The sequence below is a fragment of the Nicotiana tabacum genome, chromosome 17, assembly GCF_000715075.1.
Source record: "Nicotiana tabacum cultivar K326 chromosome 17, ASM71507v2, whole genome shotgun sequence".
Taxonomy (NCBI): domain Eukaryota; kingdom Viridiplantae; phylum Streptophyta; class Magnoliopsida; order Solanales; family Solanaceae; genus Nicotiana; species Nicotiana tabacum.
In genome coordinates this window covers 140,499,591-140,571,679 of record NC_134096.1, presented here as the reverse complement: position 1 = coordinate 140,571,679, position 72,089 = coordinate 140,499,591, and the positions used below count along the sequence as shown (strand labels likewise).

General features: G+C 38.9%; 1 protein-coding gene across 1 annotated transcript; it reads right to left on the bottom strand.

The window, feature by feature from the left end:
* Window positions 1-40,153: 40,153 nt before the first annotated feature.
* Window positions 40,154-45,916, bottom strand: LOC107806460 (ABC transporter I family member 11, chloroplastic-like). The gene is made up of 10 exons (XM_075235209.1): window positions 45,752-45,916; window positions 45,619-45,660; window positions 44,860-44,939; window positions 44,487-44,538; window positions 44,228-44,361; window positions 43,769-43,883; window positions 43,566-43,652; window positions 43,367-43,415; window positions 42,118-42,202; window positions 40,154-40,866 (listed from the first exon to the last, which is right to left on the bottom strand). The coding sequence occupies exons 1-10, from the start codon at window positions 45,863-45,865 to the stop codon at window positions 40,794-40,796; spliced, it is 831 nt and encodes a 276-aa protein (XP_075091310.1). The 5' UTR covers window positions 45,866-45,916; the 3' UTR covers window positions 40,154-40,793.
* Window positions 45,917-72,089: the final 26,173 nt, after the last annotated feature.

Here is a 72,089-nt window from a genome sequence, read left to right as displayed (position 1 = left end):
CCATATATTCTGCTGGAGACCTTACATTTACTCATCATAAGTGTGATACAATATCGAGTTCCTCTGACTCAATTCTTCCACAGCCATATTCAATCCCTTACCAACCGTATTTCTATATGTCGGTATCGTTGTATTACGAATATAATATAATTTAGGAATTTGAATTTCTACGACTGAGCTCTACCACACGATCTAGAGTAAGAAGAAAGAGTGACAGTCCTAAATGCCCTGTAGCCTCTTGCTTACAAGTGTGGTGCACAACACACCCATAAACAAGACTCTACTAGACACGACTTGTAGACTCCCTAGGATAGAACTGCTCTGATACCACTTTTGTCACGACCCAAACCGATGGGCTGCGATGGGCACCCGGTACCTTACTCAACCGAGTACTAACATAACGTATCTTTTCGTATCATACTATCATAGATAACTGAGCCAGAGAGGTTACCGTGAGATAAGTAGAATACAACATGAAATACCAACTTACACTTAAGACATACAGGCCTATAAGGCCAAAATGAGCACTCTTACACTGAACATAGGCCGATAAGGCCATGCAATCTTTCATATACATGACACCTGTCTACAAGTCTCTAAGAGTACATAACATCATAAAGGTCGGGACAGAGCCCCGCCATACCAATCAACACATGTTCTAATCATATTGAACAAATAGCAACTCCGGAGCAAATGGAGCGCACCAACACCTTCCGCTGAACTGATAGCCTACTTGGAGGACTCTCATCATGTCTAACGGGACCTGCAGGCAAGAAACGCAGTGTCCCCAGGCAAAAGGGACGTTAGTACAAATAATGTACTGAGTATGTAAGGAATGATAATCAGTAAACAATAGACATGAGAGAAACATGGAGTAAAAGACTCGACATGTATGTCTGAATAAATCTGTGAATCATTTCATATTTATAATGTCATGCATATGCGTATAAATTCCATACCATACATAGGTATATGCGTTCATAAAATCATCAAGCCTCTGAGGGCATCCCATCATATCATCTTGGCCACTGTGGGCAATTCATCAACGTATACCAGCTGATCAGGTGGTGGTACGTATATAATGCCGTAACCTTTTTCCATATCCCATATACATATATATACATATAAATATGCGTATATAATGCCATCTGGTCATGGGTCAATATACATGTATAAATGAATGCAATGCATGCAAAGTACGTCAATAAAATCTTTCGGAATATCAAAAGACCATTATACCTCTGATTACTATCATGAAATAAACTTTATCAACTTACGTATTTTCTGAGACCCATGAACAGATGATAGAATAATAGGACACATGGGGAATCAAGAATATAGACACACCTAATATTTCTTTGAATAGAGTCATTTATGAAAGTTGCGTATTTTGCTCGTTTCGTTTGTATCATTTGGATCATGCCAAAAATAAAGAAGAGATAGCCTTAACATACCTGAGCCGATTCTCTTGACAATCCCTTTAACACCCGTTGATTGCGATAACACGTAACGGCGGATCGAAGTAGGGAAAAATTCATATGATGTTCTTGACAAAGATTGTACCGTGCTCTCTTAGAATTGCAAATCTCGTTGCGATTACACCGAATAGCTTCGTTGCAAATCTCTTAGAGTTGTGAATCCGAATTGAAGCTTAATTCGTCTCTTTCCATACTTAGAATCATAACTTAATAAGGTAAATTTCTTAAAATTATTGGATTTTTGCGGGCCCTACTTGATAGGAATGTCTTGTATGATTTCATATCAAAGTTGCTTGGCAGATCCGTTACATTGTAGATGAGGTTAAGCATCTCAATTTTGTGCTTTAACGAGGCTTTTATATTAGTGGGTGTGGCCCCCACTTCATATGGCTTAGTTGGTCAAAGACACCTCCACATTCTTGCCACCTTTTATGTGACTTTAAGAGTCACCATCTCTTAATACAAGGGCTGCATGTTTTGGGGGGTTTAGCTTATCCAAAGAATTGTAATTAATTACCCACTAAGTTTTAATTAACTTGCCAATTTCCCCATTAACTAATAATCCACATAATTAAGAATTAACTCAATTTACTTAAAATACTACTCACTTTTAACACACTTTATACACCTCACTATCATGGCCATGTGGTACCTTATATGGTATTAGTCCATCAATACAGGGTATTTTAGTTCGGACCGTATTTTATCCCAAAATGTCAAACTTCGACGAAATTCATTTTTTTTATTTGCTTACCCTCTCTCCTTCACGAATTTACTCATCACTTATTTTGAAATAGAATAATGCTCATAATCTCAAAATAATCTCATTCCCAAAATTTACATCGATTAACTTACGACGAAACTTTAACATACGAAAATGCGGAATGTAACAGGTAGACCTTGATTTAAGGCCACAACTGGGCAGCGAAGGACGAGGAAGGATATGTGGGAGGTGCCTTGTGGTGGATAAACTTATAGAAGGCCAAGTGTGAGAAACAGGAGTCAGGTAGTTACTTAAAGGAGTGAGTTCGACCAAAGTGGGAGAGTGGCAGAATAGCATGTGGGTTCTGTGATAGGATGACTACACTCCTTGAGAAAAGTTTAGAGTGATTTGGGATTCATGGTGGACGTTGACTAGGTCTACGGGCTTAATTTGGAATATTGACTGCTATGTTGAGGAAGATTGGGTGTGGCAGGAAGGAGTTGCTTGATATGAAGAAGGTTCTCGAGAAATTTGGTGGGTTGATTGTGCAAGATCAAGTCGACGGTGAAGAAAGAATCTTGGTGGGTTCCAGGTTTATGCAATGGTAGCTTCAAGCTAAGAGGGAGAGACCCACTGCCTACAGTTGGATTGCATGGTCGTCTATTTGTAAATTTCTAGTTATAGGCATATTGATGGGTTATTACGACTAAGGAAAGAGAACATTAGTGGTAATTTGAGCAAAAGATTGGAGGAATGTGTGCTGTCTTTGGCCTTATCAGTTCATGTTCAGGTTTTTGGAAAGACTCAGAGTCTATGCTTCATGTGGATGATATGTATAAGGAAAGGAATTCAGCCGGTTGCTTCTTTGAGAGGGTGTAAACGTGCTAGCAGAGCCGTGGAGTTGATTATATTCAGGACCAAGTTAGAGTGGGTGACTCGCAGCAATGATTCTAGTGTACAATGCCTAAGGATTTAAAGCTTGTAGTATGGTTAAGTATCGAGCTTTTACAGCAGATTATGAAAGGGGCTTGGAGTGTTCTACGTTATCTTCGGGTAGCGGTGTAGCATTGGAGGAATGGAAGAAAGTAACTTCGGATTCATAGAGAGATTTTCCAGAATATGTGTACCAGTTGAAGATCCAAACATGTGCACAAGGAGGGTATGAGATGGTTCGTGGGATTTATGATAGCGTGGTCTCGTGAAATAAGGTCACTCGGGATGAGTGCGGAATTAGGTTCGTGATGTAATGATTGGAGCTATTATTATTTCTAAGGCAAGTTAAGAATAAATTTGGAAAGGACGAGTCGTCTAACAATGGTTGGATTGGCAGGATGGTGGCAATGATCAGTTCCTTCAGTGTATTGAGTTATGCATGTGATTGTGGCTGTACGTGCGAGGCATGACGACCGCCATAATTGATTTTATTTGGTGGCATTCTATCATTATGGCATATTATGAGTAGACGGATCCCGGAAGGATTATGGTGGTTTAAACCACTACTCGAGGTTTGTATTTTTCTGTGGTCATGGGAGTTTGGCTGCGTGTTGCAATGGTTCTCTTGAAATGAGCTAAGTAAAATGTTTCTATATGATGAAGTGTTTACCCTATTAGTGGTTCTGGAGTTATGATGAAATTTTTGGTGATCTCGCGCATTGGCATGATTAAGTGCGGTGATTAGCATGGGATTTGGAAGTTTAGGATCAAGGTTGCGGTTTGGTATTGACAAGAATGTCACTAGCTCAGATGAGCGAGAAAGGACTCAAATGGTTAGAGTCAGTTGGCATTGTTTTTTGTGTCACCTGAGATCGGTGCCTGGTGTGAAGAGGCTTTGCATACTGAATGCAGATTCTTGAATTTGCTTTATAGCGTTGGTGTGGCCGGTAGTATGAATGTACAGACTTGTTACCTGGTGCGGAAGGTCATGGGAGCATATCCCATGGGAAGATTGTATAAGTGTGACGTGTAGTCACTTGATTTATTGAAGAATGGAAACCAAGTATGAAGATTGTGGTAATATTGCTAATTGGGAATTTATGCCTAGAGGGCGTTCGATTCATTAGGTCATGGACTGTGGGAGTTTGTTCCGGTTATGATGGTTGTTCTCGTGTGTTATGGAAAACAAAAAGAAAAAAGGGTTATTATGGATCCTTGAAAGGTTATTAGCCTAGTACGGTGCGATCAGAATCGGCTTGAGGTCTGTGGATGGATTTAAAAGTGAATATGGGCTCTATGTCAGGCCGGATATGTTCATTTCGGCATAGCTCTCCTTATGGAGGAGTATTCGGATGTTGGATGCTATTTCGTCGTCGGTTATTTCATGTAATACTATATCGTGTCATGTGAGTTGTGGAACGGCTTGATAAATTTCCTATGTGTTGAGGTTCCGCGTAGCGATGGTGTTATGTGAGCGGGATGGTTCTCGAGATTCAGATCATATATCGCACCTTAGTTGTGCTTGAGTTTTGTAGCGTATGACGCTATATGTCTCCCCAGGGATGGTATTATGCACTTAGCGTGCTTGTGGCCGATATTCAGGTATTTTGTAATAATGAGCATTCTAGCTCGGTAAGTATCTACTTATATAGATTTTATGTTTGGATTGGGTTGCACGCCGCAACAGTGTGATGTGGAGTATAGTTCCCTATATCTATTCTTGTGTGTTTTGTTTCTCATTTTCTGGAGAAGGTTCATAACGCCTTTTCGGTTGTTAAATTAATTACATGGGTTGAGTAGTTCTTTCCAGAGTTTGTTTTCCTTATGTATCTCATTCAAGTTTGTAGTTTGTTGGCACGTTGTGGCATCGTATGAGATTTTGGCAGAGTCTGAGGTGGTTTATTGCCTGGGCAGCTTATACTGGGAGAGATGGGATTATTGGACCTGGGGTCAGTGTGATTAGATCGGTATGAGGCATAGTTAAAGAGTAAAGTATCGGTATTCAATCCAGAATGAGGTAATGGTTCTTGTCAAAAGAAGAAACTCAATGAATGGTTGACTCAGCAGTTGATTGTAAATTCCTACGCATCTTTTCCCCTACGGCAACATTACAAGAGTTGGAGCAGGACATGTGTGTGGCATGAGGTGTGTCGTGTCATCGGGTTCGTGGAATTTCGTCTATTGTTATCAGAGGATGTTATCATGGTCATGTGAATTATGCAGTGCATGGTGTGAATTCAGCAAAGGTATGCAGTCATGTTTTGGTACATCACGTGGTTATTGATACGGTGATCGTACGTTGGAAACAGGCCTGGCAGAAGATTCTGGATGTTGGAATTTGGTTCTAAGTCTAGTTTGACTAAAAACAAGGGGAATCTTCAGATTTTCTCGAGCCAGTGTGCTCAACTGAGTTGTGGTAGCAAGGGTAGGTACACGAGGTGTTAAGCAGTGGTTTCAGACAACTCCAGAGCAGTTCTTAGCATGTTCGAGGACGAACGCATGTTTAAGTGGGAGAGAATGTAACGACCCGACCGGTCGTTTTGAGCTATAGTGTGTCGTTCGGCGGTTTGAGGCCATGAGCAGCTTCACTTCAGGTATTATAACTTGTACGCATGGTCGGAATTGAAATTTCGGAAGTTCAGAGTTGATTTGGAAAGAAAATTCTCATTTCGAAAGCTTTAAGTTGGAAGAATTGACAAAGATTGGATTTTAGAGTAAACAACCTCGAAATCGGGATTTGAAGGTTCCAACAGGTTCGTATGATGATTTCGGACTTGGGCGTATGTTCAGATCGGGATTTGGATACCCCGGGAGCGTTTCGGCACCTATTGTGGAAGTTAGCATTTTGGAAGAATTCTATAAATTTGGGTTGAAGTGTATTTCAATGTTATCGATGTCCGTTTGGGATTCCGAGTTTGGGTATAGCTCCATATGGTGATTCTGGAATTGGGAGCGCATCCGGAAGTGGATTCGGAGGTCCATAGGTCATTTTGAGTCATTTGGCTAAAACTAGAAATTTGAATGGTTTTGAGAAGTTTGACCAGAAGTGGACTTTTCTATATCGGGGTCGGAATTCGATTTTGGAAGTTGGAGTAGGTCCGTAATGTCAATTTTGACTTGTGTGCAAAATTTTAGGACAATCGGACGTGATTTGATAGGTTTCGGCATTCGAATGTAGAAGTTTAAAATTCTAAAGTTCATTAATCTTGGAATGGGGTGCGATTCATGAATTCGACGTTGTTTGATGTGATTTGAAGGCTCGACTAAGTTCGTAATTTGTTTTGGGACGTGTTGGTATAATTGGTTAAGGTCCTGAGGGCCTCGGGTGGATTCCGGATGGTTAACGGGTCGAGTTTGGACTTGGAAGAAAATGTGAGGCAGCTGATATCTGGTATGATCGCACCTGCGCAATAAGGGCCGCAGGTGCGAGGTCGCAGGTGTGGTTTGGGAAAAACCGGGCAGTGACCGCAGGTGCGAAGGGTTGTCCGCACCTGCAAGGTTACAGATGCGGAGGTGCGTCGCAGGTGCGAGAGTGAGAGAAGAGTCTGGGAGCGCAGGTGAGAGGGTATGTCCGCACCTGCGAAGGCGCAAATGCGGAAGGGAAGGCGCATATGCGGAGTCGTGCTAGGCAGAGGGAATGCGCAGGTGCAAGGTTTTGGCCGCACCTGCGAGACCGCTGATGCGACGAAGAGGCCGCAGGTGCGAACGTCGGGACTGGGAAGTGTGTTCTTTAAAAATGAGGGCTTAGCTCATTTTTACCTCATTTTCACCATGAGAGCGGGTCTTGGAGCGAGTTTGGAGCTCATTCTTCGTCATCAAAGCCAAGGTAAGTGATTTCCATTTATTATAAGTTAAATACATGGTTTGTATAAGGATTTAAACATGGATATTAGTATAAATTGCGGGATTTTTGGTAGAAGACCTAGAATTTGGTATTTTTTGATTTTGACCACGAAATTGATCATGGAATTGAGAATAAACTATATATTTGAGTTCGTGAGGTTATGGGCCCGAGGGTGATTTTATCGACTTTTCGATCGGGGTTAGAAATTGCTATAAATTGGATTATAATGAGTATTCAAGCGTATATTAATGGGTTTGCATAATTATTGGCTAGTTTTGGAGCGTTGTGCATCGATTCAAGTTGTTTGAAGGGCTCGGAAGCCGGAACTATGGAGCGAGGTAAGTCTCCTTTCTAACCTTGTAAGGGAGAATTAACCCCATAGGTGAACTAAATTATTGTGTGCTTCTATTTGTGGGGGCTACGTACGCACGAGGTGACGAGACTCCGTACGTAGCTACTAGCTATGCCTACATCCGGGTAGTTTTAGGCTCACATCATGCCTTGTTGATGTTGTTATTGATTTATGTTTATTGTTTACCTTGAGAGGGAGCGAGATTGAGTCTGCTTATTAAATATTTTGAAAGGAGTTGAAATTGAAGAACTTAAGATTTAAAAGTTTTCATTTGAACTTCGTAAATTCGAAAAGAATTGAGGAATAATATAATAGCTGAAGAAATCAATGAGTAACCATGTCGCATGTATGTTTCGCGAGCGGTGCAATTTCCTTAAAAAGCTACAAGCTCAATTTTCCTTATTTTGAAAAGAATCAAGAAAGAGATATGATTTTTATGTTAAATTTATATTTGACTGCGTCGTAAGTATGATCCGCGAGCGGGGTAATTTCTTAAATTTATGTTTGACTGCATCGCAGGTATGATTCGCGAGCGGGGTATTTCCTACTACTCTCATGGGAGCGGGCCGTTCGCGTTAATAGATGCATCTATGGTTCGCGTTGTTCGACCCTCGGCAGTGCACAGTTTACTTTTATGTTGGATCGGGTCGTACGCCTCGCCATTTCCTATATATATATATATTATCCTCATGGAATCGTGCGTAACATTTGGCAAGAAGCCAGTGTATCTGAGGGTTTTTCCCTGATTTGAATTATGACAACCACCTCTTTGATGAGATCCACTATATCTATATATATATATATATATGCTCCTGTTACGGAGGGAACTTGCTAGTTGAAAGCTTGAGTAAATTGTAAAGAGAAAAAATTGTACCACGTATTTTATACTTGTTCGTTTCATGTATTTACTCTGTCTCGTATTCATTCACTTCTTTACTGTACCTGATATTATTGGACCACTAGTAAGTGTCGAAGTCGACCCCCTCGTTGCTACTTCTTCGGGGTTAAGCGAGATACTTACTGGGTACGCGTTAATTTACGTACTCATACTACACTTGCTGCATATTTTGTTGTGCAGGCACATATATTATTGGCCTTGTGGGCGCAGCGGCGTGGCTGATACGAGGACTTAGGTGAGATGCATTTTTGTGAGACGATTCGCAGCCAGCAGAGTCTTCTTTAGAGAATTTGTATTTCTTTTTGTCCAATTGTATTCCGGACAGTTATTGTATTTCATTTTATCTCCTAGTAAATGCTCATAAACTTGTGACACCGGGTTTTGGAATGATTATGGGTTGCACTGTATTGGAAATTTTTAAAGATATTATTACGTATTTTGTAAACTTCATCTTCTGTTATTTAATTGAGGGGAACAACTATAATTTCAAAAATATTAAAATGAGAATTTATTTAGTATTTATTGTTGGCTTGCCTGACAGCGGTGTCCGGCGCCATCACGACCTTTATAGATTTTGGGTCGTGACAGTAAATACTTGAATTGTCAAATTTGTATTTTATATGATAATTTGGTGTTATTGTCACTTGCATTTTTATGTGAATTCTGTGTATGGTTGATTTGATAATTTTCTTGGAATTAAATTCATTATGGAATTCTTATCTGCAAATAATTATTAAATAATCTTAAAAAGAGGCGTTAATATATTTATCAAAATTTTGGATTAAAGAAGGCGTTGTCCTATGTTGAGTTATTTTTCCATCTCTGTTGTTGTTTTGAGGTTTTATATACGTTGTGCGGATCCTTGGGCTATTTGTTGATAAATTTATTGATTTTTCTATATCTTTGAAATTGGTTGTGGTCATTAGGCAAATTATGATATGAATTATTATATTGTGTTGTCGCTTAAACACTCTCCTTGATGTTATTTATGCTTCCTACGTTGCTTGTTAATGATATACATGTGCTTGGTAAGGAAGAGTGTAAAGCACGAAGGGTGATGTCGTGCCATTGAGAGTGTAAAAGCACGAAGAGTGATGCCGTGCCATTTCATATATATTATCAGGTGAGGATGAGAGTAAAAGCACGAAGGGTGATGCCGTGCCATTATTTTTATATTATTATATGTTCATGGCATGCAGGGTATTTCCGTGCAGGCGAGGATAAGAGACATACATTATATTGTGATATCTTTTCGTTGTGTATTTATTTAGGCCTTTATCTTGAGATGTTATTGTGCACCTAGGTTTTCTATGTGACTTGTAGTCGTTGTTGCTTACTGTGTGCCTCCCACTTTATTTCTTTTATTGTTATTGACTTTTCTCCCACTTAGTTGGTATTGTTATATGTATGCACGGTGAGAAAGAGATAAATGCACGAAGGGTGTTGTCGTACCAATTGATTTGATCTACATATATACATTGGGTGAGAATGAGACAAGTGCACGAAGGTATTGCCGCGCCATTTGATGTGATATATTGAATATATTTCTCACACCAGGAAGGTTAAATGAGGTGTCACATGATGATATTTATTTGAAAGAATTGTATTTGAAAGATATTTATTTGAAGGAATTATATTTGAAAGTGATTTATTCGAAAGTATTATATCTTGAAGATTATTATTTGAAAAGCATATAGGCAAAAGATTTATATTTGAAGGACTTGATTAATTGGTTGTACTTGTATTTGTTATTTGTTGAGCAATATTAATGGTGTTCTTGTTGCCCTGCTGTGTATATCACTGGTTGATTAGTGTTGTCATCATTGTTATTTGTTTCCTATTATTTTTGTATACTATATTGCACAGATTATTAAACTAGTGAGTGTCTTGACTGTACCTCGTCACTACTCCACTGAGGTTAGTCTTGATACTTACTGGGTACCGACTGTGATGTAGTCATACTACACTTTTGCACATTTTTATTTAGAGTTAGGTATTAGAGATATCGGACTCGGGCAAAGTTAGAATGTGATCGCAAGGATTCAAGGTAGAGCTGCTTGGTCGCCGCAATCCCTTGGAGTCTTTCCATTGTATGGTACTGTTAATTATTAATCAAACAATATTGAGTATTCGATCCTTGAGATCATTTTATGTATTCAGTTAGAGTTCGTGACTCAATATTACCAGTCTTGGGAGGTCGTTTGTGAATATTTCCGCTGTTGGTTTTGACACCTGTATTAAATTAAATTTTCTTTTGGCTTGAATTGTAATTATAATCGGCTTACTTAATGTTCGAGACTAAATGCCATCACGACGCATATGGTGGAATTTTGGGTCGTGACACCCTTGAACCAAGAAATGCTTCAACTAAAGTATGAACAAAATAACAAGATGATAAGAATTAGAAATGACAGTATATTGCTTTGTGTTACGTCTTGCCATGTGTGTTACAAATGATCAGACCCCCTTTATATAGTAGGGGAGTCCTACTCTTGATGCAGTTCTATACAAGATAAACAATCTCATAATTTGCTAATTAATCGGTCACTCCTTGTTCGGTCCCGAGGTCACAAGCTCAACGATGTAACTTTGCACCTCGGTTCGATATAACTCGAGATCGAGCTCTAACCTTCCATATTTCAGTCTCGATTGGTCACACAAGAGGCGAACCCGGTTTTGACCGTATATACTATGATTTTCTGATATTACAGAGTACATTATAGTATAATTGCTATTACTTTCTTTTGAAATACCAGTTCCAATCACAAATGGAATTTAAAGATGCAGTTCCAATCAATGAGGAAAAATTAAAGATAGGTAATTGCAAGTGTGTTTCTTTCTTTTTAATTATAACGAGACATCAAAATCAACATTGACAAGTTGGAGAAGAAAAACGTAGAGATGAAAGTGATGGTCTATCGTTGAATTCACATATGTAATTCTTCTAAAACTAGGATAAATACAAAGCATACTTAAAACGGAATAATTCCATTTCCTAGAGGGCGAATGACATAAATAGGATATTTTTTAATCTCGCGTGCCGTGACAAAATTTTAAGTACGTTGAGCAGGATTTTCATTAAGTGCTAGAATTTTAAGCACGCTAGATAGAATTTTAAAGCATGCAATAATTGTAGTGATCGTCGTGATTCTGCCACAAATATAACCTGATGGATTATGAGAATTTTTTAATATTCTATCTGAAAATTTTGGTATGTTGAAAAATTCCGGTAATAGTCAAAATTTGTGGTGCTTCAAACTGTGGCGATAATCATGTCCAATGTGCCTTTAGAATTTTGGCGGGAAAACTATTTTCTCAAAATATTTCTTAGCAGGATTCCTCAAAATAGGGGAATTTTCATACTTACTGATGAATTCAAAAAATATTTCTCAATTTACAACTTTTAACTAAATAACATATTCTACAACAAAAACATAGTACATGCTATACCTCAAATACGGTAGAATTCCTATAAATTAGGAAACTGATTCTAAATAGTCCATAATAGTGCAGTCTCCAACTAATTAAACCAAACATCCAAAAATAAGAGACTATCCTTATTTAGGGTAATAGAAAGAAAATCGCTATAAAATGCAATCAATTATTTCCTAAACAATCTCCTTCTCCTTTGGCCTTTCCAAGCTATAATATCCTTGCACGTTTTTTTCCCCTATAGGCGTAAATTTCATTCATTTTATACAAAATGAGGTAATGATGGCATATTGGCTTTGACCAAACTTTACTTTTTAATTAAATTCTTTTTTTGGTTATATATATATATATACAAAAAGCACTCCCTCTTCCATTACCCTCATCAACCATCCTCTATCCAAAAACTCATTCTTTGTAAAATATTTTCCTTATGTATGCTATAATATTTTCTATGTCAAGTTTGTAAGATAAATAAATCCTATGTTCAAGTGTGCAAGTGTTTAATTTCAAGTCCAGTAAAACTCTTTCGGGTTTACCGAAAAGGGAAATCTCTCCTGTAAACATGTAAGTTATTGTTTTTTACTAGAAATTATATTACTGTTTATTATCCAGATCTATGTTTTATGTCTTTAAGTTTTATATTATATAATTCTTAGTTTCTAGTTTGTAAATAATTAAAAAATCACTCTAAGTATATGGTTATCTTTCTAATTTCTTAATAACACTCATGGATTAACCTGTAAATTCCTAGGAAAGACCAGTTAAAAAAAAGTCCAAAATATAGCCACAAATGCGTCAAAATGGGCAAACATGTTTAACTGTGGCCAGGATGAGGTTAAAGAAAGAGATATTAAGAAAAGATTTATATCTTTAAAAAATTGGAAAGAAGAGATGAACAGAGTAAAATTTTAAAAAAAAAAAGTAATCTTAGGGGTGATATCAGTTCATAATCTAGATAAAATATTAACATTACAAGTTTATAGATTAAGAGAGAGAGAGAGTACCGAGTAGAATTTTACAACATAAGTTTAATTTCGTTCTTTGTTTCAACCCACTCAAATATTCACTTAAATACACTTAATACACTTAAATACAAGTATTGTAACGACCCAGCCAGTCATTTGTGTATTATAGTCTCGTTTCCCCATTTACTGCTCAATTTATGCCTTACAGTTGATTTATGACTTATTGAGTTAGTTGGTTCGGGTCCGGAAGGATTTCGGAGTGAAACGAGACACTTAGTCTCATAATTAAAAACTTAAGTTGAAAAAGTTGACTAGATATTCACTTATGTATAAACGACCTCGGAATTAAATTTTGATAATTCCAATAGCTCCGTATGGTGATTTTGGACTTAGGAGCGTATCCGAAAAATTATTTGGAGGTCCGTAGTGGAATTAAGCTTGAAATGGCGAAAGTCGAATTTTTGAAAAGTTTGACCGGGGGTTGATTTTTAATATCTGAGTCGAAATCCGATTCTAAAAATTTTAATACCTCTGTTATATCATTTATAACTTGTGTGCAAAATTTGAGGTTAATCAGACGTGATTTGATAGGTTTCGGCGTCGTTTGTTGAAATTTGAAATTTCAAAGTTCATTAGACTTGAATTGGGGTATGATTCATGATTTTAGTGTTGTTTGAGGTATTTTGAGGTTTCGACTAAGTTCGTATGAAGTTTTAGGACCTGTTGGTGTATTTGGTTGAGGTCCCGGGGGCCTCAGGTAAGTTTCGGATGGTTAACGGGTTGATTTTTGGACTTGGAACTCTGCTGGAATTTTTCTGATGCACCATCTGGTTTCCTTCATCGCGTTCGTGAGTGGAGCCTCGCGTTTGAAAAGAGGAACTGAGAAGCTGGCAATATTTGCTCTTCGCGTTCGCGAAGAGAAGGACGCGTTCGCGAAGGGTGGATAGGGTGTGCATCGCGAACACGAGAGGTATTACGCGTTCGCGAAGAAGAGAGGAAGCAACTGAGGACCCCAGGCAATTGGTCTATGCGTTCGCGTAAGGGGTGTCGCGTTCGCGTAGTGAGGGGGAAACAAAGCATCGCGTTCGCGATTGGTTGAACACGTTCGCGTAGAAGGCATTGAGGTAGAGGCACTTTGTGATTCGCGAACGCGAGGGGCATGTCGCATTCGCGAAGGAGGAATTTGGAAGGGAACAATTTTGTGCTTCGCGAACGCGAGGCATTGACCGCGTTCGCGAAGAAGAAAAGCTTGGGAAGTGAGTTTATGTTTTGAAAATGGGACTTCGTCCCATTTTTCATTTTTGACGGATTGGAGCTCGGGAAGAGGTGATGTTCGGGAGTTTTTCAAGGAAAATAACAGGGTAAGTATTCTTAACTCAATATTGGTTAAATTACCCGAATCCATGGTTGTTTTTAATATTTAATTGGTGAATTAAGTTGGAAAAATTATGAAAACCCTCTTGGTTTAATTTGAAGATTTGAGGGTTGAGTTGATATCGGAATTTGATAAAATTTGTATGGTTGGACTCGTGGTTGAATGAGCATTCATATTTTGTAACTTTTGTCGGGTTCCGAGATGTGGGCCCCACGACCGATTTTTGAGTGTAATTTTCGGATTTTGTGGAAAAATTAGTATTTTGATATAGAATTAATTTCTATAATTTGTGTTGACTAAACCAAATTAATTGTGGCTAGATTCGAGGCGTTCGGAAGTTGATACGCATAGAATGGGATTTCTAGAGCATTGTTTAGCTCGCTCGACTTTGGATTCGTTATGTTCGAGGTAAGTAACTCTTCTAATCTTGGAGCTGAGGGTATGAATTCTGAATATATGTATTATGTGAATTGTTGGGAGGTGACGCACATGATAGGTTACGGACGTGTGAGCGTGCACCATAGGAATTGTGACATAATTATTCCATGGAATTTTGTAGTCAAATAATCTTGGAATTTTCCATGCAGTTTTATGTTTTAAAGAAATTGAGCTGAGAATCATATTAAAAATCTTGTTGAGGCTATGTGCCATTATTATTAGGACCCACAAAGATCATATTGCTGTGAATTATTTGTTTAAATTGAAGATTTATACTCAGTCATATTCATTTCATTACATATCATATTTCATTCTCTGTTATTAATTATTTATTCATCATATCATAATTTTGGGCTAGTTTCATTACATTCTGAGCCAGAGAGACAGGAGAGATTGATGACTGAGTGAGGCCGAGGGCCTGATTGTGAGAATAATTATGGGATCGGGCTGCATACTGCAACAGACTATATTGGCTTTATATACTTTATTATTATGTGGATTGGGGTTGCCCGCCTGCAGCAGGACTTATAGGATTTATTATAGCATGTGAGTTGTCCGTGCCGATACAGATATTGATACTATAGCACGTGAGTTGTTCGTACAGCACGTGAGTTGTCCGTGTAAATTATAGCGCTTGGGCTGAAAGAGCCCCTCCGGAGTCTGTACACACCCCCAGTGAGCGCAGGTACCTATTAAGTGCTAGTGCCGAGTGTCGAGTGCCGAGCGATTGTGAGGACTGAGTGACTGGGAGGACTAAGTGACTGGGAGGACTGAGTGAAATGATACTCTGAGGGTATGCATATGATTTTATCACCGAGTTGCATCGCATTGACATGCACACAAGACATACATGTATAGAGATGTATTTTCCTCATGCTGTACAGTATCACATCATTCATGATTTCTCACATATGTTGACAGTTGGGCATAGTGATGTATTTATTTTATACGGGTTATCTGGAAAGAAAATCTCATTTATTATTGAAAGGATTTTGGGAAAACTATTGTTTTCAAACTTATTCATATTTTTGGCAACTTTGGTAAACGATTTGGGTTTTTCACTGATGTACTTGAAAGGAAGAACTATTTTTTTGAAATCATGATTTAGCTGAGCATTTTATCTCTGAGTTACTTCTTATATTATTTGCTTTAAGTTGTTATGGACTGTTGTGGACTATTGGTTTTGGACCCGACCTTACTACTTTCAACCTAAGGTTAGGTTTGTTACTTATTGAGTACATGGGGTCAGTTGTACTCATACTACACTTCTGTACCTTGCATGCAGATATTGGATGTTGATGTTGTTGTACTCGACGGGAGCTGGAATTGAAGATGTATCGGCGTTCTGGTTGTAGCTGCCTCTTGTTCATAGTAGCCTTAGATTTATAACAATCTGTTCATGTATATTTCGAATAGATGATGTATTATTTCATACCAGTTTTGTAAATTCTATTCTTAGAACCTCATGATTTGTACTACCAGTTCTTGGAAAAATGTATTGGTTTCATATATTTTCTTTTAATTAATTGCCTTACTAAATTTATTGGAATTGGATAGTTGATAATTGTTTTACCTAGCGGGTTGGGTTAGGTGCCATCACGACTAGTCGGATTTTGGGTCGTGACAAGGTGGTATCAGAGCTCTAGGTTCATAGGTTCTACAAGTCATGAGCAAGTGTCTAGTAGAGTCTTACGGATCGGTATGATGACGTCCATACTTATCTTCGAGAGGCTACATGACATTTAGGGTAATTTCCCATCTTTTTTTTCTTATCGTGTGGAATTGATTCAGCTTGAAATATAACTCTTTGAATTCCTTTCATGCATTCGTATGCGCACATGAGCGCTCAGTATCAGTTGTGTATCACTGGCTTATGATTCCATGAATGAGGTTCGAGATGAGTATTCTGCGTTTTGTTGATGGGCTAGTTTGGAGGACTTTAGGCCGGAGTTAGACTGTAGCTTAAGCTCGGTAGTTTCGGTTGTGAGAACCTATGCAATTGGACTTATGCGTTCGGTAGTATTCCTATGAGTGGAATTTGTGGCTTGATGAGCAGTTGAATGACTATATGATAAGTATGATGTGAATGCAGGATGTGTTCAGATGGGTTGAATGAGACAAATAATTTTTTCTCATGACTCAAGAGTTTGCTATTGGGTACTTGATTCCTTTTTTGATGTGATGTACAGTCTTGAGTTGTGAGTGCGTTGAGGGATCTGTCGTGCTGTTTAATTGTGGAGCGAAGTAGATTTTTATGTCGTGTTGATGAATTCAAACTGAGAAATATTAAGTGATTCTGTGGTAATTGTGGTTGTGAAAGGGTATAGCAATATGCCAATCTGAGGCTAAGCAGGTGGGTTATCTCCTGCGGAGTAATCTACGTAGGTGTGTTCCTTATAATGTTGAGATTTGAATTTGAAGCTGGTTGAGAAAGTTGACTTGACTGTCAAGATAATAAATGCGAGTTTAGTGGATGATTGAGGTATTTTATGGTTGGCATTGTATGAGCTTGAGAAGAATTTTTGTTGGACTGACTGTTGTATTATGGCAATAATAAAGTATGGGTATTGTGAGTTATTAAGTGTTTTAATCTATGGCTTTGAGCCAAGTGGGGGAGCCTGCTATTGACAATTTAATTGATGGTTATATGTTAAATTTTAGTTTGGTCTGAGGCATACTTGTGGATTAGTTATGACTTGCAGAGGTTGAGATCGAGGATGACTCTAGTACTGAAATTTTTAGATACGGAATATATTGCGCTTTATGGGTATATGAAAATCACGGGGTGAGTGAGTTGTTATTTGTGAATAGTGTAGTGCGCACGGAGTTTGAATTTGATCAGTGGTGTTAAGGAAGGATTACCTCTTTGAGTGTTGCTGTGCTAATGGGGCACGTGTCTTTCAGCCCATTTGGGCGGTGCGATTTAGATTTGAGCAAAGTGGGTGACTCTCGAGAAAGTTCTAATGGATTCAATATTAATATGTAACAATTGAGAATTTTTGGCGGATTTGTTTATGGCTAAAAGCTGAGATTTAAGTTGGATGGTGTCGAGACTTATGGCATTTTTGTATATTATTATGGATTTTATATTTCGATATCAGGAAGGTGAATGAAACGGCCTTAGAATCAAATAAGGTATTTTCAGAATGGGTGTTTCGGTTGTGGTATTTATAGGGGTAATTATGATGTGGTGAGACTCTACAGATGTTTTGGTGGCAATATTCTTGGGTTTTGGTGACCTACGTGGTTTGGTTGAGTTAGAGGAATTTAGTTCTAATAGCTTGGTTATGTGCAGATGAATTTCGTGTTCTTGATGGTTTCTACCATGGTTTGAACCAGATATTTTCTACCGGTGTGAGAAACGTGTTGTGTATTATGATTGCCTCCTGGAAGGAAGCAAGAGGAAGGTTTCTAACTAACTGGGTATGTAATTTGCTGGTGACCCAGAGTTGATAATGAGGCTCTTGTGCTTTTCACATGATGGCAAGATAGATGTTATGTGTTATGCGGAAGTTAGATTTACATGTACAAGGTAGCGGTTAAGTCTTGAAGAGAAGGTAACGAATGTTGGACAACATGGGAGGTTCCAAATAACTAGATGAATACTATTACTACTTAGTGTTGTATGAGAAGGGTGCGGATTTCAGAAGGTGCATTGTATTTTGACTTATGGATGTATAATTAGTATTGTAGTACTCACATGGTTGATAGACTGCTGATATTCAAATTATTGCTATGTGGCATGGAAGAATTATGAAGATTTCCTCGTGGGATAATCGTGCATGAAGAATGTGTTAGTCATTCTAGTAATGGAGTTGGGATCAGTTATGGTGATTCATGTGTTTGATGAATTTGGAGACTGGGAGTTCTCAGAAGTATATTATTTCGGGTTGCGGCCTATTTGAGGTAAGTATTTTATTTTAACTCAGTGGAGGCACTAGTTGCGTTAATTATTTGTGATAGCTACGCGCTATAAGTATGCATATATGTGAGGTTTGAGCCAATGTGCGGGCATTGGGGCAAGTATTTATACTCTAAAGAATGCTTAGGCTATGATATGCCTAAAGTTGATTGTTAAGCATAAAGTTATAACATTTCTAGTGTTCTTACCTTTGTTGAGAACTATCTAGGCTACACTTGAGGTTACAAAGAGGCCAATTCCCTAAATAAACAGGGTAGTTACTATCTCTGCATTAAATTGCCGACTTGAAGTGTGATAGCAGACTTTGCACATGCTTACACTATGATGTGTTATTTATACCAATCCAGGAGCATGAGAATCTTATTTCATCATCATATACAAGTGTACTTGTTTAATTGTTCCTGTATGATATGCTGGGACTGGAGGCCTGTGACCATGCCAGGCGATTCATATTATTGGCACCTGAGTTGTCCGTGCCGCGTGTGGAAATTTTATTACTATGATAATTTATATGATTCATTAATTTCCTTCCTCTACAATTGTGCACATGCGCCTACAGTTATCCTCTTCATGAAATTTGAGGAGTTGGTTGTAACATTATCGTTGTGGTGGTACTTGTTGAACTTGCAATACGGATCTCTACTTTGAGACATCTTCCATTTTGGGTACACTAATTGCGCAGATATGACTGGAGTTATGTTGATTTGGCGTGTCCGTGGGGTAGTTGCATTTAATAATGTAAGGTCATTGGACCTAGAATGGGTACTATCATGTTTGATTACAGTATATTCGGAAGGATAATATTGAAAGTCGGCTTAGAAAGTGAGTATGGTTCTGGTTGGGGCAGGAAAGATCCATGACTTGTCGATCTAATAAGATGTTATGAGATTTTGCATGTTTCTTTTATTATCAACAGTGCACGAAGGTGTTGGGATGAGGTTTTGTCCGATATGGAGTTTAATGCTAGTACTTGGTTGGTTTGGAGTAGTTACTGTGATCAGGAATGGTACTACGAGCAGACGAGTTGTGTAATATGCTGGGTGATTATATCCGTGATTATAGTTATAGCTCGATGCATCTTGTTCAGACTCATACAGTGTGTAAATGTAAGATTCGTGTCTTGAAAAGAAATTCTGAAGGTTGGGAATTGAATTCCAAGGTTTTTCGACTAAGGCTAAATTAAGAATTTTCAGTTGTATTGTGTTGTCAGGCCTATCTGGAATAGGGTGACGTGGGATCACCCCCGGGGTACGTGCGTGGTAAGATGGAATAGTGATTTGATCGCTTGGAAATAACTCTTGGCACGTTCGAGGACGAACATATGTTTAAGTAGGGTAGAATGTAACGACCCAACCGATCGTTTTGAGTATTATAGCCTCGTTGCCCTATTTACTGCTCAGTTTATGCCTTACAGTTGATTTATGACTTATCGGGTTAGTTGGTTCGGTTCCGGAAGGATTTCAGAGTGAAATGAGATACTTAGTCTCATATGTGTAAACGACTTCAGAATTGAATTCTGATGATTCCAATAGCTCCGTATGGTAATTTTGGACTTAGGAGCATATCCGGAAAATTATTTGGAGGTCCGTAGTGGAATTAGGCTTGAAATAGCGAAAGTCGAATTTTTGGGAAGTTTGACCGGGGGTTGACTTTTTGATATCGGGGTCGAAATCTGATTCTAGAAATTTGAATACCTCCGTTATGTCATTTATGACTTGTGTGAAAAATTTGAGGTCAATCGGACGTGATTTGATAGGTTTCGGCGTCGTTTGTTAAAATTTAAAATTTCAAAGTTCATTAGACTTGAATTGGGGTATGATTCGTGGTTTTAGTGTTGTTTGAAATGATTTGAGGCTTCGACTAAGTTCGTATGATGTTTTAGGACCTGTTGGTGTATTTGGTTGAGGTCCTGGGGGCCTCGGGTAAGTTTCAGATGGTTAACGGGTTGGATTTTGAACTTGGAACTCTGCTGGAATTTTTATGATGCACCATCTTGTTTCCTTCATCGCGTTCGCGAGTGGAGCCTCGCGTTCGCAAAGAGGAACTGAGAGGCTAGCAATATTTGCTCTTCGCGTTCGCGAAGGGTGGACAGGGTGTGCATCGTGAACACGAGAGGTGTTACGCGTTCGCGAAGAAGAGAGGAAGCAGCTGAGGACCCCAGGCAATTGGTCTATGCGTTCGTGTAGGGTGTAACGACCGGACCGGTAGTTTTGAGCTCTAACACGTCATTCGGCAGTTTGAGGTCATGAGTAGCTTCACTTCAGGTATTATGACTTGTACGCATGGTCGGAATTTAATTTCGAAAAGTTCGGAGTTGGTTTGGAAAGAAAATTCTAATTTTGGAAGCCTTAAGTTGGCGGAATTGACTAAAGTATAATTTTTGAGTAAACGACCTCGAAATCGTGATTTGAAGGTTCCAATAGGTTCGTATGATGATTTAGGGCTTAGGCGTATGTTTAGAAGGATTTCATAAATTTGGGTTGAAGTGCATTTTAATGCTATCGATGTTTGTTTGGGATTTCGAGTCTGAAAATAGCTCCGTATGGTGATTCTGGTACCGGGAGCACGTCCGGAAGTAGATTTAGAGGTCTGTAGGTCATTCTAGAGTCATTTGGCGAAAGTTAGAAATTTGAAGGTTTTTGAGAAGTTTGACCAGAAGTGGACTTTTTGATATCGGGGTCGGATTCCGATTCCGGAGGTTGGAATAGGTTCGTAATGCCAAATGTATCACAACCCAATTTCACCTATAGGTCGTGATGGCGCCCAACACTATAGCTAGGCAAGCCAACAAATAAATTAAACATATATCAATTATTTTCAGAATGATTTTCTAAGTAATTTTATTGTTTTACTAGCAATATTAAAGAGAATAGAAAAGATACCGATTAATTTAAATTGAAGAAAATAATACCATTTCGAAATTCTACCAATGTGTGTGCCAAGACCTGGTGTCACAAGTGTATGGGCATCTAGTAGATTATACAAAACTCCAAATACTGTCTGAAATAAAATAGACAGAATGTAAATACAAGAAGAGACACTGGTAGCTGCAGAACGGCAACTCACCACTGCGCCTCTGGATAACGTGGGTGTAAGATGATAGGTCCTCCACTAGTACTTACCTCAGGTCCTGCACAAAAAGTGCATCAAGTGTAGTATGAGTACGTAAACGTGTACCCAATAAGTATCAAGCCTAATCTCGAAGTGGTAGAGACGAGATGATCGACTTTGATACTCACTGAGGGTCAACAATAATAAATAGAATGAAATAGAATTATTTAAATCAGCATGATTCACAAAGTTAACAATAATTTATTTAACCAGCAGAAATAATTAAATTCCTTCAAATGCAACAATTTCCAAACTATTAATTAAATTCACAAACTGCAATTTGAAATGCCAAGGTATCGTATAATTATTATTAATCACGATTTCTGTCGAGGTCGTACGGCCCGATCCAGAGTGTCGTGTACACTTCGAAGGACGTGCGGCGCAATCCATAGATGCATCTATCCTGCCGAGGCGTTCGACCCGCTCCACAAGAAAGGAGGACATTTTCTTATGTACCTCCGGAAGGAGAGTATATTTATTATAAGATCATTTCGAGAGGATGAACAATTTTTTTTAACAATTAAATTAATTTAAACAGAAAATTAAGCATATGAGATTTTCATCTTTTAATATTTTTCCCTAGTATTTTTCCCTAACAATTCATAATATATATATTAAATAATTTTAATTAAACAAAGAATACAATTTACACAAGTAATTCATGATTTGAGTCCTAAACTACCCGGACTTTTAGCATAAATAGTAGCTACGCACGGACTCTCGTCACCACGTGCGTACGTAGCCCCCACAATTAGCAACAACTATTAATTTAATCACCTATGGGGTAGTTTTCCCCCTCACAAGATTAGGCAAGAGACTTACCTCGTCTTGCTCCAATTTAATCCACTAGTAGGCCTTTTCCTCGATTATCCACTCGAATCTAACCAAAATAATTCGATGCAGTCACCAAAAATTATAGGAATCAATTTCATAAGAAATACTATATTTTAAAATAAAAATCCGAAATTAGCTCAAACATCGCCAGTGGGGCCTACGTCTCAGAATCCGGAGAAACTCACAAAATCCGACAACCCATTCAATTGTGAGTCCAACCATACCAGTTTCACACAAATCCAACTCCGAATCGACACCGAAATCTCAAAAATTCGTTTCTATGAGATTTCTAAAATTTTCCAGATTTCAATCTCAAAACACTAATTAAATGGTGAAAACAATGATATATTCATGAATATTGACCAAATCCAAGTTAGAATCACTTGCCCCAATGTGTTTTCCTTGAAAGTCTATCAAAAATAACCTCTGCTCAAGCTCCAATTTGTTAAAAATAGCGAATGGGACGAATGCCCTCCTTTATAATTCTGCCCTGGAAGCCCTCGATCATGACCCTCGATCATGGCCTCGATCCTCGGCCTCGATCATGGCTTCGATCATGGCCCTCGAGCCTGGGCCTTCGATCATGACCTCGAGCATGGGCCTTCGATCATGACCCTCGAACCCTGCCTTCGATCATGACCCTCGATCATGACCTCTATCTTGGGTCTCGATCCTGGGCCTCGAACTTGGGCCTAGATTTTGGGCTCAATCTTGGGCTCGATCATAGCCCAGAATTTCCAGTAGAAGAGAAAATTTGTAGCAACTGTTTTAAGTCCAACTTTTGATCTGTTAACCATTCGAAACTCACCCGAGGCCCTCGGGACCTCAACCAAATATACCAACAAGTCCTAAAACATCATACAAACTTATTTGAAACCTCAAATCACATAAAATGACGCTAAAACCACGAATCATGCTCCAATTCAAGCTTAATAAAACTTAAAATTTTAAACTTCTACATTCGATGTCGAAACCTATCAAATCAAGTCTGATTGACCTTAAATTTTGCACACAAGTCATAAATGATATAACGGAGCTATGAAAATTTTCAAAACTAGATTCCGACTCCGATATCAAATAGTCAACTCCCCGGTCAAACTTTCAAACTTAAATTCCTATTTGAGCCATTTCAAGCCTAATTTAACTACGGACTTTCAAATAAAATTTTGAACATGCTCCTAAGTCCAAAATCACCATACAGAGCTGTTGAAATCATCAAATTTCTATTCCGGGGTCGTTTTATAAAAATATTGACCGAAGTCAAACATAGCATTTTAAGGCTAACTTAAGGAACCAAGCGTTCCGATTTCAACCTGAACATTTCCAAATCCCGAACCAACCAACCTCACAAGTCATAAACTAATAAAATCACATACGGGGAGTTATATTTAGAGGAACGGGGTTCTAAAAGTCAAAATGACCGGTTGGTTCATTACAAAATGTGACTTGTATGCAAAATGTAAGGTCAATCGGACGTGATTTGATAGGTTTCGGCATCGAATGTAGAAGTTTTAAATTCTAAAGTTCATTAAGCTTGGAATGGGGTGCGATTCAAGAATTCGACGTTGATTGATGTGATTTTAAGGCTCGACTAAGTTTGTAATGTGTTTTGGGACGTGTTGGTATAATTAGTTAAGGTCCCGAGGGCCCCGAGTGGATTTCGGGTGGTTAACGGATCGAATTTGGAATTTAAAGAAGGGCTGAAGAAGCTAAGCATTTGGTGTAACCGCACCTGCGTGAAGAGGGCCGCAGGTGCGAGCACACAAGTGCGGGAAAATTTCTCGCAGAAGTGGAAGGGGACAGGCTGCTGAGAACCGCAGAAGCGGAAAGATTTGCGCACCTGCGAAGGCACAGGTGCGAAGAGAGCAACGCAGGAGCGGACGCGCAGATGCGCCACATGGAGCGCAGGTGCGAAAATGTTGGGCCAAGCTGGAGCTGCACCAGCGATGGAATTTTCGCAGGTGTTTAAAGCGAGGGTTTGGCTCTATCTCATTTCATTTCGCCCATGGGAGCCGACTTTGGAGCACATTGGAGTGCCATCTTCATCAATCATAATGGGGTAAGTGATTTCTTCACAATTTTGAATTAAATACATGATCATATATGGATTTAAAGATGGAAATTAGTAGAAATTGTGGGGTTTTGGTAGAAAATCTAGAATTTGGTATTTTTGGATTTTGACCACGATTTTGGACATGAAATTTGGAATACATTATATATTTGAGTCTGTGATGTCATGGGCAAAGTTTATCTTTGAAAATCTTCGGAATCTGGGTACGTGGGCCCGAGGACGATTTTATCGACTTTTCAAGCAGAGTTGAGAATTGTTGTAAATAGGATTATAATGAGTATTTGAGTATATATATTAATAGGTTTACATAATTATTGATCAGTTTTGGAGCGTTGGGCATCGACTTGAGTCGTCAGAAGGGCTTGGAAGCCGGTTCTGGAACTTCGGAGCGAGGTAAGTCTCTTTTGTAACCTTGTAAGAGGGAATTTACCTCATAGGTGAAATAAATTAATATGTGCTTCTACTTGCGGGGGGCTACGTACGTACGAAGTGACGAGAGTCCGTGCGTAGCTACTATGATGCTTATGTCTGGGTAGTCTAGGACCCAAATTGTGTTATATTTGCGATGCTTGCATCCTACATGTTAACTTAACCGTTTAAAACAGATTGAAACTTGATAGGAATTTCAAAAGTGTTAGACTTCACGTACGTGGGTTTTGGATGGATCACTTGACCGTTAATGAGAATTGATATTTCTTTAAACATCAACCTAAGTAAATCCTTGATTTGGTTGTCTGAATGTGTTTATCTTTTGCAGAATGGGCCGAACGCCTCGGTAGATTAAATAGATACATCTATGGTTCGCGCCATTCGACCCTCTGGCAGTGCACAATTTAAATATTTGTTGGATCGGGCTGTACGACCTCGGCATGATTTGCGCATGACTTAATTGATTGTTTTGGAATTATTGATAATTGATATGGCCTCATTGGCTGGAGATATAAATTGTTAAAAGATTGAAATAAATTTGGAAATCCCCTATTAACAACAAAATTATTTACCTGCCTCATGTTATTGTGTTTACCGTTTCCTCATAAAATCCATAATTTATCATATCATTGGTATATTAATTATAGCCCATAGTAAGTGTCCGAGTCGACCCCTTGTCACTACTTCTTCGAGGTTAGACGGGATACTTACTAGGTACGCGTTTATTTACGTACTCATACTACACTTACTGCACGTTTTTGTGCAGGTACACATATGTTTAGCGGCTTGTGGGCGCAGAGGCGCGATTATGGCGGGGACTTAGGTGAGCTTCATTCTATACGACGCTCCGCAGCCAACATAGTCTCCTTTAGAGTACTTACATTTTTCCTGTCCAATTTGTATTCCGGACAACTGTTGTATTTTATTTTATATTCTTAGTAAATGTTCATGTACTTGTGACACCGGGTTTTTGGATGATTATGGGTTGCACTGTATTGGAATTTTTAAAGATATTATTACGTATTTTGTAAACTCCATATTCTACTATTTAATTGATGGGAAAACTATGATTTCAAAAATATTAAAATGAGAATTTACTAATTATTGGTGTTGGCTTGCCTGACAGTAGTGTTCGACGCCATCACGACCTTTCGATGATTTTGGGTCGTACCAACATGGTATCAGAGCACTAGGTTCACTTAGGTCTCACGAGTCATGAGCGAGTCTAGTAGAGTCTTGTGGATCGGTACGGAGACGTCTGTACTTATCTTCGAGAGGCTACAGAACTGTTAGGAGCACTTCCCTTTCTTGATTCCTCATCGTGCGATTTGATTCCTTTGAGGATTATGTCTTCATTTCCTTCCTATTCGATCTTATGCAACGTGAAGCGCTTGTTATAAATTTGGAATCGAGGAATTTTAATGGTACTACAGATGTGGTGCGGGATATTTCTCCTTGCGTAGTTTATTGGGCTATTGTCGTCGCCTTGTTGAAGGATATTCTGTTATTTCAGCTCAGTAGTTGTACTTCTGAGAGCTTTGAGGATATGCACAGGTTGCTATGATGCTCATGAGTTGTTATCACACAGTATTGATGTGATGGTAGGATGCTTGCCTATGTGTCGGGGCAGTGAATGACTTGAAATGAGGTTTACTCAGTGCATGATTCAGAGATTCAGTATTTTACTTCTGACGGAGGAAAGGCAATCGAACTAAGAATGTTCAGACTTGGGTTGATGGAGTACCAGGACTTGGTATTTTTGAGCATGGTGGAATCTTCGCCTGTGATGTGGCATCATTGTCCTTGATTGGTTATAATGTGTTAAGTTCGTCGGTGTTACGGTTTCCTTCAATTCGCCTTGGGGCAAGGTATTATAAATAGTGTTGGGAAAGCGGTTGTCAGAGGTCACAGTGTGCAGTGGTTCAGGATCGAATCGGCATTCCTGGTATTGATGGCTCGAGAAAGATGATTTCCGAAAAGGTTTAAAGTTGGTAGCGATTTATCGGTTCAAGGGCTACAGAGGTAGATCTTGATTTAAGGCAACAACTGGGCAACGAAGGATGAGGAAGGATATGTGGGAGGTGCCTTGCGGTGGATAAACTTATAGAAGGCCAAGTATGAGAAACATGAGTCGGGTAGTTACTTAAAGGAGTGAGTTTGACCAAAGTGGGAGAGTGGCAGAGTAGCATGTGGGTTCTGTGATAGGATAGCTATACGCCTCGAGGAAAGTTTAGAGTGATTTGGGAATTATGGTGGACGGTGATTGGGTCTACGAACTTAATTTGAAATATTGGCTATTATATGGCGGGAGATTGGATACAACATAAAAGAGTTTCTTGATATGAAGAAGGATACAACATGACTTTGGATTGAAATGTATTGTCGCACCTTTAGTTGACGTCCATGAGGAGTGAACGAACTGGTGCAGCTGGTGAATGAGCTCGAGCTCTGGATAGGTTGCTGATTTCATAGTAATTATACCCAGTGTAGCGTCATTGGATGATGTCGGCATGTAATTTCCACAGGTGGGTTATCTCTTGTGAGCAGGTTAGCGGTCACGTGGTGTTGACAAAGCTTCTGCGAGGACCTTTTGAGTGAGATTTTGAGAAGAGTTGCTCTTTGGAGAGCACAGTACAGCTTCGGCAGATCGCTTAGCCCCGTTCATCTTCGGCGCAAGAGCGCTCGATCAGTGAGCTATTACGCACTCTTTCAAGGATTTGAACCCATACCAAAGGTTTAGAAGACAGCACACCCCCCACTTCAAGCGCACCTCTGTATCGACTGAATCTACCGGCTACCCGGTAAGAGATTGAATATGTAGATGGGACTAGTGGTTCAGAATGTTCATTAAAGGTTAATGGAAGGATTTCGAGGAATTTGGCGGGTTGACTGTGCTAGATCATGTCGATGAAGGAAGAATCTTGGTGGGTTTCAGGTTTAGGAAATAGTAGCTTCAAGCTAAGTGGGAGAGTCCCACCGCCTACGGTTGGATTGCATTGTCATCCATTTGAGAGATTTCTGGTTATCAGCATATTGGTGAGTTATTACAACTAACGGAAGAGAATATCAGTGGTAATTTGAGCAAGCGATTTGAGGAATGTGTGCTATAGTTGTCCTTATCGATTCATGCTCAGGCTTTGGGAAGACTCAGGATTTATGCTTCGTGTAGAGGCGAGTTACAAGGAAGATGATTAGGCCAGGTGCTCATGTGCTAGCAGAGCCTAGGAGTTGATTATATTCGGGACCAAGTCAAAGTGGGTGAATCTCACTAACGGTCCTAGTGGAATTTTTGCAGGTGTTTAAAGCGAGGGTTTGGCTCTATCTCATTTCATTTCGCCAATTGGAGCCGATTTTGGAGCACATTGGAGTGCCATCTTCATCAATCATAATGGGGTAAGTGCTTTCTTCACAGTTTTGAGTTAAATACATGATCATATATGGATTTAAACATGAAAATTAGTAGAAATTGTGGGGTTTTGGTAGAAAACCTAGAATTTGGTATTTTTGAATTTTGACCACTATTTTGGACATGGAATTTATAATAAATTATATATTTGAGTCTGTGATGTCATGGGAAAAGTTTATCTTCGAATTTTTTTGGAATCCGGGCTCGTGGGCCCGAGGGAGATTTTATCGACTTTTCAAACGGAGTTGGAAATTGTTGTAAATAGGATTATAATGAGTATTTGAGTATATATATTAATGGGTTTACATAATTTTTGACCAGTTTTAGAGCGTTGGGCATCGACTTGAGTCGTCGGAAGGGCTTGGGAGCCGGTTCTTGAACTTCGGAGCGAGGTAAGTCTCCTTTCTAACCTTGTAAGAGGGAATTTACCCCATAGGTGAAATAAATTAATATGTGCTTCTACTTGTGGGGGGCTACGTACGTACGAAGTGACGAGAGTCCGTGCGTAGCTACTATGATGCTTATGTATGGGTAGTCTAGGACACAAATTGCGTTATATTTGCGATGCTTGCATCCTACTTGTTAACTTAACCGTTTAAAACAGATTGGAACTCGATAAAGGAATTTCAAAAGCGTTAGACTTCACCTACGTGGGTTTTGGATGGATCACTTGACCGTTAATGAGAATTGATATTTCTTTAAACATCAACCTAAGTAAATCCTTGATTTGGTTGTCTGAATGTGTTTATCTTTTGCGGAATGGGCCGAACGCCTCGGTAGATTAAATAGATACATCTATGGTTCGCGCCATTCGACCCTCTGGCAGTGCACAATTTAAATATTTGTTGGATCGGGCCGTACGACCTCGGCATGATTTGCGCATGACTTAATTGATTGTTTTGGAATTATTGATAATTGATATGGCCTCATTGGCTGGAGATATAAATTGTTAAAAGATTGAAATAAATTTGGAAATCCCCTATTAACAACAAAATTATTTACCTGCCTCATGTTATTGTGTTTACCGTTTCCTCATAAAATCCATAATTTATCATATCATTGGTATATTAATTATAGCCCATAGTAAGTGTCCGAGTCGACCCCTCGTCACAACTTCTTCGAGGTTAGGAGGGATACTTACTAGGTACGCGTTTATTTACGTACTCATACTACACTTACTGCACGTTTTTGTGCAGGTACACATATGTTTAGCGGCCTTGTGAGTGCAGAGGCGCGATTATGGCGGGGACTTAGGTGAGCTTCATTCTATACGACGCTCCGCAGCCAACATAGTCTCCTTCAGAATACTTACATTTTTCCTGTCCAATTTGTATTCCGGACAACTGTTGTATTTTATTTTATATTCTTAGTAAATGTTCATGCACTTGTGACACCGGGTTTTTGGATGATTATGGGTTGCACTGTATTGGAATTTTTAAAGATATTATTACGTATTTTGTAAACTATATCTTCTACTATTTAATTGAGGGGAAAAACTATGATTTCAAAAATATTAAAATGAGAATTTACTAATTATTGGTGTTGGCTTGCCTGATAGTAGTGTCCGGTGCTATCACGACCTTTCGAGGATTTTGGGTCGTGACATAGGGGGTGTCGCGTTCGCGTAGTGAGGGGGAAACGAAGCATCGTGTTCGCGGTTGGTTGAACGCATTGACGTAGAAGGCATTTAGGCAGAGGCACTTTGTGCTTCGCGAACACGAGGGGTATGTCGCATTCGCGAAGGAGGAATTTGGACGGGAGCAATTTTGTGCTTCGCGAACGCGAGGCACTGACCGTGTTCGCGAAGAAGAAAAGCATAGGCAAAGTGTTTAAGTTCTGAAAATGGGACTTCGTCCCATTTTCCTTTTTTGACGGATTGGAGCTCGGGAAGAGGCGATTTTTGGGATTATTTCAAGAAAAAATAATGGGGTAAGTGTTCTTAACTCAATATTGGTTAAATTACCCGAATCCATGATTGTTTTTAACATTTAATTGGTGAATTAAGTTGGAAAAATTGTGAAAACCCTCTTGGTTTAATTTGAAGATTTGAGGGTCGAGTTGATGTCGGAATTTGATAAAATTGGTATGGTTGGACTCGTGGTTGAATGGTCATTCATATTTTGTAACTTTTGTCGGGTTCCGAGACGTGGCCCCACGGACGATTTTTGAGTGTAATTTCGGATTTTTTGGAAAAAAATAGTATTTTGATATGGAATTAATTCCTATAATTTGTGTTGACTAAACCAAATTAATTGTGGCTAGATTCGAGGCGTTCCGAAGTTGATACGCGCTGATTGGGATATCTGGAGCATTGTTTAGCTTGCTCGACTTTGGATTCATTATGTTCGAGGTAAGTAACTCTTCTAATCTTGGAGCTGAGGGTATGCACCCTGAATATATGTATTATGTGAATTGTTGGGAGGTGACGCACATGCTTGGTAACGGGTGTGTGGGCGTGCACCATAGGAATTGTGACATAATTATTCCGTGGAATTTTGTAGTCAAATAATCTTGGAATTTTTCATGCAGTTTTATGTGTTAAAGAAATTGAGCTGAGAATCATATTAAAAAACATGTTGAGTCTATGTGCCATTATTATTGGGACCCACAAAGATCATATTGCTGTGAATTATTTGTTTAAATTGAAGATTTATACTCAGTCATATTCATTTCATTACATATCATATCTCAGTCTCTGTTGTTATTTATTTATTTATTCATCATATCATCATTTTGGGCTAGTTTCCTGACATTCTGAGCCCGAGAGACATGAGAGATTGATGACTGAGTGAGACCGATGGCCTGATTGTGAGGATAAATATGGGATCGGGCTACATGCCGCAGCAGGCCATATTGGCTTTATATACTTTATTATTATGTGGATCGGGGATGCCCGCCTGTAGTAGGCCTTCTAGGCTTTATTATAGCACGTGAGTTATCCGCACGAATACAGATATTGATACTATAGCATGTGAGTTGTTCGTGTAGCACGTGAGTTGTCCATGCAGATTATAGCGCTTGGGCTAAAAGAGCCCCTCCGGAGTCTGTACACACCCCCAGTAAGCGCAGATACCTACTGAGTGCGAGTGTTGAGCGATTGGGAGGACTGAGTGACTGTGATGACTGAGTAACTGTGACGACTGAGTGACTGGGAGGGCTAAGTGACTGGAAGGACTGAGTGAAATGATACTCTGAGAGTATGCATATGATTTTATGACTGAGTTGCATCGCATTAGCATACGCACATGACATACGGGCATAGAGATGTATTTTCCTCATGTTGTACAGTATCACATCATTCATGATTTCTCACACATATTGACAGATGGTCATAGTGATGCATTTGTTTTACACGGGTTATCTAGAAAGAAAATAAAATATCTCATTTATTATTGAAAGGATTTTGGGAAAACTATTGTTTCAAACTTATTCATATTTTTGGCAACTTTGGTAAACGATTTGAGTTTTTTACTGATGTACTTGAAAGGAAGAACTATGTCACGAACCAAAATCCTAACTTGTCGTGATGGCGCCTATCTCGATACTAGGCAAGCCGATAATCTCAATAAACCACAATTTATTTTAAGTCTGAATATATAATATTTAAATACAATAAATAATCCCACAAATACTTATACGAACACTACCCTAAAATCTGGTGTCACTGAGTACATGAGCATCTAGTATGGATACAAGTCAAAAGAAAACGGTCTATAATAGTCTAAGACCAAATACAGTAAACAAGGAGATAGGAAAGGAGAGACCAGGTCTGCGAAACACGAGAGCTACCTCTGAATCTATGAAAACTCAACTGTACGAGAAAATCACACCCGCTATGTCCAAAAGCACCTGGATCTGCACACGAAGTGCAGGGTGCAGTATGAGTACAACCAACTCAGTAAGTAACAATAATAAATAAGGAACTGAAGATAGTGACGAGCTGTACAATTATAATTCATTTTCAGTAATTCCAGCAAAGAATAGACATACTTTCAAATCCGGCAGTTTAAGTCAAATCAATTTTATACAATTCAAGTCCATGTAATCCGGATATAGAATCCTTCAGAAATTTCGCCACAACAACAGATAGCAACTAAGTGCATCAACCAATGAAAAACAAGTACAACCTCTCAGGACAACAATCACTCACTGGGCTCCCAGCCCTCAGCACTCACACTCAATGGGTACCTGCGCTCATTGGGGGTGTACAGACTCCGGAGGGGCTCCTACAGCCCAAGCGCTATAATCTGCACGGACAACTCATGTGCTGCACGGACAACTCACGTGCCATAATATAAATATCTGGATTCGCACGGCCAACTCACGTGCTGCACGACCAACTCACGTGCTATAGTATAATATAAGGATCCGCACAGACAACTCGTGCTATACAAACAACTCACATGATATGATATAATATCTCACAATCAGGCCCTCGGCCTCACTCAGTCATAAAGCTCTCAAGTCTCTCGGGCTCTCAACAATCATAAAATCAGCCCAAACAACAATGATATAATACATCAATAATGAACAATAGAGACTGAGATAAAATAATCAAGTAAGTTGTGACTAAGTACAAAATAATAATTTAAACAGATAATTCAACATGTACACGACCTCTGTGGATCCCAACAATACCAACATATAGCCTAACATATGGTTTCTAGCATGACTTGTAGTCAAGTTTCCACAACACATAGAGAGCACATAACTATCAACAAGTTATTCAGTTTTACAGTTTTCACGGGACGGACAAAGTCACAATCCCCTCAGTGCATGCCCACACGCCCGTCACCTAGCATGTGAGTCACCTCCAAAATAATCACATGACACAAAAATTCGGGGTTTCATACCATCAGGACCAGATTTAAAACTGTTACTTACCTCAGAGCGTGAAATTCTTTACTCTTCTATGCCTTTGCCTCGCCAATCAACCTCCGAATGCCTCGAATCTAGTCACAAATACTTCGTTTCAGCCAATAAAATTTATTGAAATTAAGTCCATATGAAAATATAATTTTTCCATAAAAATCTGAATTTTAACTCCAAAAATTGCATGTGGGGCCCATGTCTCGGAACCTAACAAAAGTTACAAAATCCGAAAGCCCATTCAACCACGAGTCTACCCATACCAATTTTACCAAAATCCGACCTCAACTCGACCCTCAAATCTACAAATCTTATTTCCAAATTTCTAAGTTCAAATCTCCGATTTACACCTCAAAATCATGTAATCTAGTCATATTATTCGATGATAATTCAATATTATGGAGTAGAAATGATCACAAGGGACTTACCTAAAGTTTTCCTTGAAAATCTATCAAAAATCGCCTCTCCTCAAGCTCTAACTGTCAAAAATGGCGAATGGGACGAAGTCCCTGCTTTATAATTCTTCCTCGACAACCCTCGATCCTGGGCCTTCGATCCTGGGCCTCGATTCTGACCCTTGATCCTGGCCCTCGATCATGACCCTCAACCCTAGCCCTCGATCATGGCCCTCGACCCTGGGCCCTCGATCCTTGCCCTCAATCATGGCCCTCGACCCTGTTCTTCGATCTTGCCTTCAATCGTGTCTTCGATCATGGGCCCTCGATCATGGCCCTCAACCCTGGCCTTCGATCGTGGCTTCGATCCTGGGCCCTCGATCCTTGCCCTCGATCATGGTCCTCGACCCTGGTCTTCGATCCTTCCTTCGATCATGGCTTCGATCTTGGACTCGATCATGGCCCTATTCTAGGCATGATTCAGGGCTCGATTATGGAGATTCTGGGCTCGATTCTGGGCGAAGAAATTTGCAGCAAAAGAAAATTGCAGCAGTTATTTTAGTCCACTTTTTGATCCGTTAACCATCCGAAACTCACTCGAGGCCCTCAGGACCTCAACCAAATATACCAAGAAGTCCTAAAACATCATACGAACTTAGTCGAGTCTTCAAATCATATCCAACAACACTAAAAATATGAATCACACATAGATTCAAGCCTAATGAACTTTGAAACTTTCTATTTCTACAAACAACGCTGAAACCTAACTAATCACGTATGATTGACCTCAAATTTTGCACACAAGTCATAAATGACATAATGGAGGTATTCCAATTTTCAGAATCGGATTCCAACCTCGATATCAAAAAGTCAACCCTCCGGTCAAACTTCCCAAAAATTCAACTTTTGGCATTTCAAGCCTAGGTCCATCACGAACCTCCAAATAATTTTTCGGACATTCTCCTAAGTCAAAAACCACCATACGGAGCTATTGGAATCATCAAAATTTAAATCCGAGGTCGTTTACACATAAGTCCACATCTGGTCACTTTTCTAACTTCAAATTTTTAATTATGACACCAAGTGTCTCATTTCACTCTGAATTTCTTTCGAACCCGAACCAACTACCCCGGCAAGTCATAAAACAACTGTAAAGCATAAATTAAGCAGTAAATGGGGGAACGAGGTTATAATACTCAAAATGACCGGTCGGATCGTTACAAACTATTTTTTTGAAATCATGATTTAGCTGAGCATTTTATCTCTGAGTTACTTCTTGTATTATTTGCTTTACGTTGTTATGGACTGCTGTGGACTATTGATTTTGGACCCGACCTTGGTAAAATCTCGTCACGACTTTCAACCTAAGGTTAGGTTTGTTACTTATTGTGTACATGGGGTCGGTTGTACTTATACTACACTTCTGTACCTTGCGTGCAGATATTGGATGTTGGTGTTTCTGTACTCGACGGGAGCTGGAATTGAAGATGTACTTGCGTTCTGGTTGTAGCTGCCTCTTGTTCATGGTAGCCTTAGATTTATAACAACCTGTTCATGTACATTTCGAACAGTTGATGTATTATTTCATACTAGTTTTGTAAATTATATTCTAGAAGCTCATGATTTGTACTACCAGTTCTTGGGGAAATATATTGGTTTCATATATTTTCTTTAAATTAATTGCCTTACTAAATTCATTGGAATTAGATAGTTGATAATTGTCTTACCAAGTGGGTTGGGTTAGGTGTCATCACGACTAGTCAGATTTTGGGTCGTGACAAGTATACGCTTAGTTTTATACTACCCCCTTTTTACCTTGGTAGAATATGCTATCCATAGATTATCAATCAGACATCTTTGTGGAAGGGAAGGGAAATATCAGGAGTTTTAGGAAGGGAAATTACCAGGAGTTTACCTATGACACATTCCCTGATACCCCCTTTTTAAAGACATAAAAACTTAAAGACACAAAACATAAATCGGGGTGATAAACAGTAACATAATTTCTAGTAAAAAAATAGTAACTTAGATGTTTACAGGAGAGAGATTTCCCTTTCGGTAAACCCGAAAGAGTTTTACTGGACATGAAATTAAACACTTGCACACTTGAACATAGGATTTATTTATCTTGGTTTATTTCTGGACTAGGACTTGGACTAGGATTTCTAATAACATGCTTGTCTTGTTTTTCTTTGTCTTGAAAGAATTTCTCTAATGTTTCCTTAACGATACTTTCTATTTTATCTTTTTTTTCTTTTTTATAATTATTCCTTTCTTTCTCGAGACTTCTCCTTGTATTAGTGTTTTAGGTAGTCTCTTTCTCAGTTGGCTTGATGAGCCTTCATCTTCACTTTTTGGAAAAATTATAGGGATTTGGTTAGTTATGCCATTTGGATTAAAAACAACTTCACCTATCTTCCAAAGAAAAAGGATAGGTGGAGCTGTTTTTAATCCAAATGGCATAACTAACCATTCAAAATGTACTTTAGTTCCATCCCCGACAACGGAGCCAAGACTGAAGATAAGGGAAAAGGCATCAAAGCCTCACCCTCAGACAAGTATTCTCATATGAGATGACCCAAAGTGTCATCTTTAAATTAATAACTAATTCCTTATTTTAAGACCTCGAAAAGTACTATTTATCACTCCTCGACTTGTGTGTGCAGTCCGTATAATTTTTCGAAAAGTTTTGGTGTGAAAAATAGATTAAAATGTGAAATAGAGCCTTAAAACTCAACTGAGTTGACTTCGGTCAATATTTTGAGCAAACACACTCGGATCAGTATTTTGACAGTTTTGGTAGGTCCGTATAGTAATTTGGGACTTGGGCCTATGCCCGGAATTGAATTCTGAGGTCCCTAGCTCGAGATATGAAATTTTGATGGAAAATTAAAAGCTTGAAAGCTTAATAATTTTTAAGAAATTACTGATGTTGGATTTATTGACACCGGGTCCGTATTTTGATTTTGGAGCCCGGTATAGGTCTACTATAATATTTATGACTTGTCTGTCGAATGTGGTGAGAATCGGAGTTGATTTGATGTGATTCGGACGTCCGATTGTGAAAATATAAGTTTTAAAGTTTTCTTGAAAATTTCATTCGATTTGGGGTTCAATTCGTAGTTCTAGGTATTATTTTGGCAATTTGATCGCGCGAGAAAGTTTATATGATGTTTTAGGACTTGTGTGCATGTTTGGTTTGGAGCCCCGAGGGCTCGGGTGAGCTTCAGATAGGCTACGGGATGATTTCGCGTAGAGCAAAAAGATGGGCAGCCAAAAATATGTTTCGTGATCGCGAAGCATTGTACACGATTGCATAAGGTAAAAATCTGAGAAACAGAACTTAAGTTCTGAAAAATGGGATTCGTCCCATTTTCAACCATTTTCCATTTGTGAGCTCGGGTAAGGCGATTCTTGGACGATTTTCACAGGAAAATATTGGGGTAAGTGTTTCTTATCCTATATTGATTATATTCCATGATTCCATAGTCATTTATATTATGAATCCGTGAAATTTTGGGAGAAAAATCAGATTTTATAAAATCTTCCAAAAACGAAAATTTAAGATTTGAAGGTCCATTTGACATCGGAATTTGATAATTTTTGTATGGTTGGACTCGTCTCGGAATGGATGTTCGGATTTCGTAAGTTTTTTCGAGATTTGAGACGTGAGCCCCACTGTCAATTTTTAAAGTGAATTTCGGATTTTATCCGGAAAATTAGTAAATTCATATGGAATTAATTCCTATGATTCATATTGAGTATATCGAATTGTTTGTGAATAGATTTGACGCTTTTGGGGACAAATTCAAAAGGAAAAGTTGTGGTCGAGTAATTGATTGAAATTGCAAAGCGAGGTAAGTGTCGTGGTTAACCTTGACTTGAGGGAATAGAACCCTTAAACTATTTGTTATGTGAAATGCATGTGAACGACGTATAGGCGAGGTGACGAGTGTCTATACATCGTCAAATTAATTGTTTGCATAATTACTTGAAAATTATAAATCGTTTTAAATCATAAATTAATTGTTATAATAATTGTTTGTCTCCTATTCTTTGTCAAATATTAATTATTGAATTCCTGCAATAATCGTTACATGTTATTTGATTTATGTGTCTTAATTGGTATTTGACATTTAGCATATTAAATATTAAACTGCCTATTTCTCCACGATTTTCACAATTAATTGCCATTGTTTGTTCATAAATAAATTATAATTATTGTGTGCCTTGATGCTTATTAGTTTCTCATTGGATGTGGTAAATATTGGAGTAATTTTTATTACATATATGAGTTGTTTAAAGTTATATTGGGGGAACGAGTTGCAAGTCTATATTTGGGGATTATTTAAAAGTCTATATTTAGGAATCGGATTGCACGCCGCAACAGACTTATTTAAAAGTCTATATTGGGGGATCGGATTGCACGCCGCAACAGACTTATTTAAAAGTCTATATTGGGGGATCGGATTGCATGCCGCAATAAACTTATTTAAAAGTCTATATTGGAGAATCGGATTGCACGCCGCAACAGACTTATTTAAAAGTCTATATTCGGGAATCGGATTGCACGCCGCAACAGACTTATTTAAAAGTCTATATTGGGGGATCGGATTGCACGCCGCAACAGACTTATTTAAAAGTCTACATATACTTGATTAAAATAAATATATGGGAGGATTGAAAATAAATATGTTGTGTGAGCTGGTTTGCACGCTGCAGCAAAAATTGGTTGAATTAATAATTGGTTATGACTGCTGAGTTGGCTTCAACTATTATAAATGAGTTACCTGATTTATTTCTATTATTTGTTGTTGTTACTAATATTGCGTACAGGTTAATATAAGTGACCTGCCTTAGCCTCGTCAATACTTCGTCGAGGTTAGGCTCATCACTTACCAGTACATGGGGTCGGTTGTACTGATACTACACTCTGCACTTCTTGTACAAATTTCGGAGTTGGTCCCAGCGGCGTACCATAGACTTGCTCGGATTTCAGCTACCAGAGGAGATTTGAGGTATAACTGCACGGCGTCCGCAGTTCTGAAGTCGTCGTCTACTTACTTTAGCTGTGTGTTTGTTGCCAGACAACTTTATTTTATTCAGAACTTTATTTGTATCATTCTAGAAGCTCGTGCACTTGTGACACCAATTCTGGGATGGTATTTAGACAACGTTATTTATTTTTATGGATTATTCACTATATTTCAGACTTTACTTCCGCATTTATTTCTATTATTGTTAATAAATTTAAAAATTATTTTAAAATAGATAATAATATTCTAACGTTGGCTTTCCTAGAAGGTGAAATATTAGGTGCCATCACGGTCCCGAAGGTGGGAATTTCGGGTCGTAATGTCAGACAATGTTAGGTAATCTTTTATTTAAGCCACTAACATTAGTAGAACAAACTGGTATAGATAGAATACATTTTGGAAAACATAATTTAATATTTTTTTCACCCTTAAATATGTCGTTTAGAGTTCTACCAGAATGTATCTTTACACTTAAATACAAGTATACACTTAATACACTTAAATACAAGTATACACTTAGTTTTATACTACCCCCTTTTATTTACCACTTAGTTTCTTATGAAAATTACACATATTAATAAATTATTCTCATTATTCATTTCTTCGTATCCTTTAGTTTATATTCCTATCTTAATAATATTTCCAAATTCTGCTATTTTTTTATTTTAATTTTTTTACTATATTCATCTCTTCTTTCTAATTTTTTAACTCTATTCATCTTCTTCTGGTTATTATTCGTGATAATATGTTATTACCTTGTAATGACCCAACCGGTCATTTTAAATTTTAGAACCCCGTTCCCTAAAAATAAAACTTTCCATATGTGCTTGTAATGATTTATGACTTGCGAAGATGGTTGGTTCGGGATTTGAAAGTGTTTGGGGTGAAACCGGAACACTTGGTTCCTTAAGTTTTATAAAAACTCCCAACTAGGGCTGTTAATGGATATATAAAAACTGATTAAGCCGTATCGAACCAGTTTTTAGTTTTTTTTTAAAAAAAAAAATGTAAGTTTTTATATAAATCTATAACCGTACCGATAATTAGGGTATGTTTTTTATTTTATGAAAATAAACCGAAAAAATACCGAACTGTACCGAATAAATTTATAATATAAAAAATATATTTATATATTAAGTTTAAAAATAAAAAAGCATTAAATTTTTTCTTGGGCCTTGGAATTATGAAACAATTATGAGCCAACAAGTAATTAAACTCAAAATCTTAATTCCCAAATTATGCTACTTCTATTGAAACTAAATTATTTCCAACATATTCACTAGCAAGACACAAGGTATTATAACGATTATGAGTAGCAAATTACAATGTATTGAATATGTTTCCTTTCGTATGATTCAGATTTATCTTTTTGAATATTTAATCTTGTATAGACTTTATTCTTAAGTCTCAGCTTAGTTCATATCTTTCGTATTTACTTAGTTTCTTTTATGTTGTAGTAGAATAGCTAATGAATCTATATTGTAGCCATCTTTCATGTTTTCTTAATTCATCACCTTTTAAATTATAAAAATGTCTAAAAAATTTTGCCAAGTCTTATAAAAGTACGTATGTTATTGCATTCTACTTCTACTAGTGATTTTTACATGACATTTAAAAAAATTATCAAAAATTAACCGAACTGTACTGATACCGAAGAGAAGATTGGAACGGTTTCAAAAGGTCTAATTTTGGTTATATATAATAGAATAACCGAAAAATTGGTATGACATAAATTTTATAAAATAACCGACCGAACCGAACCATTGACACCCCTACTCCCAACCTCTTGGTTGAAACTAAGAACTGTTGCCAATAGAGCAACCTCACTTAATAACATAGAAACACAGAAAGTTGCATATGAGCATATGATTCGAATGCTCCGAAGTCTTCTGTTCATCTAAAATACACATACATTATATTTAAGATCTGCATGGTTTGAAATAAAAACTGGATTTTGGTTGCATAGTGAGCTATGACAAATATATTTGGTCTACTTGGGCAGATTGGGTTATGACGCGCTTCTCAACCCTTTCTAAACCAACCCATCTTGACCCAAGCAAACTTTGGGCAGCTTGGAACTTTAACCCAACCGGCTTATTTGACACCTCTAATTAAAGTGAAAGATCAGAGTTTCACAGTTACAATGGTAACGCACCATGCCGTTTTTATCTTTTGAGCTTCATTTACTACTACTCAATTCTTGACTGAAAGAGCGCGACAATAAAGAGGCCTAATAGCTGTGCTAATACCTAATCCATTGCATCAGAAACTAATGGCTGGGAATATAATAAATCCCGGAGTATTAAATGGGTAGTGGCTCTCTTTTAAGTCCCATTTCCATCCTCCAAGACTGATCGACCAAAGATGCCAACTCCCTGTAGATCACCATCAATGCGGCTATTAGAGAAGGAACTAAATTTTCAAATAAAATAGGAACATACAGAATTTCACTGCCAGCTATGTGTAGTTAAAAATTAATCAAGAACCACGATGAATTGCTAGTGTAAAAAAAGGAGTACCAGAAACAAAATGATGATTTATTGTCTTCAAATTAAATACCCTTGTGTGAATATGCTCAAGTTGAGAGTTGAATGCAATTCTACCTCACCTATGAAAAATAGTGGCCACCCCTAGTTTTTGGTATCCTTCAAGGAGAGTAGTGAAAACTATAGCAGGCCAACTAGTTACGGATTGAGGCACAATAGATTGATTGATCTTTAACTCGGAAATAGGTGATTGTGCTAAGTGTAAAAGTGTGTCCTTATATTGTCTTTCCCTTCTATTTCAAATTGATTGTATCGGTTTTCCTTTTTATCTTTGATAAGATTTCACCTTACTGCAAACACTTTAAAATTTTAAACTCTACTCTTCCGCTTTCAACATCTGATGAATTAATCTGTTGTTTGGCTGCTTGTCATACAAACAAATTCTTATATGAACTCTAAAATATATTATCAATAAAATATGAAGTCAGCGTTCATATATAAAAATGCTACAAGGAAACAAGATACGCAATTTTAAATGAAGAGACTAAAAGTTAAGTGAAAATTTCTTTATCATGACATTTGATATTATCATTATGGCACAACCAAAAGTGGCACACGGAGTGGCAAAGGTAGTAGATGCAGGATGTGTGGTAGGTGCAAATCACGAGTTCGAATGTTGATTGGCAAACAAGTCTGATATTTTAAGTGAAGAAGTGTAGAAGAAAGATTTTTGATGAAGTGAGTGGAATTTTATATATGGCATCCAGAAGATGCAAGAAATACAAAAGAGAGTACATAAAAGACAGTCAGCTATGAACAAAAAAGAGCTAAGCAAGAGCTAAAGAGCTGACAAAATAAAAAAAAAAATTCATATGACAATCATTAGGAGTAGAAGAAAGATTTCGAAGCGAAACAACGGATTTCTCGGTTATTAAGGAGCAAAAAGGGACAGGGAGTTCCAGAGTTAATATTTATGGATAAATGACTTCATCCACGGCTTCACCAGAAAATGTCAACTAATTTTCTTGATATCAATGCCAACCTCGAGTGAACAATGCTAGACATCCAGCATGGTGATACATTTCCAATAAAATAACGTATGTAAACAAAAACATCAAATGGACCAAATCAAGAACTTACTTGAGGTCATGGCTGACAACTAGTAAAGTTAGCTCCTTCTTTAGATTCTTTAACAATTTCGCCACATCTGCACGAGCCTTCCAATCTGATTTCCCTCATAAAATCTACACTTTTTCAGACACTGGGGTTAGCTACTCAAATAGGAGTATAATTTAAAGTTGGGTCCAAAATATGAAAATAAGGTATCCATTTAATAACTTCCAAGGTCTAAACTAAGCAAACAGACGATGCTACAGTAATTCATTAAGCAAGAACATGACGATGCTAGCAAATCACATCAAACAAAAGAGATCAGTACAATTAAGTTTTCCGATCTCTATGGAAATAGCATCACTCCATAAAACAATCCTCCTGCTCTGCACCACAAGCAAGCTTCATACCATTTTATCCAACATGCAACCCGAACTGAGGTACGATCCAATCTGGCAAGCTCTTGAACTCCACTTGCACCACCCATACCAAATAATTAATACAATAAATTTCCAGATTACCTCTTGCAATCATATTGGCAAAAGCAAATATGAGAGCTGGTATGCAGATAGTGGCAAGAGTGTTTTAAAACAACAATCTTTCTTTACATCGATGTTACCATTTGGAGAATAAGAACACATAACCCAACAAGGAATTCTAAGCTTATATTTAAGAGGAAAAATGCTTTTCAGTGAAGCCAAAGAAGAGCTCCTCTAAAACAGATGTAGAGATACCACCTGGTTGCCATTAGTTTTTGGAGAATTAGAGAATGCAACCTAAAATAGAACCTTAATGTTCTATGGCAGAAAGATTTAACATAATTTGTACGTTCTTCATAAAGTAAAAGTAACATATACATGATTCTTTTCTTTAGATTACTAAAGCTAATTACTATTTACTAGTAAGAATTTAAAATCTTGGTGCTTTAGACAATTTATAACAAGTTAGAACTTTTGTGAGTTCGGACTACTGAGATTACAGAATACGAAGATCCAGACTTTAACAACCATGGTGGGACGAAAGACTGTTCTTCGAAAATATCAAATGTAAAATCCTTGTGCAGGCATCTCAATTCCTACTATTTCCTTTCAAATTTAACCTAGAAATCTCAACTATTCATGTTCCATTAAACCAGCACTTTCGTTACCCAAGCATACATACGTAGGAGAATCACCAACTAATGGATAATACCCGATCAGGGAAAAACATACAAATGGGAAGAAAAATACTAGTCCAAAGAACAAAATGAAATAGATCACAGCGGTGAGCTTCTTCATACCGAGACCAGCAAGAGGCTCATCCAATATTAATAAATTTGGTGTTTGAACCTGTGTAAAGAGAAATATTATATTAATAGACAGATGATCACCCAAGATATCAACAATATTTTGTCACACAAATGGGCATATGCATGTTCACATAAATGCACATAAACGGAATACAAGTACTTCCAGTTTTTCATAATGAGAAATCCTTACTAACTGAATAGCAAGGGCAAGCCGACGTTTGTAGCCACCGCTTAATGAGTGGGGATCCTTGTCCAAAGACATTCCTGTTAGACCAACCTAGGAGTTGTCAACCACATAAAAGCCTGTCATAATTTGCTGAAACGCGGACGAGCTTTTCTCCTTTGGAAGACAAATTTAAAAGACAGTTTAAATCGCAATAAAGGAATATGTACCGAGGTAATGGCCTTTTGAAGTCTCGATGCAAGAAGCTCTCTTAATTGGAGGCCACCCTTTTGTCTTGGCCATCCAAATGTAACTTCATCAAGAACTGTGTCAGCAACAAAGTATTTGTAAGGCAGTGAAACAAACAAAATCAAGTTGAATAAACTGCTATTGGAAACAAAAAGAACTGCTTAAACTTTATGTACCTACCTAACCATGCAATACTCACTTTACTAATATGCATGTAAATAGATAAATCTATATACTTATGTACATAATACCAGAATTGAAGAGTAACGAAATAGAGTTTAAATAATTGCATTGCTAACTGGAGGGGTTTTGTTGTCTTCTCAATAAAAATAGCAAACGAAAATGCATTATTTTAATATGAACGTAGTCATGAAAATCGCATTGTATCACAAAGAACATCCTGACAGTGCATGAAACACCACCAACCAAAAAATGAGTACCTCTCAGGAAACTGGAAAACAATGTCAACTCTTTCGGGTTGTAAAGGTTCAGGAGACTTGATCTTTTCACCATCATCACTATATCGCTGCACATATATTGAACCTGACGTTGGTTTGCTCAACCCTGCAAGCAGCTTTCATTGGTTTGCATGGAGAAGGTCAAAGATAAAAAGCAGCCTGAACAAAGTACCTTTCATTGGTTGGACAAGAGAAAGGCTAAAATGAATTTGAATAGAAAAGACAAAATCAAAAGGAAGACCTGCAATAAAGTAGTTTTTCCACTGCCACTTCGTCCAAATATCAAGCCAAAACTACAAAAAAACCATGTCAGATCTTCTCTTCCACATAGAGCCTCTTTAAAATGCATATCAGTATTTGAGATCCTAGTTGATTAGCAGCGACATTGTTCCATAGACAGCTTCATATGTTTTTACAAATCTTATTGAATAGCTAAAACATTTGAAAATCTTATGAGATGCTGGATTTCTGATCTCATGTGTGCTTCCATCCAATCAAGAAATAGACGAAATAATCCCTTGTTAGCTCTAAACCAGGATCTGACAAGATGACAAAGGAAATTTATGACAGTAATGGAATGTATTGCATTTGAATTATAGCAACACAGACTGTACCTTTTCTCAGGAATTGAAAGATTGACTTGACTCAATAGGTTGATCTTGGTCCCTGGAGGTCGATAAGACACGTCCCTTATCTCCAAAAATCCATAAAAAGGAAAAGGGTCGAACATCTATTATTAGCACCTCCACAATACAACCGCAATATGTTAACTAATCTCTGGACAACCAAAAACGATCAACAAAAAAGAGAAAAATGAATTCAAGTTCAGCAGGCTTCATCCCTTGTTAATTAAGATGGCAAAGAGTTATTTGGAATACCGTGTTTCTAATACTTATAAACCTCTAGGAGTCTACAAACAACAATTACCACTACGCCTCAATCCAAAACAAGTTCGGATTGGTTATATCAATCCTCACTAACCATGTTTCTCCGTTTAAAATCATCTCAGGCCGACATTATACAAAATTAAAATAAAAGTGAAAAGTACATTAGGAGTATAGGATACTTAAAAAGATATATCATTAAAAGAAATATCATTGGGAATTCAATAAAAAGTTGCTGAATGACTTGTTGGTTTAAATGGTGTATATGCTACAGAATAAGGTCCACCCACCTAAGTAACATAACATTTTTTGCCGCCACCACAACAAAGAAAAGGAAGCCTGCTATACATCTAAATCCCAGATATGGGGAAGCAAAACAATGTTAAATAACTCTGCAGGAATTAATTATCCTAAGATTATGAAAAGATAAAGGAGCAAATAATACAAAATTTATCATTCAGGAAAAGAAATAAAAGAAGAGAGCTTTACTTCGAAACAAGAGTAATCGCAGGAAACGGAGAGTGCTTGCGCCTTTCTGAAATAGAAATGAGAAAGTCAAACTTCCCAAATGTAAAATTATATGGCAAGAATCGGAGAAAAACGAAAAAAGAAGGAACAAGACTTGCCTAAAGCGCCTGCGAGGATAAAAAATTGTGGATGATGGTCTTCCCGAAATGGAAGAGGAGCTGGAAATCAGTAGAGACGACGACGGCGAGGGAAGTGGAAAGCTTCCCATCTTTCTTCTGATTTCTGGAGCTATGGAACCAAATATAATATAGTGAGAAGTGCTCAAATAGCCGCTATTTAAAATATAATCGAAATTTTAGCCATTATTTGAAGTGCTCAAGTATAATGTTTGAAGAGTTTGTTTGGCCTCAAAAACAATTTATTTTAAAATTTTCATAAGTATTTTTTTAAAGTACTTCTGAAAAAATAATAATTTGTATTTTGCTAATTCATTTAAAAAGTACTTTTTATAATATTTGGTAAGCAAATTGTGTTTGGCCAATCTTTCTGAAAAATATTTTTGAGTGTCAAATTACCAAAAAGGATAGTACCAAAGTCTTATATTTATTTTAAAGAGAAAAGTAAATTCAAATATTTATTGTAAGAGACTTTTATTATTTTTTTATTTTATTTATAATTAAAATATAAAACAGAAAGTAAACATACACATTAAAGATTTAGATCAATATAACATATATAGTTATAACCAAAAAAAATATTATCTAGTATAATTACTTATTGTTTACACGATGATTTGAATAATCAAAATACAACATTCAGTATGAATTAGAAATCTATTTCAAAAGTTACTATATATTGATAATCCACCGTGAAATAATAAGCAAAATCACTCACACATGATAACATTTCTCAACAATTTCTTCTCTAATTCTATCATACAACGCCTTCATAATAGTAGAAGACTTGCCTTGCATTTCTAAAGGAATAACATAAAAAATTATAAATGATTATTTGTAGGAAGATAATTGATAATCAAAAGAAGGATGCAGATAATTTGCTTTAGTGTAAAAAAGAAGAAGATAATTCGAAAGCCACAAGACATTACACAAAGAAAAAATCAAAAACAAGAAAAGTCAAAAAAGAATTTTGGAAAATTACAATATGATTCATGCATCTGATTTTAAAAGAATGGTAGAAGCTAGAAACAAAAAAGAAAAGAAAATGCTTAAATCAGTAAGGGATAATTTGGAAAATAATACTAAGATGAGGTATTCGCTTCGCTCTCAGCGCACGTTTATCTAACTTGCGCCTGCCATGGGTAAGAGAGCTCGGGTACCCTCTTGGAAAGCAAAAATGGCAGATGAGTCTATAGCTACTCAACGAGGACGTACAGAAAAACAACATAGTGTTGTGGAAAGTAAAGAGGACTCAACATTAGACGATAGAAGACCTAATTTGACTCAAAGTGTGAATCGGACTGCAATTACACTAAAGCAGTCAGATGCAGAAAAGCTGAAGGAATGGGTGGAGGTGATTCAACATTTAAAGGAGAATCGTAAGCAGTCCTGGGCAGATGAGGTGGAACAAACTGAGCAAATGAGGTGGAACAAACTGAGCAATTGGAGTCGATTGGGATAGCGAGCCGAGAAGCAGAGCAAAACAATCAAGGGAAAGCAGTATAGAAAATGTTGGGTTCTAATTGGAGTATTGTCAACCTAATACTCATGGTAAGAACCCCATTGGGGAAATCGACTATGATGATATTAGCTCTGAGATAGAATTTTGGGAAAATGCCGTAGTATGTTATGTTCTAGGAGCTCATCCACCGTTTGCTGTTTTAAATGGGTTTATTCAGAGATTGTGGGCAAAATATGGGATAAACAAAATAGTAATGCTTAAGAATGGTATAATTTTAGTTCGATTCGACAGTGCTGAAGGGAAGAATGAGGTAATTCAAGGTGGGATATATCATTTTGATAACAAGCCGTTTATTATTAAAGTTTGGTCGTCAGACATGGAGTTCACTAGAGAAGAATTATTCATGGTTCCAATTTGGATTAAGCTACCCGGGCTTGATTTTAAGTATTGGAGTGTAAAGGGTCAAAGCAAGCTTGGTAATCTGGTAGGCAAACCTCTAATGGTGGATAAGAACACCGAGAAGAAGGTTGGTCTAAATTTTACCAGGTTATTGGTGGAAGTGGAAGTCGATACCACCCTCCCTGATAACATTTTGTTTAGAAATGCAAGGGGAGTTATGATAGAGAGTTGAATATGATTGAAAACCTACGTTGTGTCAAGTCTGTAAGAAATATGGCCATAAGAGTGAAGACTGTAGAAGAAACAAGAAGAACAAACAAGAGGAAGAAACTTAACCACAACTTGTTAACCAACAAGATAAGGTTGGAATGCAAACAAAGGAGAAGGGGCTGAACAAAGAAGCTAGGGAAGCGACAATATCTCCTAAAAAGAAGGATGCAAACATATAGTTAAGGGGGGTGGGGATCAAGCTGAGGAGTAGATTACTCCACATAGAGTTAATAAAGCAACACAAGTGCAACAAAAACATGTATCTATTATAAATTCATTTCAGGTTTTGGGAAAATAAAGAGGGGAGGAAAATAGCAACACGCATCATGGAATTGGGATGCAAGCAAGTACCTCATCAAGTATGTCAGGGCATAATCAAGCTAGTGGAGTTAAAAATGAGTGAGGGGCTTTACAACCCCCTTCGGGTCATGGTTAACTTACTGTGTTGGAATACTAGGGGCCTAAATGGCCCTAGTAAGTAGAAGGAGGTCAAGCTCCTCTGCAATGAGACTCGTGTAGGATTGGTAGGACTGCTTGAAACAAAGGTTAAAGCACATCGAGTGGAACAGGTTGTAAATAACTTGTTTGTAGGCTGGCAATATGCTACTAATTTATCTTCCCATTATAATGGAAGGATTTTAGTGGCATGGAAATCAGATATGTACCAGGTATTGGTAGGAGTGGGATCGTCACAAGCTCTCACTTGTCAAGTTATATATCTACCAATGCAATTGCAGTTTCAAGTTACTTTCATCTATGCTTTTAACACTAGAGATGACATAAAAGAACTATGGGAATATATAAGGAGAGTTCATGCAGTTAGTAATACTCCATGGATTATCCTAGGAGATTATCATTTTGTATTAACTCCAGGGGACAAAATTGGAGGTAACCCAGTAACCATGGCTAAGATTTTTGATTTTCACACATGTATAGAATTGTGTGGATTGCTAGAATTACCCAGTCATAGACATAGGTGTACATGGAATGATAAGCAGGGGAAGATATAATTTATTCCAAGATTGATTGGGCTTTTATAAACGGAGACTAGATAGACAACATGCCAGAGTGTGTGGCCACGTTTTTGCCTGAGGAAGTGAGTGGCCATTGTCCACTTAGAGTTACTTTGAGGCAGCCTCCAAGAAGTCAGAGAAAACCTTTCCAGTATTGTAATATATGGTCTACTCACTCAAACTTCCTTGAGCTGGTGGGGACAGTTTGGGGTGTTCAAGTAGAGGGACACAAAATGTTTCAAATTGTTAGAAAACTTAAATTACTGAAGAGGAGATTGAGAGAATTGAATGCACAAGGTTTCAAGAATATTGTTAATGAAGCTGATGAAACTAGAGAGGAATTACTGGAAATCCAAAGGAAACTACAACTAAATCCTTCAGATTTAATACTCCAACACACAGTATAAAGAGAGATCTTTCTTGGCAGAGTGTTTCTTGAAGTAAAGGAGTAAAGTAACATGGTTGAAACTGGGAGATGATAATACTAAATACTTTCATTCAATCATCAAGCAAAAAAGATTACAACAGGTCATTACTCAGATACAGGATTATCATGCTAATATGAAGAATAAACCAGAGGTAATTGCTGATGTCTTTGTTAAGTTCTATAAGGACTTGCTGGCATAGTGGCATTTGTGACGTGTGTGTAAAATTTGAGATCATTCGGATGTGGTTTGGTTGGTTTCGGCATCGGTTGTCGAATTTGGAAGTTTTAGAAGTTCTTAGGCTTGAATCCGAGGGTAATTTGGTGTATGGATATTGTTTTGGGTGATTCAAAGGTTCGACTAAGTTTGTATGTTGATATATGACTTGTTGGTATTTTTGGTTGAGGTCTCGAGGGCCTCGGGGTGATTCCGGGTGGTTAACGGATTTGTCAAAGTTGGAAAATACAACTGAAGTTGCTGCTTCTGCTATTTCCGCACATGCGGAAGGAAGAGTTGCAGGTGGCACATGGGAAGTCCGCAGGAGCGGGCAGTGCTGGGCTAGGCAGGATGCGCAGGTGCGAGTTGGAGGTTGCATCTGCGAGCTCGCAGGTGCGAAACCTGGGGCGCAGATGCGGAAAAGGGGGCATTGTGCAACTTCGCAGAAGCGGAAGGAAATGCGCAGGTGCGCGTTCGCAGGTGCGAGATGTTGGGCCGCAGATGCAGAACCTGGGCTCCTAAGTGAGTTCCGCACCTGTGATGGAAATTTTCGCAAGTGCGGTGGCGCATAAGCGTGAAATCTGTCCGCAGGTGCGAAAAACCTGGACAGAAACCATAAATAGAACCCTTCGTGAATTTGGTTCATTTCCACCATTTTCAAGTCGGTTTGTGGAGCTTTTGGAGTGATATTTGAAGGGTGATTCAAGGGTTATCAGTGAGGCAAGTTGCTTGAGCCCTAATACTCATATATATGGTGATTTTCCATTGTTTAATCATGTAATTAGTGGAAATAAGGGGTTAAGGCTTGGGATTTTGAAGAGTTTAATTTAAGGATTTGAGGGACCAAATGATGTCGGATTTGGATAAATTTTATATGTGCGGACTCGTGAGTGAATGGGCTTTCTAGTTTTGTAAATTTTGTTGGATTTCGAGACGTGGGGCCGGGGGCCGGGTTTGAGCCAATTTTGGGTTTTGAGTCTAATTTGGTATTTTTCTTGTGGAATTGATTCCTTTACCCTATATTGATCGTATTGTATTGCTTGTGGCTAGATTCGAGGCGTTTGGGGGCCGATTTGAGAGGCAAGGGCATCACGGAGTAGGATTTTGCTTGGTTTGAGGTAAGTAACAGTTTTAAATCTGGTCTTGAGGGTACGAAACCCCGAGAAGTTCATATAATGTCGATATTTAGAGGTGACACACACGTTAGGTGATGGGCGTGTGAGTGGGAACCGAGCGGGATAGAGACTTGGTCCGTCCCGGTAGACTATAAAGTCAAATACACCTTGTTATTACCTGTTCACTCTTGCTTTCGAATTATTGACTGTCTTACATATTAGAAACCATGCTTAGGTTATATGGAAACCTGTTGGGCCCCGTAGTGTCGTGAGCTTGTTGTATTGACTGTTAAATTGTTGTCTTATACTCAGTCCTTGTTTGCTTATGCATTTTGTTCCGGTTCTCTCCCATGATTTGATTTGTACTTGTTATAGTCCTTGTTTGGGCTATTGTTGTGATAATTGTGAAGTTGGAAAGGCTAGTGACTGATATAGGGCATGAGTGCCAGGTTGAGCGGTGTGTGTGATATGTTGGGTTGGGTTGTGCGCCGCAGTAAATGTTGGATCAGTTTTCACGCCGCAACAAGCCTTCGGGCCATGATATTGGATCGGGCTACACGCCGTAACAGTGCTTGGATTGGGTTGCACACCGCAACAATATTGGGTCAGGCTGCACGCCGCAGCAATATAGCGCTTGGACTGTAGGAGTCCCTCCGGAGTCTGTACACACCCCCAGTGAGCGCATGTACCTTGAGTGTGAGTATTAAGGCTGAGAGCCGAGCGATTGAGCTGTCGAGATAGATGGGTGACAGTAGCCCCTGTGAGGCTGTATATTTCTTTTATTTATTGATGCACCTTGTTGCTCGTCATTTCTGTTGTGATGTTTTAGAGGACTTATACTGTATCGCATGAGCTTAAAACGTCTGATTTTTGAAACACCAGTTTGAAAGCGTGCCTAAATTCCTTAACTAAAATTTCTGAAATGAACTGTATTATGTGTAGCTCGTTTTTGTTTTTCTCAGTTTCTTATTTATTTCTGTTACTTGCTGAGGTGGTTTTACTCATGATACACCCTGCACTTTATGTGCAGATCTATGTGTGTTTGATCACGTTGAATTCGAGCGCGATCGAGTATCGGAGACTACGGGGTAGTTGCCAGCGTCCGCAGGACCTTGAATCTCCTTCTATATTTCTTTCTGTCTTGTATTGATATTTAGACACTGGTTGTATTAGCTTGATTATCTAGATGCTCATGACTTAGTGACACCCCGATATCAGGCTTTTCTTTTCCGCACTTTTGTTTTGGTTTGAACTCTTTTACGAAGTTTTTTATGCTAAATAGACTTGGAGTTATTTTTGAAATGAAAATATGGGTTTGTTTTGGAATGAGACGGCTTTCCTAGTTCCACGATAGGCGCCATGACGACAGGTTAGGATTTTGGGTCGTGACATTCGCGATCGCGGAAAACCAATCGTGATCGCGAAGAACAAACTCCCCAACTCTTCTAGACAGCCTCTAGTATAATTGTCATAACTCTTTGTACAAAACTCCAAATGATGAATGGTGTAACTTTTTAAAAACTAGACTCCAAGGGATATAACTTTCATTTGTCGCCCATCTCCCAATTCCTTATATATTTCGAGATATAAACTTCCAAAGTCAGCCCTATGCAATAGATATTTCCAAACTCTTCCCAGATAGCCTGTAGTGTATCCACTACAACGCTTTGTAAACAACTCCAAATGACAAATGGTTTACCTTCCTGAAAACTAGACACAAAGAGCTACAACTTTTATTTTTGAATCATCTCCAAGTTCCTTATAGATTGCGATATATGAGCTTCCAAAGTCGGGTCAGCGCGGCAGGAGATTCCTCTACGCGATCGCGAAAAGGCTTCCACGATCGCGATTCACAGTGTTGAAACAACAAAATTGCTCTTCGCGATCGCGACCTTTTGTCCACGATCGCGATGCATACCTCTGTGGCCAAAAACCAACAACTAAAAATGGCATAGAAATGGTCCGAACCCACCCCGAAACTTACCCGAGTCACTCAGTACCCCGTTCGAGTATACCAACAAGTCTCAAAACATATTACTGACTTAGTCGAAACCTTAAATCACATCAAACAATGCTAAAATCACGAATCATACCCCAATTCAAGCTTAATGAAACTAAAAAATTTCAACTTTTACATTTGACGCCGAAACCTATCAAATCAGATCAAATCAAGTCCGACCTATGAAAATTTTCAGAACTGGATTTCGATCCCAATATCAAAAAGTCAACTCCCCGGTCAAACTTCCAACTTAAACTTCCTATTTTTGACATTTCAAGCCTAATTCCACTACGGACTTCCAAATAATTTTTCGGATACTCTCCTAAGTCCAAAATCATCATACGGAGCTATTGAAATCATCAGAATTCGAATCCGAGGTCGTTCACGCATAAGTCAAATCTCCGGTCAACTCTTTTTATTTAAGCTTCAAAAATGAGAATTATTCTTTTAATTAAATTTTGAATCTTCCGAAAATCAAACTCGACTACACTCGCGGGTCATAATACATATTACAAAGCTGCTCGAGACCTTAAGTCACTGAACGAGGTGTTAATTCTAAAAATAACAAGTCAGGTCGTTACATTCCCCTCCTCTTAAACATACGTTCGTCCTCGAACGTGCCAAGAACTATTCCGATGACATTAGATTACTGAGTGCATTATTTCACACATACTCGCAGGTGCTTCTACATCACCATAAGTTTAACAGGGGTCCAACAACATCATCTCAGTGGAGATTTTTTCTTTTATTCATACTTATAAGCCTTTAAGCCAATTCCTTACACTCCAAATAATTTTTAAATTCATCAACAAACGGTATTAGTCCCAACCGGCTGTAGCAATTCGTGCCTACGCACACATAACACGCATATCCATAACCACATCGCTGGTCCTAATAGTTGTTTATAATTAATTTCAGCATCCTCAATTAATCTCATATTCACCAAAATCTCATTTCAACTTCTCGTAAAAGTGACAGCAACATGCGAGTCATGAATACCTCATAATTATTTACCCGAATTAACGAGTCACATTTAACGCCACCCGAGCACTCACCTCGTAGGTTAAAACTCAATAATTACAGCACAATTATAGCTAAATATGCATAAAAAGATATACAAAATTATCGAATAAGCCTAACACGCATGACTCCTTATTAATTCTATAATACAAATTTAAATTTCACAAAGGAAGAATTTAAACACATAAAATTTTCAACACAAGGACCTCGTCTTTATATAACTTCCACGACGGCTTGTAGTCCGATTTAAATATTTCACGTCATATAAAAATGCGAGGATCTCGTCCTCATCTCTGAATCATAGGTATTTTGCACATTGTGCCAACTGAAATTTTCCATTCCCTTTCTTTCTTCTTTTTAATGAATTCCGTAAACAATTTTCACAACACATAATGACCCCCATACCAATAGGACATATAATTCATAAAATTGAAATCAATTATTCCGAAATCACATCAAAACCCACTTTAGTGAGTAATAGAAAGTCATTTTTTTTGTTTTTGGACTTATAGCCCTAAATAGTGAACAAAAATAAAAAATGATAGATACGGGCTAACACCATCAAATCTCCCAACAAGGATAAACACGTGAGTGGTGTACAAATCACAGGCTCACCCTATATGGAGCATGGTAGGAGGTCTCACCTCGATAATCAGAATTGAATCAAAATAAGAATAGTGCTCTTTTTATTATAAATTAAATCATGCATGTACGACACCATCTGGTGTATTGGCCTCAGCCAAGTCATAGCAATTATAACAACGGGTCGGGCCTCCCCCTCTTGGGCGCCCTCTACCTGCCTGTCCTCCACCCCTAACTGGCTGTGCACGTGGAGTATTAACTGGAATAAAGCTTGTAGCCTAAGTATTCTGATGAAATCCGTCTCTCCCAAGTCTGGGACATTCTCTCATGAATTGGCTAGTACAATCACACTACTAACAACCCCTCTGCGGGTTCGGCTGCTCATACCGAGTCTCTACCGGATAACTGGAATAACCATTATAGGAATCCCGTGCCAGTGGTGCATTAAAAGAACTTACTGTAGCACCCCGAGTATTCTGAAATTATTACTGTGACCTCGCTGGTACTGAAATGTAGATTATTAAGGAAGCGTGAATATCGCAAGTCCCAGCATCATCCCATACAAATCTCAGATCTTAATCATATTCAAATTTCGGAGAACCTTTCAATATCGCATAAATACATCTCAGGCCAAAACTAATATAACACATGACCCCACAATCTGATCGTTGATAGTGGACTCCCCTCACTTGGCGCAAAGCTATAGGACACAATCCGATGATCCACAACACTAACCTTCATCGCTCGTATGACACCGGTCATAAAACACCTCAAGCCATTTATTTGGCGCATGTCATCCTCGTGACAGTTAAACTCGCTTCCTCCAGTGCCTTGGCTGCTAGTATGTACCCTTCGCTAAATAGAAATCCCATACGAACTACATAGTCTTTAATACCACCAACTATCTTCAGATCTACATCCACCTCGTGAACCTACCACGATTGTGATGATTAGGAAATTAATTAAACCTTCTCAAGATCATACTTATCAACTAGATGTCAGAACCTGTTGCACCCCCATGTGCACAACTGAATGATCTCTCAATACTTCCGCATCCTCGATCTGGACGACATGTTATAACAATGGTTGAGCAATTCTGGCTCCCTTATAATCCCTCTGTAGTATCACGAACCGTTGGCGCATTGTTGATACCGAGTGCGCAATTTCATACACTAGTGGATGCAAAAGAACATAAGATATATGTTTCAAGCTAAATAAATGCCACACGATAAGGAATGAAAGAAGTGGAGAATTTCCTACTAGCTCTGTAGCCTCTTGAAGATAAGTACAGACGTCTCCGTACCGATCCGCAAGACTCTACTAAATTGGTTCGTGACTCGTAGAACCTATGAACCTAGAGCTCTGATACCAACTTGTCACGGCTCAAAATCCTGCCACAGGCGTCGTAATGGAACTTAGTCTCTAAGACTAGGTAAGCCAATTATAATAACAATTCAAGCCATTTCTTTTTTATATATAAACCAACAACGAAAATAATTACAAATATAACAACCTCCCAAGACTGGTAATACTGAGTCACGAACTCTAACTAGATTTATGAAATGATCTCAAGGATCGATTATACAATACTGTTCGAATAATAATTAACAGTACAATAAATTGGAAAGAGTCTAAGGGACTGCAACGACCAAGCAACTCTACCTTGAATCCTTGCGATCAACACACTAACTCTGCCCGAATCTGATATCTCCAATACCTGGCTCTGAACAAAATGTGCAGAAGTGTAGTACGAGTACACCACGGTCGGTACTCAGTAAGTATCAAGACTAACCTCGGTGGAGTAGTGACGAGGTACAGTCAAGACACTCACTAGTCAAATAACTTGTGCAATATAGCAATATACAATAGTACTGGAACACAACTAACAATGATAACAACAAAATCAACTAGTGATATAACATCAAGGCAACAAGAACATCATAATTATTGCTCAGACGAATAAGGAACACAAGTACAATCAATTAATCAAGTCCTTCAAATATAAATCCTTCACATATTATTCTTTAAGACAAATATCTTTCGAATATACTTCTTTTGAATAAATATCTTTCGAATATACTTCTTTCAAATAAATATATTTTTCAAGTAAAAGTCACCATGTGACACCTCATTTCACAATCATAAAAATTACAGGTCTCAGCCCAATTTCATATTTTCCACGGCACCTCGTGCCCATATTTCTATCACAACCACATGGACAACTCATGTGTCAATAATAAAATTATCATATTTTTCCCGACACCTCATGCCCATATTTCTATCACAATCACACGGACAACTCACGTGTTAATAATAAATGTATATAAGATCCGCAGGATCAATTTATTTTCAATAAAGTAAGTAGATAATTTTTAAATCAAGTAAGAAATCAACAAAAACATGAATTTATTTTAGAAATCATTTGGGTGAAGAAAATAACATTGCACTTAAATTAAAGCATCAGATAACTACTGATTTGGATGTAAAACTATTTAATTTAAAACATAATAATTCCTTTTTATTTAAATCAACTCAATCATCGAAAATCAGTAAGAAAAAACATAAATATACTTCTTTAGAGTCACGTGCTAAAAGTTCAAAGCCAACACAATATAACTAGGAGCACAAAATACATAATAATAAAGTTAACTAGTACACCACAGAAGAAGACAAAAAATTACATATTAAATGAAACAAAATCACCCAAGACAAGAACATAAATAAATTCACAATATCTCATTTCCTTATATCACCGCGAGAGCCTTCCCATTTAATTTTAAAGAAATTATTTTTTCTGAAATAGCATCCCGCGTTTTAGCCACCCTTATCACACCGCATGACTTCTAGTAGTTCCCCTACTAGCCACGCATTTCAAGCCACCCTTATCTCATTGCATGCGTTTCAACACGTTGGCCTTATATCACCGTATGACTTCTAGTAGTTCCCCTACTAAACACACGTTTCAAGCCACCCTTTTCTCACCGCATGCGTATTAATATCATAATATTTCACAAATCGCACCTCAAGTGCCCAAATATCACAACATAATACAACTTGTACCTCAAGTGTCCAAATATTACAACATATCACAAATTGTACATCAAGTGCTCAAATATTAAAACATATCACAAATTGCACATCAAGTGCTCAAATATTACAACATATCACAAATTGCACATCAAGTGTTCAAATATTACAACTCTCTACAGAAATCAACAATACATTAGTTTTCCACCATAAAGACCCTACGACTCGATCATAATGTGTACAATATCTTAACAAAATGTTCGGGAGTGAACAACTCAACCGAATAATATTTCACAATTTGGCGCTTTGCCTCAATATGATTCACGACCTTTATAATTCAATACCGAATTTTCAACAACGTGAACTGAGAAGTAATTCATCAAGGAACAACATCTCCTTTAAATCACAACTACAAGAAATAAATAGATTTATTCATCTTATTAAATAAATTTTCCATTTAAATTATCTGTAGGTAAAATCAATAATGAAGGTGTTTTTCATAAAACAAATGGCAACTCAAACAAACACAGAGTTCACATAAAAGTCAAGTGGCAATCACACCAAATTATCATATAAAAACAACCTCGGCAAACAAGAAATGAGGCATGACAAATATTGGATTTAATAAGTTACAACAATTTTTCAATTTAATACGTAAGGGCGTCTACGAATTTCAATCGATATAATATGCACATATAAACCAAGTACGTACTCGTCACCTCGCGTACATGGTTTTCAATTACACAATTTTTACATAAGACTCAATGCCTAAGGTGTAATTCCCCCACTCAAGGTTAGGCAATATACTTACCTTTTTTTGAAGTTACGCCGATATTACAAAATCGCCTTCTTACTTGAATTGTTCTTCCGAACAACTCAAATCTATCCAAATTAATTGTATAACTTTATTAAAAAAGTCAACGCGGGGATCTGTCTCTCAGAATCCGGCGTACTTTTTACCAAATACGAATACTCATTCCGATACGAGTTCAACCATACCAATTTTATCAAATTCCGATAACAACTCGACCTCCAAATCTTAAATTTTTGTTTTTGGAAGATTTTGCAAAAATCTTGATTTCTTCCATTTAAATCCGAAATAAATGATGTATATAATCATAGAATCATGAAGTATAATCACTTTAGGATATAGAATACTTACCCCAATCCATATGGTGAAAATCTCCTCAAAAATCGCTTCAATCCGAGCTCCATAACTCCAAATATGTTAAAAATGGCTGAAACCTCGAAATATAGCTGTTGTCTAGGTATTTACTCTTATCGATCGCGAAGCACAAAATTTTCAGCCCAAAAATTGCTCTTCGCGATCGCGGAAAACCAATCGTGATCGCGAAGAACAAACTCCCAAACTCTTCTAGACAATATCTAGTATAATGGTCATAACTATTTGTACAGAATTCCAAACGAAGAATGGTTTAACTTTCTAAAAACTAGACTCCAAGGACTATAACTTTCATTTGTTGCCTATCTCCCAATTCCTTATAGATATCGAGATATATGCTTCGAAAGTCAGCCCTATGCGATAGAGATTTCGAAACTCATCCCAGACAGCCTGTAGTGTATCCACCATAACGCTTTTTAATCAACTCCAAATAACAAATGGTTTACTTTTCTGAACACTAGATACAAAGGGCTACAACTTTTATTTTTTGATCATATCCAAATTCTTTATAGATTGCGAGATATGAGCTTTTAAAGTCGGGTCAGTGCGACAGGAGTTTCCTCTACGCGATCGCGATTCACAGTGTCGAAACAACAAAATGGCTCTTGGCGATCGCGACCTTTTGTCCGCGATTGCGATGCATACCTCTGTGGCCAAAAACCAGCAACTAAAAATGGCCTAGAAATGGTCCGAACCTACCTCGAAACTCACCCGAGTCACTTGGTACCTCATCCGAGCATACCAACAAATCTCAAAATATATTATGGACTTAGTCGAAACCTCAAATCACATCAAACAACGCTAAAACCACGAATCATACCCCAATTCAAGCTTAATGAAACTAAGAAATTTTAACTTTTACATTCGACGCAGAAACCTATCAAATCAAGTTCGATTGATCTCAAATTTTGCACACAAGTCATAAATGACATAACAGACCTATGAACATTTTCATAATTGGATTCCGACCCCGATATCAAAAAGTCAACTCCCCGGTCAAACTTCCAACTTAAACTTCCTATTTTTGCAATTTCAAGCCTAATTCCACTACGGGCTTCCAAATAATATTTCGGACACTCTTCTAAGTCCAAAATTATCATACAGAGCTATTGGAATCATCCGAATTCGAATCCGAGGTCGTTCACACATTAGTCAAATCTCCGGGCAACTCTTTTCATTTAAGCTTCATAAATGAGAATTGTTCTTTTAATTAAATTCTGAATCTTCCAAAAATCAAACTCGACCACACTCGCGAGTCATAATACATATAACAAAGACGCTCAAGACCTTAAGTCACTGAACGGGGTGCTAATTCTTAAAATGACAAGTCAGGTCGTTACAGTGTTGTAAAGACCACAAAGGTCTCGTACATGTTGAATTATCTGCTAAATTGTTGTTTTGTACTAAGTCACAATTTACTTGTTTATTTTATCTCAATCTCTATTATTCATTATTTATGCATCATATAAAAGTTTCCAAAGTCTCTAAGAGTAAACATTCGAGGACGAATGTTTCCAAGGGGGGAATGATGTTACACCCTATATTTTCGTACATAAAAATGCATCGTAAGCATACTAATGTAGGACCAAAAATGAGATAATATTTAAAAGTATATAAATTAATTTAATCATGTTACCTCTGAGGTTACAAATATTGAAGATCATGAACAACAAGTACAAAGAGGGTTGGACGGTTCAGAAGCTAAAGCAATTGAAGAAAATAACGTTTCGTCGAAAGTCGACAAGTTGGGAATGTTATAACATATAACTTTGGGGTGAGACTAGGGTGCTTAACATGATAAGGAGATTATGTTATGATTTATATTAGTCGTATGACATCCGTGTGTTATGTTTTGAAGTCAAGAGAGTTGTGGAACAAAAGTCGATGAAAGTCATCACAAGTTACATTCATAAGTTTTACTGAAACTTTGGGTCAAATGTAACTGCGATTTTCTCCCAATATACTAAGAGTTATGGGGTGTTCCACCCATCAAATTAAAGATCTATGAGTCTATTTTCCAACGCATTAAACCGTTTGTCAATACGATATTGGAGTAGAAAGATATGGGCATTTGTGCGATACTGCGCAAGCTGCTAGGTGACAAGTAGGTGTGTCACCTACTTGCTTAAATGAGAGCCCAAAAAAATGGGCCATTTCGGGGTCGTCCAAAGAGGCCTTTTAAGGGCCTATTTTCTTCATATATTAGACTTAAAATAGAGCATAATAACCAGACATAAGCTCTGCAAAGAATCCTCCCAAAATTTCCCACAAACCCTAATTGATTTTCTCTCCCTTTCAAGTTCCAATTGGAGGTAAAACCTAGAGTTTGAAGAACCAAGATAAGAGCTGAGTTATCCAACAAATAAGGTGAGTTTACTTCTCTTTTTCATCCAGTTTTTCTTCTGTAAATTCATGGTAAGTCGTTCTATACTTGTAAGAACTCACGGGACGGTGATCGGAAGCCGTGAGTTCGAGTTATTCACTTGTAGCGGACTGTTTTGTGGACTGTTTTGTGTTGCTGTTGGGCTGCGTGTTTTACTAATATTTTGTGGAGTTTTGGAGGAGGAAGGGGGTTTATAAACACCATATAAATGTAGGGTGGTTGGCTGGTCGTTCGTCATAACATTTTCGGGTCGTTTGACACTACTACGGTGGTCGTTTTGTGTACGAAGAGATTGGGGTGTGTTGGGCTATTTTGTAGTATTTGATGGTGTATATAGGGCTGGAAAATGATGTATATATGTTGTTATTGTTCTGTTCTTTTATTGTTGGTGTTATCTTGAATTTGGAGGAAGTAAGGATTATAGGGGAGATGCTGCCCGTTTTAATACAAAATAGGTTTGTCATTCGTTGTGCGATAGTTGTACCTTTCGTAACTTAACGATAGTATTATTATCATTCTTGTAGATTAAGGTGCGAAGAGGTGAGTTCAACTTGGTGATTGGAAAGATTGTGATAAGGTATGTTAAGGCTAAGCCTTCCTTCATTTTGGCATGATCTCGTAGCTACATGTGTTAGTAATGAGACAAAAGAGAAGTTCATATTCATGAATTTATTCACACTATTCTAGTCTCATAAGTTACAATATTATTCCTTATCGAGACTCTATATTCAATTTTAGTATTGTCTTCTTCCAGTCAAGAGAGCAGCAAGCCTATATATACAGTATTACAGTATTTTTATTACCATCGAGCTATAATCGATGGGCAGGCCCCTATTGGGCAACCTCTGATCAGATGGAAAGTTATATACCGAGCCTACTGTGGCCGAGCGCCTATGAGCGAGCCCAGCATGGTCGAGATACATAGCCTAGTATGGCCGAGCGCCTATGAGCGAGCCTACTATGGCAGAGCAGTTATATATATACCGAGCCTTATAAGGCTGTACAATTATTTTACTTACTATATTGAAGGAGTTGAGTCAGTATCAGCAGGTAAGTATATCTCCAGATCATCTTTGACTCCCAGTTACTTCCAGTTATTATATTATCAGTTCAGTTTCGATTTTCAGTTATGTTATTGCCTTAATACTCGGTACATTATTTCGTACTGACGTCCCTTTTCCGGGGACGCTGCATTTCATGCATGCAGGTTCAGATAGACAGACGAGTAGATCTCCTCAGTAGGTGTTTCCCGAGTTCAGCCTGATCGGTAAGCTCCACGTCTTTCGGAGTTGCCAGGTCTAGAGTGTTGTGTACATCTTATGTATATCTGTATATATGTTATGGGTAGGTCGGGGCCCTGTTCCGATCATAGTACATCTATCAGTAGAGGCTTGTAGACATATCCTGTTGGTTAGTGCAGTATGTTGGGTTTGTAGGCCTGGTATGTATAATTTGGTGGTTTGTCAGCTGTAGTAGCTATGACGGCCTTTTCAGCCTAGCTTTATATTGATGTTTAGTTAGCGCTAGTTTCCATTCAGTTTTATATTTTGCTTCGCAAATTGTCTTGCAAGGTGCCCCCATGGCCAAAGTATGACATTATGTGTTCAGAGTCCCTTAGTCGCAATTTGGTACGCCAGGTTAGGTGAGGCACCAGGTGCTTGTCTCGCTCCTAGTTTCGGGGCGTGACAAACTTGGTATCAGAGCAGTTCTATCCTAGGGAGTCTACAAGCCGTGTCTAGTAGAGTCTTGTTTATAGATGTGTTGTGCACCACATTATATAAGCAGGGCACTACAGGGCATTTAGGAGTTGGTTACCCTTCTTTGAAATCTAAATCGTGCTACAGAACTGAGTTATAGGAAATTTGAATTAAACTTATGTGTTGGTGTTTGCATGCACAGATGACGGTGACTAGGAAGATTACGGCTAGCCAGAGGAGAGATACAACAGTAGGTGGGGGGACCAGCAGGGTACCCCTAGTAGATGGGGCCCAGTCTGAGGCTCAAGGTGAGACCCCTACTCAGCCATTACCGGATCCTCCACCAACTACAGAGATTCCTAGGGAAACCGCACATCCAGTTCCCCCTCCACTTCCATCAGATCAGGACTTGAGGAGTGCGGTGCATTTGTTAACACAGTTGGTAGCTACCCAACAACAGGCTAGGGCATCAGCTAGTGCAGGAACTTCTGAGGGGTCTGGGAGTTCAAGGGTCCGAGAGTTTATTGCTTTGAGTCCCCCAGAGTTCACGGGGACAGATCAGAGGGAGGACCCGCAAGATTTCATAGATCAGCTTCACAGGATCTTTCGTGTTATGCATGCCATGGAGAAAGAGGCAGTTGAGCTAGCAGCTTTTCGACTCCGAGATATAGCCATCCTTTGGTACGAGGGATGGGAGAGGTCCAGGGGACGTGATGCACCTCCAGCTATTTGGGAGAATTTTTCAGATGCCTTCCTTGACCAGTACTTACCACGGGAGATCCGACAGGCTCGAGTTGATCAGTTTCTAGCCCTTAAGCAGGGTAATATGAGTGTTCGAGAGTATAGTCTCCGTTTTGACTCATTGGCCAGATATGCACCATCCATAGTTGCTACTATGCGGGACAGGATTCACAGGTTTATAGCAGGGTTAGCCCCAGAGTTAATCGAGGCATGTGCCACCGCTGCATTGCAGGATAGTATGGATATCTCCCGGATTCAGGCATTCGCCCAGAATATAGAAAGGGGTAGGCGTCGGCAGCAGGGTACAGAGAGGGCTGAGCAAGGGCAACGTAAGAGGATGAGATTTCCCAGGTCTCAGGAGAAATATCAGGGTAGTTATAGGACCCAGTACTTCGGACGGCCACCTAGGCCTCCGCCACCTCAGTTACAGGGTTACAGGTATGACCGCTATACTCAGTCAGGACCAGGTGAGAGCTCATGGGCGTCGGGTTTGCAGCGACAGCGAGGATCTGCGCAGACATGGTCATTTCCTCCACGGTGTGACATCTGTGGTAGAGGACACTTGGGCCAATGCCGAGCAGGTTCTGATGCTTGTTATACATGTGGGCGTCCAGGGCATATGATGCGGGATTGCCCAAATATAGATTCGGGGGGAATGGCACAACCAGCGAGTTCAGCAACAGGATCATCTATGTCCGTGCATCCTTCAGGGCGCGAGTCTCAGTCTTCGGCTGGTAGAGGTCGGGGCAGAGGTAGAGGTTCCAGTTCAAGTGGTAATCAGAACCGTATCTATGCTTTAGCGGGTCGACAGGACCAGGAGTCTTCACTAGACGTTGTGACAGGTATATTAACCATTTGCTCTCACGATGCTTATGCTTTGATAGACCCAGGATCTACTTTATCGTATATTACCCCATTTGTCGCGAGGAAGTTTGGTATAGTGCCTGAAATACTAAGTGATCCTTTTGCGGTATCTACACCGGTCGGAGAATCGATTATTGCTAGACGGGTTTACCGAGGTTGTACGGTGACAATTTGTAGTCGTCAGACCTCAGCTGACCTAGTTGAGCTAGAGATGATGGATTTTGATGCTATCATGGGCATGGACTGGTTGGCAGCTTGCTATGCCACAGTTGATTGCCGAGCAAAGGCAGCCAGATTTCATTTTCCGGGTGAGCCAGTCCTTGAATGGGTAGGTAATACACCAACACCCAGAGGTAGGTTTATTTCCTATCTGAAGGCGAGGAAAATGATCGCAAAAGGGTGAATTTATCATATTGTGCAAGTTAGAGATGCAGATGCTGAGATACCTACACTTCAGTCTATTCCCGTAGTCAAAGAGTATGCAGAAGTGTTTCCAGATGAGCTTCCAGGTATTCCTCCAGAGCGAGAGATTGATTTTAGCATCGATTTGCTTCCAGGAACTCAACCAATATCCGTCCCTCCGTATAGAATGGCACCTGGCGAATTAAAGGAGTTGAAGGAGCAGTTAAAAGATTTGTTGGAGAAAGGTTACATCAGGCCCAGTACCTCACCTTGGGGTGCACCAGTACTATTTGTGCGGAAGAAAGATGGCTCGCTGAGGATGTGTATCGATTATAGGCAGCTGAACAAGGTAACTATTAAGAATAAGTATCCACTTCCAAGGATCGATGACTTGTTTGATCAGTTGCAGGGGGCTAGATGCTTTTCAAAGATAGATTTGAGGTCGGGGTACCACCAAGTCAGAGTTCGGGAAAAAGATATTCCGAAGACAGCCTTCAGGACCCGATATGGCCACTTCGAGTTCCTTGTCATGTCCTTCGGGTTGACTAATGCACCCGCTGTATTTATGGACTTGATGAATAGCCTATTCCGACCATTTTTAGATCTGTTCGTGATAGTATTTATTGATGATATTCTGGTTTATTCCCGTTCAGAGGATGAGCATGCGGACCACCTGCGAGCGGTACTCCAAACCCTCCGTGATCGTAAGTTGTATGATAAGTTTTCTAAATGTGAGTTCTGGTTGAAGTCTGTAGCATTCTTGGGGCATATTGTATCAGATGAAGGGATAAAGGTGGACACTCAGAAGATTGAGGCCGTGAAATCTTGGCCTAGACCTACCACTCCGACCGAGGTTCGTAGCTTTCTAGGCTTAGCAGGATACTATCGGAGGTTCGTAGAGGGTTTTTCTTCCCTTTCGGCACCATTGACGAAGTTGACACAGAAAGAAACTAAGTTTCAATGGACAGAGGCTTGTGAGCGGAGTTTCCAAGAGCTTAAGAACAGGTTGACCTCAGCTCCAGTTCTAACACTTCCAGAGGGTCTAGAGGGTTATGCCGTGTATTGTGATGCATCAGGTGTCGGGTTAGGATGTGTCATGATGCAACATGGGAAGGTAATTGCGTATGCTTCAAGGCAGTTGAGGAAGCACGAGAGGAATTATCCGACCCACGACCTCGAGTTAGCTGCGGTTGTCCATGCACTTAAGATATGGCGGCATTATTTATATGGTGTTCATGTTAATGTATTTACTGATCATAAAAGCCTACAATATATCTTCAAGCAGAAAGAGTTGAATTTGCGACAGAGGCGATGGCTTGAGTTATTGAAAGATTACGATGTTAACATTCTCTACCATCCAGGGAAAGCTAATGTTGTAGCAGATGCCTTAAGTCGCCGATCTATGGGTAGCTTAGCACATGTAGAGCCCAAGAAAAGACAATTAGTTAGAGAGATTCATCAATTGTCTTCGTTGGGGGTTCGGTTAGTAGATTCTGAGGATGGTGGAGTTGTACTCCAAAACACTACAAAATCATCCCTCATAGCGGAAGTCAAGGAAAGGCAGTACGAGGACCCAGAGTTGGTCGAGCTGAGAGAGCGAGTTTCGCAGCAGAAGAAGCCACTGTTAGAGCTAAAGGGAGATGGGGTTCTCAGATATAGGGGTCGTTTGTGTGTTCCAGATGTAGCAGGGCTACGAGACAGGATTATGTCAGAGGCACATTATTCATGGTATTCCATCCATCCTGGGTCGACGAAGATGTATCATGACATTAAGGATGTGTACTGGTGGAATGATATGAAGAAGAACATTGCTGAGTTTGTCGCCCAATGTACTAGTTGCCAGCAAGTGAAGATAGAGCACCAGAAGCCTGGAGGGCTAATGCAGACTATAGAGATCCCGACATGGAAATGGGAGGCGATAAACATGGACTTTATCACGGGTTTACCTCGTTCTAATCGTAAGTTCGATTCCATATGGGTGATAGTCGATAGGCTCACGAAATCAGCTCACTTCTTACCGGTCAGATCTACATATACAGCAGAAGATTATGCAAAGTTATATATTAAGGAGATAGTGCGGCTACACGGAGTACTAGTTTCTATTATATCTGACCGTGGGGCTCAGTTTACAGCACATTTTTGGAGGTCATTTCAGAGAGGTCTAGGGACTCAGGTGAATCTCAGCACAGCTTTTTATCCACAGACTGATGGACAAGCCGAGCGCACAATTCAGACGCTCGAGGATATGTTACGAGTATGTGTGTTGGATTTTAAAAGAAGTTGGGATGAACATCTACATCTTGTCGAGTTTGCATATAATAACAGTTACCACTCCAGTATTCAGATGGCTCCGTACGAGGCTTTGTATGGGCGTAAGTGCAGATCTCCTATAGGGTGGTTTGATATTGGGGAATCTGGGTTATATGGGCCAGACCTGGTTCAACAGGCCATAGAGAAAGTAAAGCTTATCCGGGAGCGACTGTTGACAGCTCAGAGTCGTCAGAAGTCATATTCTGACGTGCGGCAACGAGACTTAGAGTTCAGGATTAATGACTGGGTATTCTTAAAGGTATCACCTATGAAGGGCGTGATGAAGTTTGGCAAGAAAGGCAAGCTTAGCCCACGGTATATTGGGCCTTATAGGATCATTCGGAGAGTGGGCCAAGTAGCTTATGAGTTAGAGTTGCCCTCAGAATTGGAGTCTGTCTATCCGATTTTTCACGTATCTATGCTACGGAAGTGCATTGGCGATCCTACCCGAGTGGTGCCCACGGATGATGTACAGATTACAATGGACTTGTCATACGAGGAAATTCCAGTTGCCATCCTAGACCGACAAATCCGCAATCTACGAAATAAGGAGGTAGCTTCCGTAAAGGTTTTATGGAGGAGCAAGAATGTAGAAGAGATGACGTGGGAATCGGAGGAAGAAATGAAGTCTAAATACCCCCACCTATTTTAAACTGAAGATATGGCTCGAGATGGGATGCTACAACACAGCTCTATTCAGGCTAGCAGGTCAGCAGGTAAGCTTTTATTTTTCACTTTTAGTATTTATGATTTACGGTTGGTGAGGCAAAGTGTTGCTATTTATAAACATTGGCCATGTGTGGCATGCATAGTATATTTTCTGGCTACGTACAGGTTGGTTTTAACCTAGTGTACGAAGGATACTCTGGCAAAAGTTTCCAAAGTCTCTAAGAGTAAACATTCGAGGACGAATGTTTCCAAGGGGGGAATGATGTTACACCCTATATTTTCGTACATAAAAATGCATCGTAAGCATACTAATGTAGGACCAAAAATGAGATAATATTTAAAAGTATATAAATTAATTTAATCATGTTACCTCTGAGGTTACAAATATTGAAGATCATGAACAACAAGTACAAAGAGGGTTGGACGGTTCAGAAGCTAAAGCAATTGAAGAAAATAATGTTTCGTCGAAAGTCGACAAGTTGGGAATGTTATAACATATAACTTTGGGGTGAGACTAGGGTGCTTAACATGATAAGGAGATTATGTTATGATTTATATTAGTCGTATGACATCCGTGTGTTATGTTTTGAAGTCAAGAGAGTTGTGGAACAAAAGTCGATGAAAGTCATCACAAGTTACATTCATAAGTTTTACTGAAACTTTGGGTCAAATGTAACTGCGATTTTCTCCCAATATACTAAGAGTTATGGGGTGTTCCACCCATCAAATTAAAGATCTATGAGTCTATTTTCTAACGCATTAAACCGTTTGTCAATACAACATTGGAGTAGAAAGATATGGGTATTTGTGCGATACTGCGCAAGCTGCTAGGTGACAAGTAGGTGTGTCACCTACTTGCTTAAATGAGAGCCCAAAAAAATGGGCCATTTCGGGTCGTCCAAAGAGGCCTTTTAAGGGACTATTTTCTTCATATATTAGACTTAAAATAGAGCATAATAACCAGACATAAGCTCTGCAAAGAATCCTCCCAAAAATTTCCCACAAACCCTAATTGATTTTCTCTCCCTTTCAAGTTCCAATTGGAGGTAAAACCTAGAGTTTGAAGAACCAAGATAAGAGCTGAGTTATCCAACAAATAAGGTGAGTTTACTTCTCTCTTTCATCCAGTTTTTCTTCTGTAAATTCATGGTAAGTCGTTCTATACTTGTAAGAACTCACGGGACGGTGCTCGGAAGCCGTGAGTTCGAGTTATTCACTTATAGCGGACTGTTTTGTGGACTATTTTGTGTTGCTGTTGGGCTGCGTGTTTTACTACTATTTTGTGGAGTTTTGGAGGAGGAAGGGGGTTTATAAACACCATATAAATGTAGGGTGGTTGGCTGGTCGTTCGTCATAACATTTTCGGGTCGTTTGACACTACTACGGTGGTCGTTTTGTGTACGAAGAGATTGGGGTGTGTTGGGCTGTTTTGTAGTATTTGATGGTGTATATAGGGTTGGAAAATAATGTATATATGTTGTTATTGTTCTGTTCTTGTATTGTTGGTGTTATCTTGAATTTGGAGGAAGTAAGGATTATAGGGGAGATGCTGCCCGTTTTAATACAAAATAGGTTTGTCGTTCGTTGTGCGATAGTTGTACCTTTCGTAACTTAACGATAGTATTATTATCATTCTTGTAGATTAAGGTGCGAAGAGGTGAGTTCAACTTGGTGATTGGAAAGATTGTGATAAGGTATGTTAAGGCTAAGCCTTCCTTCATTTTGGCATGATCTCGTAGCTACATGTGTTAGTAATGAGACAAAAGAGAAGTTCATATTCATGAATTTATTCACACTATTCTAGTCTCATAAGTTACAATATTATTCCTTATCGAGACTCTATATTCAATTTTAGTATTGTCTTCTTCCAGTCAAGAGAGCAGCAAGCCTATATATACAGTATTACAGTATTTTCATTACCATCGAGCTATAATCGATGGGCAGGCCCCTATTGGGCAACCTCTGATCAGATGGAAAGTTATATACCGAGCCTACTGTGGCTGAGCGCCTATGAGCGAGCCCAGCATGGTCGAGATACATAGCCTAGTATGGCCGAGCGCCTATGAGCGAGCCTACTATGGCAGAGCAGTTATATATATACCGAGCCTTATAAGGCTGTACAATTATTTTACTTACTATATTGAAGGAGTTGAGTCAGTATCAGCAGGTAAGTATATCTCCAGATCATCTTTGACTCCCAGTTACTTCCAGTTATTATATTATCAGTTCAGTTTCGATTTTCAGTTATGTTATTGCCTTACATACTCGGTACATTATTTCGTACTGACGTCCCTTTTCCGGGGACGCTGCATTTCATGCATGCAGGTTCAGATAGACAGACGAGTAGATCTCCTCAGTAGGTGTTTCCCGAGTTCAGCCTGATCGGTAAGCTCCACGTCTTTCGGAGTTGCCAGGTCTAGAGTGTTGTGTACATCTTATGTATATCTGTATATATGTTATGGGTAGGTCGGGGCCCTGTTCCAATCATAGTACATCTATCAGTAGAGGCTTGTAGACATATCCTGTTGGTTAGTGCAGTATGTTGGGTTTGTAGGCCTGGTATGTATAATTTGGTGGTTTGTCAGCTGTAGTAGCTATGACGGCCTTTTCAGCCTAGCTTTATATTGATGTTTAGTTAGCGCTAGTTTCCATTCAGTTTTATATTTTGCTTCGCAAATTGTCTTGCAAGGTGCCCCCATGGCCAAAGTATGACATTATGTGTTCAGAGTCCCTTAATCGCAATTTGGTACGCCAGGTTAGGTAAGGCACCGGGTGCTTGTCTCGCTCCTAGGTTCGGGGCGTGACAAACTTGGTATCAGAGCAGTTCTATCCTAGGGAGTCTACAAGCCGTGTCTAGTAGAGTCTTGTTTATAGATGTGTTGTGCACCACATTATATAAGCAGGGAACTACAGGGCATTTAGGAGTTGGTTACCCTTCTTTGAAATCTAAATCGTGCTACATAACTGAGTTATAGGAAATTTGAATTAAACTTATGTGTTGGTGTTTGCATGCACAGATGACGGTGACTAGGAAGACTACGGCTAGCCAGAGGAGAGATACAGCAGTAGGTGAGGGGACCAGCAGGGTACCCCCAGTAGATGGGGCCCAGTCTGAGGCTCAAGGTGAGACCCCTACTCAGCCATTACCGGATCCTCCACCAACTACGGAGATTCCTAGGGAAACCGCACATCCAGTTCCCCCTCCACTTCCATCAGATCAGGACTTGAGAAGTGCGGTGCATTTGTTGACATAGTTGGTAGCTACCCAGCAACAGGCTAGGGCATCAGCTAGTGCAGGAACTTCTGAGGGGTCTGGGAGTTCAAGGGTCCGAGAGTTTATTGCTTTGAGTCCCCCAGAGTTCACGGGGACAGATCAGAGGGAGGACCCACAGGATTTCATAGATCAACTTCACAGGATCTTTCGTGTTATGCATGCCACGGAGAAAGAGGCAGTTGAGCTAGCAGCTTTTTGACTCCGAGATATAGCCATCCTTTGGTACGAGGGATGGGAGAGGTCCAGGGGACGTGATGCAGCTCCAGCTATTTGGGAGAATTTTTCAGATGCCTTCCTTGACCAGTACTTACCACGGGAGATCCGACAGGCTCGAGTCGATCAGTTTCTAGCCCTTAAGCAGGGTAATATGAGTGTTCGAGAGTATAGTCTCCGTTTTGACTCATTGGCCAGATATGCACCATCCATAGTTGCTACTATGCGGGACAGGATTCACAGGTTTATAGCAGGGTTAGCCCCAGAGTTAATCGAGGCATGTGCCACCGCTGCATTGCAGGATAGTATGGATATCTCCCGGATTCAGGCATTCGCCCAGAATATAGAAAGGGGTAGGCATCGGCAGCAGGGTACAGAGAGGGCTGAGCAAGGGCAACGTAAGAGGATGAGATTTCCCAGGTCTCAGGAGAAATATTAGGGTAGTTATAGGACCCAGTACTTCGGACGGCCACCTAGGCCTCCGCCACCTCAGTTACAGGGTTACAGGTATGACCGCTATACTCAGTCAGGACTAGGTGAAAGCTCATGGGCGTCGGGTTTGCAGCGACAGCGAGGATCTGCGCAGACATGGTCATTTCCTCCACGGTGTGACATCTGTGGTAGAGGACACTTGGGCCAATGCCGAGCAGGTTCTGATGCTTGTTATACATGTGGGCGTCCAGGGCATATGATGCGGGATTGCCCAAATATAGATTCGGGGGGAATGGCACAACCAGCGAGTTCAGCAACAGGATCATCTATGTCCGTGCATCCTTCAGGGCGCGAGTCTCAGTCTTCGGCTGGTAGAGGTCGGGGCAGAGGTAGAGGTTCCAGTTCAAGTGGCAATCAGAACCGTATCTATGCTTTAGCGGGTCGACAGGACCAGGAGTCTTCACTAGACGTTGTGACAGGTATATTAACCATTTGCTCTCACGATGCTTATGCTTTGATAGACCCAGGATCTACTTTATCGTATATTACCCCATTTGTCGTGAGGAAGTTTGGTATAGTGCCTGAAATACTAAGTGATCCTTTTGCGGTATCTACACCGG

Bases quoted from the DNA above. Each gene is read 5' to 3' on its own strand.
- LOC107806460 (XM_075235209.1), bottom strand. From the start codon at position 45,865: ATGGGAAGCTTTCCACTTCCCTCGCCGTCGTCGTCTCTACTGATTTCC. The intron at 44,539-44,859 runs GTACAGTCTGTG...GTTTTTTTGTAG, and splicing joins CTTTCAATTCCTGAGAAAAG to TTTTGGCTTGATATTTGGAC. The intron at 44,362-44,486 runs GTCTTCCTTTTG...AACCAATGAAAG, and splicing joins GAAAAACTACTTTATTGCAG to CTGCTTGCAGGGTTGAGCAA.